Here is a 72,089-nt window from a genome sequence, read left to right on the forward strand (position 1 = left end):
GGAAGTTACACAAAATATATAGATCGTTTTTACATCACTCCCTACTTTTACAACACTTCCTGGTACATCTCACATGTACCAATGGAAAGGCATTTCTTAAAGGGCAGACCATATTTTTAGTATCATTTTTTGTGATCATTTTTTTCTTAATCACCAGCATTTTGTATAGTGTATGGCACATAGTAAATACTTTAAAAATATCCATCTATATTTCTATCTAACTGTAAAGGTATTATTATAGAATGTATATATCTCTTTGAAAGATTTATATAGCTGGGGAATAGTAATCCTATTTTAGCCATTTAAGGTTTTATAGAGTGCTTTCCTTTGATGTAAAGTATTGTAAGTATTAACATCCCCATTTTACAAAGAGCCAGACAGAATCCCTGGGATTAAGATTGTTTCTCAGGGTAATAGAACCAGTAGAGAAATAGAACTGGGAGTAATTAAACTATAAGAACCAATATTCTATCCACTATATGACATGGTCTCTGAGATATGTTTAAAACTTCAGACTTCAGACAATGCCCTAGACTCACATGGTGCTTGTCATTATGAGTCAATTTTTAAAGACACTGAATCAGTTTTTCCTTCCTTTCCTTCTTTACAAGTATCTGACAGGGAGCTTAGTCATCACCATCAAAATGAATATTTTGGGCAAGTTAAGAATTTAAAAAATTTTTTTTAATTTATTGAGTAATTTTATAACATTATTCCTTGGTTACAAGAATCATATTATTTCCCTCCCTCCCCTCCCTCTACTCTTCCCGTAACTGACCCGCAGTTTTACTGGGTGTTACATGTGTCCTTGATCAAAACCTATTTCCATGTTGTTGGTGTTTGCATTAGGATTTTTATTTAGAGACTACATCACCAACCATATCCCTTTGACCCATGTAATCAAGCAGTTGTTTTTATTTTGTCTTTCTACTCCCACAGTTTTTCCTCTGAATGTGGATAGTGTTCATTTTCATAGATCCCTCAGGATCACTGCATTGCCACTAATGGAGAAGTCCATTACATTTGATTATACTATAGTGTATCAGTCTCTATGTATAATGTTTTTCTGGTTCTGCTTCTTTTGCTCTGCATCAGTTCCTGGAGGTCATTCCAATGCAATGGAATTCCTCCACTTTATTATTCCTTTTAGCTCAATAGTATTCCATCACCAACAGATACCACAATTTGTTCAGCCATTTCCCAATTGAAGGGCATCCCCTCCTGTTGCTTGAGCTCTTGCTTCTCTCATTTTTTTGTGGTTTTGGGCTTTTCTTTCTGCCTTCACCCTTGGAGCTTTGTCAGTAAATCTCTCAGTGAAGTCTGTGGGGGAGGGGTTTTGGAGCTTGAGCTTCCCTGCCCTCTGAAGGCTGTGATGGGATTAAGTCCAGCTGGGTTGCTGAATGTGCCCTGAGGCCAGAACCTTGGGAAAGGGTGTGTGTGTGTGGGGGGGGTGATATGGAGTGTCTCTGCTGCTGCAACTATGCCTGGGGCTCTGAGCTCACAGTTCTTCTCTAACTGCTTCCCCACTGCCTGTGTTGGATGCTCTGAGCCTAGCACAGCTTTGCCCACAAGGTACTCCCTCCAGACCAGCACCTTTGCCTACCCAGAGGTTCCCTCTGCTGCTGGAGGCTTAGCACTCTAAGTGGGGGAGGGGTTCCAGGACCTTCCTTCTTCCTTCCCCTTAAACTTGAGTGTTCTCAAATTCAGGCTTTAATGGGGCATACCTTTTAAGTTGAGTCCAGCAGGAGGGTTCCTTGGCTCTGTCTTGTTGCTAGGTTTGATTTTCAGTCCCCTAGGAGCATTTAGTTTATAATCGGTAAGGAAAGATTTTCAGAGGTCTGAACTTTTGCTGCCTCTATGCCACCATCTTGATTCCGCCCTCTGTTATAGTTTTACATGTGCAATCACATAAAATATTTTTCATTATTAGTCATTTTGTAGAAGAGGAAGGAGGAGGAAATGGAGAAGGAAAAGAAGAGGAGGGAAGAAAGGAAAGAAAGGGAGAGGATGGAGGGAGGAATGGAGGAATATAGGGAAGATGGAAGAGAGGGAGGAAGGAAGGAAGGAAGGAAGGAAGGAAGGAAGGAAGGAAGGAAGGAAGGAAGGGAGGAAGGGACAAAGGAATGAAGGAAGGAAGGAAAGAAAACATAGTATGCTTTAATCTACATTCAGATTCTGTCAGTTTCTTCTCTGAAGGCAGATGCATTTTTCATTATGAGTCTCTGGGATTTTCTTGAATCACTGTATTATTGAGAATCACTAAGTCATTCATAGTTGTTCATCAAAAAATACTTCTGTTACTATGGACAATGTTCTTCTAGATCTGATAATTTTACTTTGTATCAGTTCAGCTAAGTCTTTCCTGGTTTTTTCAACATCATCCTGCTTGTCTTTTCTTATAGTACAATAGAATTATTTTATAATCATGTACCACAACTTGTTCATTCATTCCCCAATTAAAGAACAACCCCTCAATTTACAGGTCTTTGCTACCACAGAGAAATAAAATTTTATTTGAACAAAATCATAGTCTTTTCCTGAGGGATTGATGGGAAAGAACGGTATCCACATCCAGAGAAAGAACTGTGGGAGTAGAAATGCAGAAGAAAAACATGATTTATCACATGATTTATCACATGATTCTATGGGTATATGATTGTGGGGGGTAAGTTTTAAAAGATTACGCTATTACAAATATGAATAATAAAGAAATAGGTTTTGAGCAATAAAATATGTATAACCCAGTGGAATTGCTTGTCAGCTCTGGAAGATGGGAAAGAGGAGAGGAGGGAGAGAACATGAGTAATGGAAAATAAATAATTTTTTTTTTTCCAATCACAGTCTTTCTTTTCTTCCCTTTCAGAATAACCTATACTTTCCTAATGTGCCATGTTGGCATCTAATGTCTCAATTTAACTTTATCCCAAAATGCAGTTAGATGATTTATGAGTCCTTATCAAATCTTCAGTTCCTGCTCATCCATAAAATGGGAAGTGGGATGGCTTTAATGACTTTTAAGGTCCCATTTTACTCTATATCTATATTCTTAATCCTAAGAATAAGGAACTAGACAGAATTTTCATGTTATAAAGATGATTTTAAGAACCAATTATTACCTAGTAAACTCATGACACAAACTTATGTCTCGACTTGAATCTGGTTCTTTAACTGGTAAACTTTCATTTCACTTTTTTGTCTGCCAATGGGTTAACAAGAGAGTAAGAACTATGTGGCTATGTGGCTAATGATTCATTCTTTAAGCCCAATTTTCGATCTGGAACTATATCATCAAGGTGTGCATGCATGTGTGTTTAATGATTTACTATACATAGTAGAACGAAAACTGGCCTTGAAGGCAGGGAAAAAAGTATCCCTTTGTTCATTGAACTCATTGTCTATCAAGGGAATGTCATATATCCTGGAAATTTAGAGTTCATGACAAGTATATCAGAAATGCACAGTTGTGTGCTTCTAAGATAGATTTTGGAGGAGTAGAAATCAGATAGGTAAAGTGATTGAGAAAGGGAATTTCAGAGGCAAGGGAGCACAGGATAATCTATACGGGAAATATTCCCCGTTAATTCAAACACAGAATATGTAATATTCTCCATTTGATACTCTGGAATCATGCAGTGCTCGCCACTAGTGTTGAACAGAATTCTTTTATTTTTCAAAGTGTTGTTATTCTTTATAATGTTGTATAAATTGTTCTCTGGTTCTGCTCACTTTACTTTCTATCAATTCATAGAAGTCTTCCTCTGTTTTACTGAATTCACTCCTTTTATTCCTTCTTATAAAATAATAGTATTCTATTACACTCATGTAACATAATTTGGACCACCCTTCCCCAGTTGATGGGCACTCTAAGTTTCAAGTTTTTTTTATGTATAAAATTTTATTTGTTTATTATATTAAAGTTCACAGGTATTTCCTTCCCTACCCTCCCTATATCTATATCTATAACTATGTCTTTCTTATTTCTATTTATCAATTATTCCTCTGGATGTTGGTATATACAAGCTGTTTTTCAAAACAATATTCCTGCTGCTTTTTATAAAGTTCTTTTGTTCTGCTAATTTCACTCTGTAATTTTATGTAGATCTTTCCACTTCTTTTTTTTTAATAAACCTGTTTGTTATTTCTTATGACACAGTAGAATTCCATCACAATCCTATGCCACAACTTGTTTAGCTATTCGTCAATTGATTCCCTCAATTTCCAGTTCTTGGCTCACAAAGATAAATATATACAGGTGTGCCATAAATGTAAATGTCTTTTTCTTCTTTCTTAATCTCTAAGGGAATAGGCCTGGCAACAGTATTGCTGAAGCAAAAGGTTAGTAGCATTTTAGTAATTTTTATGACCAAAGCTACCAATTGCTTTCTAGATTGTTTGGATTATTTTACAGCTCCACCAATAGTGTATAAATATGCTTGTTTTCCTGCAGTCCCTCCAACATTTGTCATTTTCCTTTTTTTGTGAATTTCACCACTCTGATGGATGAAAGATAAAAACCCAAAGTTGCTTTAATTTATATTTTTCTAATGATATTATTAGTGATTTGGAATATTTTGATATGATTACTAATAACTCATGTTTTTCCCCCCTTTGGAAACTGCCTCTTCTTATTCATTCAGCATTTAGCTTTGGAGAATGGCGCTTAGTCTTAGAAATTTGAATCAATTTGTTATAAATCTTGGATAAGAGACCTTTATAAGAGGCATTTACTGAAAAAAAAGTTTGCTTTACCTAGCTAACAATGTTCCCTTGTAATTTTAAATATTTGATTTGTATAAAAACTTAAAAATTGTATATAATCAAAATAAACAATTTGGTTTTCTGTGATCCTCTATCATTTATTTAATTATTTCTTTTCTATCTATACATCTAAAAAGTAATTTCTTTCTTCCTCTTCTAATTTGTTTATGATGTCACCTTTTATATATAAATCATATGTCCATCAGAGTTTACTTATGTGCACACTATGAAATTTCCATCTTTACTCAATTACTAACTATTTAGTTTCCAGTTTTACCAGCAAATTTTGTCCAATATGGAGTATTGACCTCAATAATCAGATTCATTAGTCTGTAAGCATTTATCAAGCATTTATAACATGCCAGAATTTGTGCTAACTGATGAGACTACAAAGACAAAAGTTAGACAGTTCTTGCTTTCATGGTCTAATAAGAAAGACAAAATGTACATACATATGCATGCATGCATAAATGTGTGTATGGGTGGATATATGGATGGAGAGAAAAAAGAGAAAGGGATAAAGAAACTGAGGCCCAGAAAGTTTATATGCTTTGCATTAGCAGCAAGTGGCACACCTGGGATTTAAATCTATGTCAGCTAGGTGGCATAATGGATAGAGCACTGTGCTTGGAAGAAACAAGACTCACCTTCATGTGTTCAAATTTGTCCTCAGATACTTAAAGAACTACCCAGAGATCTGAAATTTGCCCAGGAAGTATGTATCATGCATAGACCTCAAATCCAGATCTTTTATAAGCCTAGAAATGTGGAGATGCCTTAGTATTGCCCTATATATATAGCCTATGACCAAATATTTAACCAAAATATTACAATAAGACACTAAAAACACCCTAAAAAAGAAAAAATGAAAGAATTAGACTTCTCTGGAAGGGCCAAAAACACTTTTATGCACATTTTTCAGCTCATAGGGCACCACTCCCTTAATTCCTGAAATATGAAAGGAATACCTGTGTATATATACATCTATACATATATATATAAGCAATTTCCCCCAACCACATGGAAAGCAATTTTACATGATTTTTGAAATTTTTATTTTAAGTTCCAGATCTCTGCCTCTCTCTTCCTCCCTTCTCCCCTCCCTGAGATGATAAGCAATGTATCTAGATTTTACATGTGAAATGACATAAAGCATTTTCCCATACTAGACATTTTGCAGAAGAGAACTTGAACAATTCCCCCCATCCCACCCCATGACTATTGATAACTTTGACTTCTTCATCTAAAAACTGCCTACTTATATCTTTTGACCATTTATCAACCGGGGAATGACTTGTATTTTTATACTTTTGACTCAGGTCTCTTGATATATTTGAGTAATGAGACCTTTGACAGAGAAACTTACTGTAAATTTTCCCCCCAGTTTTCTGTTTTCCTTTTAATCTTGGTTGTATTGGTTTTATTTGTGCAATAACTTTTTTTTAATTTAACACAATCCAGTTTATCCTTTTTACCTCCATTAATGCTTGTTTGATCACAAATTTTTCCCTTATCCATAGATCTGACAGGTAAGTTAATCCATGCTCCCATAATTTGCCTCTAGTATCACCCTTTATGTCTAAACCATGTGCCCATGTTGACCTCAGTTTGTAAACTAGGTCTTTATCAATCCCTAGGTCAGTTCTCTATTCACTATCTCTCCTTAAAGAAGTAGTATAAAATATTGGAAAGTGTGCTTAATTTGAAAGTCAAAAGATCTGGATATCAGTTCCATGTCTGACACCTAAGAGTCTCTTTGGGTCTGCTTCCAGATTGGTAATTGAAGAGGATTTGATTAGAGAGTCTTTAAGATCCCTTTTGATTCTATGATTTTGCCTATGTCATCTATTGAAAGTATAGGTAAAGACTTTAGAGCCAGAAAAAGATTCAGGACATTCACTAACGGGACTAAGATAGGGAGTCAAGATTGCAATAGAAAGTCTGACAATCAACAACATAGGCTCAGTTAAGGCTATGGAACATAAATTTGTAATAGATGAAATCAATTTGATCTTTCTCTAGTGATAACTTGGCAGTTCAAAAGTAAGACAGAATGAATAGAATGTAAATAATCACTCCATTAATTCTGTGAAGTCCAGCCCATCTCTATGTATAGCTGTATTAACAGTATCTTAATTATCTGGAAATGACTTCTCTGGTAACCTCATTATTCCAGAGCATAGTTGAGAACCCAGAAAAAAGTAAAGTCAAATAGATGCCAGAATTTTTCTATATTGATATTTATGAATGTAACTAGTATAAGTTCTCAAGCCATTATTCAGAGACATTCCACTGTCAAGCTTGATTATATGGGTTCTTCTCCCACATGAGACAGCAAATTAGAAGTGGGGGGAGATGATTAGGGGCAGGAAACAGAGCAGCAAGAAGTGACAAATGAAAGCTCAACAGAGAAGAAACAAAGGGGAGAAAAACCCATACAGGAAGACTTGTCCAAAGAGCCGTAGTAGTATGGCACCATTTAGTGAACAGTCCAACAAATTGTAATAATCCTTAATTATATTATTCAATGTAACATAGCCCAGTAATTTATCATAATGGTTCATTATGGAGCAGAGTAGTGGATAGATAGCTGGACTTGGAGTCAAGAAGACAAGAGTATGTTTTGACTGTTACTCTGGGCAAGTCATTTCAATTCATAATTCCTCCAAGCAACACTTAGATATAATGTAATTTTCTAAGTTACAGAGCAAGCACTCAACATTGGAAACTCCTCATACCACTGAATTAACAAATTTAATCTCCAAAACAATATTTATCTATTCTATGCATATTCTATTTTTAATACTTAGTTTGGTATTTATAAGACCTTAAGTAATCCAATATATAATAATGGAATGGCTGAATACAGCCATATATATATTAATATGATGGAATATTATTGTGTTATATGAAATAAGAAAGTAGATTATTTCAAAGAGATATGGAAAAACATGTGTGAACTGATACAGAATGAAGTAAATAGAACTAGAAGTACAATTTGCATAATATTCATGTTTTGAAACCAAACAATTCTGAAGACTATCTAGGTGATATAATGGATGGAGCTCTGGACATAGAGTCAGGAAGACAAGAGGTCAAATCCAGCCTTAGGCATTTACTAGGTAAGTCACTTCACCCCTATTTGCCTCAGTTTTCTCAACTGTAAAATGAGAATAATAACAGCACCTATCTCCCAGGGGATGTTGCGAGTATCAAATAAAATAATCATTCTATTTAGCACAATATCTCACACATAATAAGTGTTATATAAATGTTGGCTATTATTATTAACACTATGAATTGATGAAAAATGAAATGAGCAGAACAAGAGTAATTTGTACAAAAATAACATGAAAGACAAGAAACTTTGAAAGCCTTAAAAACTATGATCAATACAATGATCATCTATGATTCCAGAGGGCTGGTGAAACATATAATCTACTTACCCACTGAGAGTTAACACTTTTAGGATACAGAACAGGACATGTTTTTGTGGCTATTCTTCCATTTTTGAAGAGTACCAATGATATCACAATATTGGGATGGGGGGAATAGTGGATGATGTGTGGTGACTTGTGTAGGAATTGGATTTGTGAGGCAGAGTTAATGCACAAAATCATCATTCTTCCAAATTCATGGCAACCTAGTGGCCTGACAAAAGTCAAGGGGACTGGCTATGGCCTGGGATGCTGTGGATGATTTTGACAGCTTGAATGTCTGATCAAGCTCTAAGTGCTCCATAATGCCTGTTTCGTCTACCTTCATGGTTACTGGAACAAACTGTTTTTATCCATCTATTCCCCTGAGGAAAGTCTTTGCATGTTTGGGCAGACCTGTCTCCTAATGTATTGATGTCTATCAGTTACATTTAACTTGGTTTAGTCAGTTTGTTCAGACAGTTTTACCACAGTGTGTGGCTTTTGTGCATGGTACAGTGTCTTAAAATTGTGAGAGAGAGAGAGAGAGAGAGAGAGAGAGAGAGAGAGAGAGAGAGAGAGAGAGAGAGAGAGAGAGAGAAAGAAGGAAGACGAGGAGGAAAAAGAGAAGGAAAGTATACACAGATAAATAGATGAATAATCAATTTAATAAATAAGCAAATAAATGAATAAGAAATAAGTGCTTATTTAGTGAAAATTCTTTGAATTTAATTGAAATTAATTTAATTTAATGACAATTGCTTTATTTAAAGGGGACTATCTCCTTCTGCTGACACGGAAGGTTTGAATGTTTTCTATGGAGGCAATATAATAATGAAAGAATATTAGGCCAGAACTATGAAGACATTTGACTTTAGCTTTCTATTTCTTTCTTCATCATTCATATGAAAGTAATGGACGAATAAGTCCCTCAGGTCTCTTTCAACTCTAAAATTCTTTCTTTGTTACTACCATCCCTGATTTATTCTATCAACTGACTTTTCATTGTGATAAAAGGTTGTTTTACACCATATTCTTCAATTTTGAGATGAACAGTTCAAATCTAACAGGTAAAGGCAAGAACTAATAGTATATAGCAAAGTGGTCGTGCAGGGCATTCTTTGTCTTATGGGACATAGCTAGACCTTGTCCAAAGAAAGGTTGTTCTTTTACCAGTTGCTCCAATTTATTTTTAAACATGATGTAATCTACAGAGATCAAGTAAAATTCTTAATCATGCATCCTCTCCCCCCCTTTTTTGTCTACCAGTCACATCAAACACCAGATGAGCTCACCTCTTTCAGCTGACCAGTCTTAACACTTTCTGCTTATTTATCTGTGATCTGTAATTGTGGGCTTCCCTTTAAATCTATAGATGCTCACTGCCCATTTTCTTCATGGTTTTTCCCACAGATGTTGATTTAAAGGGGAAAAGAAGGTAGTACTTCCTTTCCATCTAAAAGGCCAGTTTGGTGAATCAAAGTTTTGCTGTGGAAACAGAGTACATGACCTTGTCCTATGCATAACAACATCTCTGTTCTTTAAAAGAAACTAATTCTGGAGAGTCAATTACAATACTATTCACTTTTAAAACAAAACAAAACATTCCTTTTATAGCCCCTTGATTATCCTTTGTGCCCCTTTGATTTTTCAAAGCATGTTTTAAGCGGGTCTTCATCCCTACTTGCCATTTCATGAATGGATTTTGTACTTATTTTGCTCAATCCTCTACCACTTAAAAGTTCTCCTCACGTTCCCCAAATGGCGAAGAGCCAAAGCCCACTTTCTTCTAGCTTAATTTTTCCAAGCTTCTTAATGACTATGTCAACTTCCCGTAATTGTTCCTCTATAGGATTTCCTCGGTCCCCTCCTAATGTCTCTGGCTGGTGCACAATTATCCTGGGCGGCAGCTGATAAAGGTGGGGAAAAGCCATCGCCGTAATCAGTCTTGCAGGCACTCCTGCAATCAGATAGACCTAAACAGAAAATCAGAGGCCAAGAGACTATTTTGGTAACATGACGTGCGTATTCAGAAACTGGGAGATTAGTACTCCCTGGAAACCCATGCCTCAAGATGACGTTCCCAGGGTCAGGAAGGAAATATGACGGCACCAGTGAGCAGCTGCAGGTGAGGCAGTGAAAAGAGATGCAAAGAATCCCTTGTATTCAATAATACACTGATCTTGACCATGGAATTTTCTGGAAGGCAGGAGAAAATCTCCAAGGTCTTGTAGCAAATTTTGAAAAAGTTAAAAGCCTGATAATTGGCTTTTTAAAAAATGTTTTATGGGTATCTTGGTTTTATGCCAATGTTATTTCTAAATATATCTCTCATCCCTTCTCTCTCCAGAAGGCCATACTTTATAACAATGATTTTAAAAGGAGAGAAAGAAAGCAATTAAGCAAAACCAAACAATACATTTACAGAGAACAAAGGTATAGGCAAAGTTCCACCTCATAGTCCCCTAAATCTGCAGAAAAGCATGGAGGTGCCCTTTCTCATCTCTCCCAATGCAACTGTAGTCATTATATTTAAACAACATTCAGTTTTGTTGCTGTTTTGAAGCACTTTTTTTCCATTCATGCTGTTGATCAAAGACTTTCAATAAAATATTTGAGGGTGGAGAGCACTCTATAATCTTATTTTTGTTTGCTATAATGCAATTTTAAAGTTTTGCAAACTTTTATTGCTTCTGAATCCTGTTAAGAAAATCAATATTACCAAAAAATGGGCATTATTATTTCCATTTCAGAGATGGAGCCCCATGCAATATGAAGATTAGAAGAGAAAAAAAAAGTTCTTTAAAACATGTGAGCATTGTACATGAGAGTGACAATAATAATAGTCGTATCATTTTGCATCATTATTTTACCATCATATTCTAAGGAGTCCTAAGAGTCTCCATCTGCTGTCTTAAATGATAACTTTGGGGAAAAAATTTTTTTCTTCAGTGTTGTATGTAGTCAGTAATGAAATGGGCAAAGTCTGAGAGCACCAATCACATTTGAAATACCTATTTGATCCAGCCTTCCTTAGATGACCAATAAGATCCCTCCTGGGTTAATTTTCCATGAGGCTGTGATTCTTTTCATTCAGGAACCATGGATGCTAGGAAGAACATAGGATTATGGGGTTCTCATTGACACATCAGTACATAATACAATGGAGAATTTATTTTTTTTTTTAATTTTTTTTTAAACCCTTACCTTCTGTCTTGGAGTCAATACTGTGCATTGGTTCCAAGGCAGAAGAGTGGTAAGGGCTAGGCAATGGGGGTCAAGTGACTTGCCCAGGGTCACACAGCTGGGAAGGGTCTGAGGCTAGTGGAGAATTTCTAAATAGAGCAAAGGAAATCAAGGAAGATGGTAGATAAGATGTCATGCTTTGGTTTTGGACCTGAGAGCTGTTTGGAGCCTCTGAGAGTTTAAGTGATTTACCCAAGGTCACATAGTCAATACGTCAGATGCCAGACTTGAAACCAAGTTTTTCTGGCTGCAAAGCCGTCTCTTGACTATGACTCACTGCCTTTCATGTTGATTACCACAGAGGTTAAGATTTCAAGATGCTGATGGGATGGACTTTTCTGATGATGTCATTTGTCCTCTGGTCTCATTAAGAGTAGCCTTATCTTTTATACACATTCCTAAGAAATATATGTGTGAATGAACACTTTATTGTTATTGTTCGGTCATTTTTCTGTTGTGTCTGATTCTTTGTGATCCCATTTGGGGATTTCTTGGCAAAGATACTGAAGTGGCTTTCCATTTTCTTCTCTGGCTTATTAAAAAGAAAAACATCTTAGAATCAATATGGTATATTGAGGGGTTAAGTGACTTGCCCAGAGTCATATAACTAGGAAGTGTCTAAGACCAAATTTGAATCCCAAAACCTCTTGTCTCTGGGCTTTTCTGTCAATTCATTGAGCCACCTAGCTTCCCTCTCTCCAGTTCATTTTACATATGAGGAAACTGAGGCATTTTGTCCATGGTCACAGGAATGGTCTTCCATTTCTTTCTCTAGCTCATTTTACAAATGGGAAAACTGAGGCAAATAGGGTTAAATGGCTTGCCCAGGGCCACACAGCCAGTAAGTGTCAGGCCTGATTTAAACTCAGGAAAATCAGTGTTCCTGACCCCAGGCTTTGGCCCTCTACCAACTGCACCACATTGATGTCCTAAACGAACATTTTACATCTAAGTAAATGTACAAATTAACACAAATTTCCTCCTGAGAAAAATCATTAACATCAATTCTCAGAGGTATGAAAGAAAGAGTGTAGAGAAGTGGATAGTTTTAAGTTAGGAAAACCTGGGTTCAATTTCTACTTCTATTACTAATATTGACAAATGACTTAACGTTCCTATGCCTCAGGCATCTTTCTAAGACTGTTAGAAGTGAGTTGATCATCTACATTGGCAGATAGTCTGGAGTTGGCATTCTCAATGAACCAAAATAAAATAATAAAGTAAACAATAATTATAAATAAAAACAAAAATAAACAAAAATGAAAGCAATATTCCCGAGAATTGTTAGCTTCTAAAATAAAGTTTTCTGCTTTAAGTTTCAAGGAGCTTAAGAGGCATTCAATCTGTTAACAATCCAAGTGCCAAAATGATTTACTTTGTAAATCAATGAGTATCTCAAAATTGTCTTTAGTTTTTCATTAAGTATCCCAAAGGATCCCAAGCAAATGATCTTCCTCCTCATGAAAGCTTCATATAATCTCTTTGTTTTGTACTGATTTGTGCTTTCAGAACTCTGACTTCATTTGGAATAGGGAATTCCAGATGAGAGAACTTCCTCTATTGTTGCAGGCACCAATTGGTCTTATCATGCCCTTAGAAAGTTGGAGGTACGCATCTGTCAGATGATGCCTTCTATGCTGTGGGGAGGTGAAAAATGGGCTGAGACACCTGGAAATAAATTCTATTAATAAAATAAATAAATAAACATATATCAATAGCAGAGAGAGAAAGAGAACAAAAGAAGTTAGAGATATGAAGAAGTAAGGTGATTTCTAAGATTATTTACTTACAAAAATAAGAAAAATATGGAAATATGTTTCACATGATAATATATGTATAACCCAGTGGAATTGCTTGTCAGCTCTGGGAGGAGGGAGGGAAGAAGGAAGGGAAACAACATGAATCATATAACTTTAGAAAATGTACATGGAAATTTGTTATTAAAATTTAATTTAATTTAAAAAATAGAAGCATAAAAATAATTTTTAAAAAGAAGTAAAGTGATTTTCTAAGGGTTACATGGCCACAATGTGAGTCTATCAATAGTGTTTTGTTAATTAAGCACCTAATATGTGTTGGGTTCCATATGTGATAGGTAGTTCAGTAAATCTCTCTGATTTGTTTTTTTGTTGTTGTTGTTTTTTGTGTTTTTTTTTTAAAACCCTTACCTTCTGTCTTGGAGTCAATACTGTGTATTGGCTCCAAGGCAGAAGAGTGGTAAGGGCTAGGCAATGGGGGTCAAGTAACTTGCCCAGGGTCACACAGAATCTCTCTGCTTTGGAGACCCATCAGGTATACCTGCAGTAAACTGCATCTACTCCAAGTATACTCCTCTATAAGTGCTTTGTGTAAATGTCCATAATCTGTAATTGATTTCTGTCTGATTTGCTAATCAATCCCCAAGGACTTTACCTACTCCTGTAATAGTTAAAATAGTTGAGGCCATAAACTGTAGTGATTAAAATAGTGGAAGATATAAATTGTAGTAGATATAAGAGTGGATGAGTAAATTGTGACCGCAGAAAATATGTTTTCACTACAGTGTTTTGTTTTTAATCAAATATATAAGGTGGTCGCTAGGGAAATATTCCCAATTATGAATATACCCAAGTCAACTGGGTTTTATAGAGAATTTAATTCATACAAATGAGGAATTAAGAAAGAGAGAGAGAGAGAGAGAAAGGAAATAATGAGAAAAGGATAGGCCGGCCCAGGGCAGCCCTGGCCAACTCAGGCCTAAGCCTTAAGAGAAAGATCAGTCAGTCCTTAATCACTCACCACAAGATCTGTCCAAGCAAGGATTCAGAGGGACAGAGTCTCCTCAGAGGGAGTTCCAGACAGAGTCAGCCTCCCTCAGACTGTCTTCAACAGACTGTCCTCAAGAGCCTCTCCTAAGAGACTGTTTTAAGACCCTGTTCTCAGTTTCTCTTCTCCTTTTAAAGGGAATTTTCTCCTATGTCTCCTCCCCTAAGTTCTCACATCTACCAATCACAGTAGACGTTTTTCAAATGACAGACCATTCTTAGTTCACACCTGAATAGACTAATCTTTTGAGTAATTCACACCTGAGTAGACTAGAATCTCTGAGTAATTTCTCACTTCTTTGCTCCTTGTAAGTTCACAAGTTGACTGACCTTTATAGGTACTTAGCACCTTTTTGTATTATATCCAAAAATAGGCACACCTTAAGAACCTTTGTTCTACTATAAGTATGGGTTTAAGTATCTTTCATTGTTCAGCAAAGAGTTTACAACTTTATCTTCCCCTAAGGCATGCTTAAGTATGGTGAAGTAGAGTTCTCACATTTCTGATCTAAGTACCTTCACTGCCCAAATGGGGAATGGTCCCAATGGGGAATGGTCTTAACCCAACCTTATGAAGTAGGGTCTGAGAATTTTTAAGGTTCATACTCCCAATATACCCATCTTTTAGTGTTTTTGTAAACTTCCATAACCCAAAATTGATTTCTCTACCTTATTTATTAATCAATCCCCAAGGACTCCCTTCCCTTTGATATCAGAGAAGTGGTAAACTCATCAGATGTCCCTGAGAACCTCCCACTCATCTTGGAAACGCATGGGTTTGTCTTAGAGAATGGCTCTGGTGTTCAATGAATGGAGCACCCAGGAATCCCAAAACTGAATTGGGCAGAAGGGTGGAGAGTTTGACAAAATTCGAGGAAACCAATTATACTAACCCCCATTCTGTTCCCCACTCTGTCCATTCCATGCAAGTATCCAACAACTTATCTGGCCATATGCCCTTAACCCCTGGTGTCCAAGATTAAGTTTAAACCTTAGCCCTTCCTTTGTGAGGAATTCAAACACATCACAGTAGAAACTAATTACTTGCTATAGCAGTGATCCCTTTGATAGTTTTTGTGGAAAAGATCATCTTCTAAGACACAAAACTTCTAGAATGAACTGACATATTTCAGGGTATATGTATGACAACAGTACATAGTATACCTATCAATGCTCCTATCTTGAATGAATGAATCAACCAATCAACAAATGAAAGGCTATTTAAGTGCCCATATCATGTTGAGAGAGAGAGAGAGACAGACAGACAGACACAGCAACAGACAGAGACAGACAGAGAGAGAGAGAGAGAAGAGAGAAAGACTATTGAAAGATTTTTCATCATCAGACTATGGAAAGCATGTAGTTACTAGGTTTTAACATGAAAGTCATGGATTTAATGATGGATATTGTAGAGATTGGAAAGGGACACCTTTTGGAATTCTACAGTTGATGGACAGGAGCTGGGGTGACAGTTTAGACAGAGAATAGTTGGCTGAGGAGAATTTTGGATGCCCTAGGTCTTATGATTCAGGACTGAGAGCTGTGAAGTTCAGTTCTGAGTGGCTAGGGGATCCCCCAAAGCCATGAGAGGACCCAGATTTCCTGCCTTTAGCTCCTGAAGCTATCAAGAAATCTGCCCTACTGTTCCCTCCACCTACCAGCATGATCTCTGTTCCTGAAGAGGAGCTGAAAATTAGTTTAATAGAGCAACCTCCTTCCATTTTCCTTCAACCTTGTTTCTCCCCTTCCTTTCAAATAATTCCTTAGAATAAGTCAGATTGGGGTTTGGCCTATCTCTTCAGCAGGAGGGGTATTGGGTATTTTGAGACAGGACTTAAGCTTGAGTCCTGTTTCTTCCTGTGACAAGTCCAGACTAGGACTGTCACACATTCTCCATTGAGGAAGATACACTACAACCTTCCTTGGTAGTAGCTGACAGGGAAACAAGCATCTCTTCCCCTCAGTTTATTCTCTCTTTTGGTGCTCTAGGGATTTAGTCTGTTAACTATCCCTTGAGAAAAGGAGAGAGAAAGCCACCTTTTCTCTCCCTCTGGAGGTTATCTCAAACCCTTGCTTCCATTCTCTTTAGGGAGGGAGATATCCTGCCATCTCTTCATTGACAAGGTTTCCTTCAACCCCCATATTCACTCACCACTTGATCCACTCAACTTGTCTACACTGGTATCACATCTAATCAGTGGGACCAACCATCAACAATACCTTTCATGATAAAAAGAAAGAAAAGCCCTCCCTTCTTTTTGACAACATGAATGTATACATATGTGTAAGTGTGTATATATACATAAAGGTGATTCATCCTAGGAATATTGACTTACAGAATTTCCAATCACCCCAGGACTGTTTCCGTGGCATTGTAGCTAAAGCGTAAGTCTTAATCACATAAGCATTAGTTATGTGATTAACATAACTTCATGGAGTAAGTCATAGTTTTTCTCAGCCTTAGTTGTTTTATCAGTAAAGTTAGGATAACATTCTCTGTAATTCTCTCAGGTTTGTTCAGATGAAGAAGAAGATCAGATAAAATTATCATTTCTATTCTTTTTATTCATTTTAATCTATCCATCATGTTTGGCATTCATATAGAAATAGGGAAAACTTTTATTCTGTGCCAGATATTAACATTCAGTGTCCACAACAACCCTGAGAGATAGGTACTTTTATATTCCCATTTTAAACTAAGGCAGGGAGAACTTAATGACTTGTCCAGGGTCACACAGCTAGTAAGTGTCTGAGGCCAAGTTTGAACTTAGTTCTTTTTGACTGCAAGGCCCCATCACCTAGCTGCTTTAATGGTTTCAGGATATTGATGTATTGAGGTATGTCCTATGGTACCCATTCTTCTATTATTCTTTATAATCTGTGTTTATTGGATTATTGCATGTGTACAAGTATATGAAATAATTACTCAGTGGTAGATTAAAAAGAATCCTTTTAATTCATTTGCTATCGATTCAATGAAAGCCTCCTTATGCAATTCTAGTAAAAGACAGGATGGCAGGAATAATGTGCCTATATGCCATTCCCATATGACTGATCTCCACGGTCACTAAAAGGTTTCTATTGCTTATTTATATGAACTCTATTTATGACTAAATCTAGACTCCTGAAGGATAATCTTTTTCTAGTTTCTTATGGCAATGAACTGGACCTGAATAGCTTTGAGAAATCCTTCCAGTTCCAGAAATTAGTCTGCATTGCAGAAATTTGTTCAATGCTTCTTTCTTCAGCTTATTTTATGGCTGAATTCATATGGCTCTCACCCATAGAGGAGCCTTTTGATTCCAAACTGGTGTTTCTTAGGCTCCATCTAAATCAATTTTCAGTTAGATAAAACAAATCTATGGCTTGTGACTATTGCCAACCTTTGCCATGACTGAGTGATGTCTACTTATTATAGCAAAAGCATTTCTACCCATTTTCGACCTGTAGAATGCGCTCTAAGAGTTTCTAGTAACTCATGTGTCACTATGAAAAATCTCATAGTCCCATCAGATTTCAATTTTCTAATGAAGCTAAGATTTCAGTCACTTCCCTTGTTGCAACTGTCTAGGATTCTTTATATTAATGGTGCATGAGCTTTCTATGTCTCTTGATTCAACTTATATCCTAGTTGTATTGGTTTTTTTGCATCTATATACCTGAATAGAAATTTTCTACATTATCCTCCTTCAAAGGTATTTTCTTGCCATTGGTTGAACTCAGGTTCTTTCAATCCAAATCCAGCTCCTTTTCTATTATACTATGTTTCCCACCAGGGGTGTATGGAGTGCTCAGGGAGGAGTAATATCTCTAGTATGGAGGGCTTGTCATGCCCTCCTAGGGCAGCTCTCCAGCCTCTGACCCCCACCTGACACCCAGCTCTCACTTGTGGCTCCCTGTAGCTGCTAGCATGCGGCAGCGGCCACACCCTGGGCAACGGCTTCAACAGGCCGGCTAAACCTTGTGAGGGTAGCCATCAGGTCATAGACACCTGGTGAACTAAGGCTTTGCTCACCCAGCATGTGAAGACTGCTTCGGCGGAACAGATGGAAGAAACCAACAAGAAGGTTCAACGGCTGAGAGGGCGATGCAGCAAAGCACTGTGGAGTGCTCAGGGCATGTTGGAGCACAAAAGACAACATGGCCATCCAATGCAGCTGAGGACGTCTCCAGGTGTAATGACTTTTTGTGCCACTGGACCCAGGCTTCCAACGCCAAGAGAGCAGGACTGTCTCTGTGCATCGACTTTTCCACTTAAATCTCCTTCACTCACAAGTGTTTTTTTTGTGCACACTCATCTACATCACAGATGAAAGCACACAAAGACAATCATCATCCTCAGTTACCGAGAGACTACTACTATGTTTCCCACCTTCTTCAGTTACCTTCCTTACGTCCTACTATACATGCAAGGGTTATGATGTTCATCTTTGGAAGGAGTACTCAATCCATAAGATAACATTTCCATTGGTCTATTGTTCCCATTCTGAGTTTTCAGAATGTTTAGTTCTATTCTTGGCTCAGTTTAAAAGTAAAGTTTATGGGGGGAAAAGACCTTATGTTGCCAAAATATTTATCATAGTATTTTTTGTGGTAGCATAAGAACCTGAAACAAAATAGACTCTACCAATTGAGGAATAACTAACTATATTATGGACCATGCATAAAATGAAATAATATTGCACCACTAGAAACAGCAAATATGAAGAATCTAAAAGAACAAGAAATGATTTATATACAAAGTGAGTTCAGATGAACCAATACAGCAAAATAGAAAGTGATGACTACAATGAAAGGTCATTAACATGAATATTTGGTAATTACTATAACCAAACTTGGTCCTGGAGAAGGAATGGAAATGCACATCTCCCCCATCTTTGCAGAGATATGTGCTATGAGATGGAGGGGACTCTATGAAAGGAGGGGAAAATTGTTGAATACACAATCAGATTCAATTAAGACAGGGAAAAAGCTAGGTGGTACAGTAGTTAGAGCACTCAGCCTAGAGTCAGGAAAACCTGACTTTAAATGTGGACTTCAAGTCTTTCTAGCTTTTATGATCTTGGACAAGTCACTTAACCTCTGTTTGCCTCAGTTTCCTCAACTTCAAACTAGGAATAATATTTATAATGATAAATAAATAATGCTTATAATAATAAGTGCAATAAAGTACTTACCTCCCAGGATTGTTGTGACAATCAAATGAGATAACAATTTTAATCTACCTAGCACATTAAGAGCTATATAAATATTAACTACTATTTTAAATATGTTACTTAATTTTACTGAACTGCTTTCTTTTTTTCTCTTTCTTAGTTATACAAATAAAGGATAACTTCTTTTAGGAAGAAGGATATATCCAGAAAATAAATTGAAGTAAAAACAAAATATACAAACACAAATAAAAATGTAAAAAAAGACCTGAATGATATACTGAAAAAATAACAATGTCTGACACATTAACGGTAGCAGCACGCAGTGAGGTGATGGTCACACTTTGGGACTCATTGGCAACTTCCAGTACAACCAAGGTCACTTTTCATCATGTCTCTTACCAGTCAGACAATGGCCCCGATGACCCCATGATCCTCTCCTAACTCAACTCTATAAGCTTTCTTAAGAAGGGCAACCATGAGACTTCACACTCTTTAGCAGGTCTCTACTATAATCATGTTCACCATTAGGTAATTATGTATAAACAGATAGTTAAGAGTGATTATGATGAGATTAATAGTCTGCAATTAGCAGAGGAAACAAATCACTCCTCCACCCAAGGGATCTGACTCTCCCCCATAAAATAGGCAATTCTAAGAATGGCCATTCAAGCTAGTGTCTCATTTAACTTACAGAGAATCTTCTTTGGATTTATGGGGTGAGGCTAACTTGGGGACTTCTAGGCACATACATAAAAGAGATAACAATCAGTCTCTGACTACATGATACAAAAATAATCGGTTGCCAAGTGAAAGATGAAGTTATCTAGCTATGAATTCAATTTTTGTTTGATCTGTTTTTTACATCCCTGATTCCAGGCTCTTTGAATACAGTGTTGTATGACACAGGGAGAGAACATCTCCATTAAATACCAGAAGTGATCATCTTTTGCTCATCTAACACATTATTTCTTACATTTCTTTTTTCATAGGTTTATAACTTGGGAGCATGTTATTTGGGTTGCTGGCCATCACTAAATGATAAATTTATCTAAGTTTGCTAATTAAATTCATCTATAGAATTACTCTTAGAGATGGAAGGCACTGCAGGGACCATATTGAAATAGTTCTTATAATCCTCTCTAAAACATAGCCAACAAGTGGTCATCCATTCAATGTTTGAAAATCTCTAGGAAAGGGCAAGCCATTGACTCATAAGACATCTCAATTCTTTTTTCATAGTGAAGTTTTTTTTCTTTATGAAACTGTCCCTTTGCTAAATTCTCCAAGTCCATAGATACTATTACTGAATCTTTAAAAACCAAACAATGCTGCAGAAAAGGCTGTTTGTGCTGGCGGTTTGGAGTGATGGTTTAAAAATGTCTCTCTGTGTAATAATGCTTCTCCAGATGGAGTCAGGGAAAGTGTGTGCTTTTACTTTTATCTACAAAGATCTGGAAGTAATGACACTGTTGAAGAGATTTTTCCTGTCATGGCTGGAAAAAATCTGAAGAAGACAGGGAAGAAGGAAATGGAGAGATCTTTTTTTTCCTTAGCAGCTTTTATTTTTTTATTTTTCATTTAGTAACTTTTTTTAAAATTTAAATTAATTTAGTCAATTTATAACATTATTCCTTGGTTACAAGAATCATATTTCTTTCCCTCCCTCCCCTCTCGCCACCCTTCCCGCAGCCCATGCGCAATTTCATTGGGTATTATACGTGTCTTTGATCAGAACCTATTTCCATGTTGTTGGTGTTTGCATTAGGATGTTCATTTAGAGTCTACACCCCCAACCATATCCCTTCAACCCATGTATTCAAGCAGTCGTTTTTCTTCTGTGTTTCTACTCCCGCAGTTTTTCCTCTGAATGTGGATAGTGTTTTTTCTCATAGATCCTGGAGATATCTTTTTTGATGAACTTTCTACCTTGTGAAGAGGCTTTTTGAGAAGGGGTTTTCCTTGTTGTCCTGATAAAAACTGAATGGTAGGAAAGTGTTTCCAGACAAGAGAGGAGGAGCCATTTGAAGTTATAGTTGGCAGTTTAAGGTGATTAATTGTGGCTATAATTTTTGTCATAATCAAAACACTGTAAATAATTATCTATGTTTTTGTTATTTCTTACATTGTTAATAAATTACATATATTTTGTCGAGTTTGTTGTTCAGTCATTTTAGTTGTGTCTGATGCTTGTTTTAATATATATATTCAATCAAAGAATATTCAGACATTTGCAGTTTAGAGAATAAACAGAATTACTGCTGGGAAAGAGGTTTCTATAGTTTGTCAAATAAATAATACTTAATGAACTTAGAAGAAATCTTTAATTGTTTTATTATTTGCTTGTTTCATTAACATGTGGCTCTGTGACCTCATTTGGGTTTTCTTGGCAGAGGTAATGGAGTCGTTTGCCATTTTCATCTCCAGCTCATTTTATAGATGAGGAAACCAAGGCAAATAGACTTGCCCAGAGTCACACAGCTAATAAGTGTCTGAGGTTGGATTGGAACTCACAAAAGATGAGCCTTCCGGTCCAGCAACTTATCTACTGTGCCACCAACCTGCCTAGACATTAAAGGAATCCCCACTAGGATACATCTGGCCCTCCAGTCTGAGTATAAAAAGTGAAGTCCTTGTGTGACCCTGGGCAAGTCACTTACCCCCCATTGCCTAGCCCTTAGCACTCTTCTGCCTTGGAACCAATACACAGTATTGACTTCAAGACAGAAGGTAAGGGTTTGAAAAAAAAAAGAAAAAGGAAAGTGAAGTCCTCCAAGAAGGGAGAGCACAGCACTTCTATTAAGACTCCATTCCATTTCTTGAAAGTTTTCCATGTTAAGAAATTTTCCTTATATAAAGCCTAAATTTGCCTCATTGCAATTTTCACCCACCATTCCTGATTCTGCCTTTGGGGCCCCAAAGAACAAGTTTAATCTTATTCCCACATGATAGCCCTTCAAATACTTGAACATAGCTATCATGCTCCACCCAGAATCCTCTCTTCTCCATTTTAGATAGAACCAGTTTCTTCCACTGATCATCATATAATATGGATCTAAGTACCAACAATAATAAAGTATTAATCAAAAATCACTAATAATAAGAACAGATAGATGGAGCAGTGGATAGAGGGGCCTGGAGTTAGGAAGACTCATTTTCATGACCTCAGACCCTTACTAACTCTATAATCTTGGGATGTCACTTGACCTTATTGGCCTCAGTTTCCTTATCTGTTAAATGAGCTGGTAAAGGAAATAGCAAAGCACTCCAATATCTTTGCCAAGAAAATCCCAAATGGGAAGACAGTGAGTCAGACATTACTGAAATAACTGAATAATAACAACAACAAAATAGTTTATATTTATAAAATTTTTAAGTTTATAAATCACTTAAATTCTCATCTGATTCTCATAATAACACTAAGAGTTAGATGTTGTCTTTTCCATTTTACAAATGACAAAACTGAGTCTGAAAGCAGTTAAGTAACTTGTCCAGGGTCATGTACGGATCTGAGTAGGAGTTGAACTTAGGTCTTCCCTCCTGCTGTTGTTGCCTCATAATCTACTGAATTATGGACTGTGAAATATATTAAATATCTTTTCATGATTAAAATCTCAGAAGGTGTTTATTGTAAAAAAAAAAATTCCAGGAAATTGTATTTCTCAGAGCTTGGCCAGTGCATACATCACGTGAATGACCTAGTTTCAATCTGACTTCCCTCCTTTTAAAGTAGTTCCATATGAAGAATATAAAGTGTTGTTGCTGTGCCTATTCTTTAGTCTTTCAGTCACTTCTGACTCTTTGTGGCCCCGTGGGCCATAGCATTCCAGACTCTTCCAAGCTGAGGGACTCATCGTCCACTGTCATAACTTGTAACATTGTAATACTGTCCATGGAGTTTTCTTGGCAAAGATATTGGAATGGTTTGCCATTTCCTTCTTCAATGACCTTTGACAGACCTCTCCACCATGACCTATTCACCTTGGGTAACCCTGAATGGCATAGCTCATGGTTTCATTGAGTTACACAAGCCCTTCTGCTAGGAAAATGCAGAGATCCATGAAGGGATGCAATGCTAGACTGAGCCAAAAAATTATCTTTTTAGAATCAACATGAACAGAAACATGGAGGCCATCCTTTGAGAAATGAATATTGTATTTACTCCTGAATCCCACTGGATGCTATAAGTTTGCTCCTTAAGATATACCCTAAAATGTTTAGAAAAGAGCAAGACAGATTTGCTCCATTTGGAATTATTTTTCATTTCCCAAATCTACATTTGGAAAAGTACCCAAAAGTGTACAGTGCAAGATGGCTTAGTCACAATCAAAAGCATCTGTACTTTGCTTTGAATCAGGCCACAACTGGAGGATAAAATATGAATTCTTCTATTTAGCTTGTCAACTTCTTTGGACATTACTTCCTTTCTGGAATTCTGTTCTTCTGTTTGTTTCTCACACACGGGATCTGAAGTCCCATCTCTGTAACTTTGTCCTGGCTATCCTTCATGCCTGGAATGCACCGTCTTTACTTTCATCTCCTTTGTTCCTTTAAGACACAGCTCAGACAGTCTCTTCTGCACAACACTTTCCAGCTCAATCCCCACCAGTTAAATCCCTTCCTCCTGAACTACTTTGTCTTTAACTACATTGCTAATATTTGTATTTATTCCCCTAATATTTCTGCTTTATACATTTGTGTATGTACTTTTTGTGTCTTACTCACTTACAGGGTAAGTAGGACTGTTTCATTCTCTGACATCTAGCACATTTCCAGGTACATAGTAGGTATTTAGAAACTCTTGTTAAATTGGTCTACTTATTAATTGGTTGTGTTCAGTTCTCAGCCACAAGGTTTCAAAAGGAAATTGATAAGTTGAAGAATGACTAAAGAATGCCCTTGAATTTGTGCCATAAGACAGTTGGCCTAAGAAGCCAGGTAAAGGGGAGGGAGCCAGAGAAAAGGGAGGTGCCATAATAATTATTTCATGTTGTTTATTCTTCATTTTGAAGAGGACCATTAACAACACATGGTGATGCCTTGACTTGCACCTGAGTTAGACGTATGTGAGGCAGAGTTTCAAAGTCATCGTCTCTCTCTTCCAGAGTCAAGGAGCAAGACAAAAGTCAGGATGACTGTTGATGGCCTGAGATGCAGTGGTTACTTCTATGTCTGACCCAAGCTGTAGAAGCTCTATGATGCCTACTTCAGCCACCTTCTCTGGCCACTGGAACTATTTTTTCCTCATCTGCCCATTCCATTGAGTAAGTCTTCACATGCTTAGGGTAGACATCTCCCTGAGCCACTGATGGATTTGAAGTCATTCAGTTAACCTGACAGGGATGCATGGGGTGTGCAGGAAGGACTGACACCTCTGGTATAAGGGATCGCCAAGCCCCTTTTATGACTGTCTATCTATCTCTGTGGCTACTTGTCTCCTAACTCTCACCTGTGGCTCCACAAACTTATAGAATGCACAGTGGCCACACCCCTGTAAAATCATCTCTGTACCTGAGCGAAACCAGGCTTAGAATAACTGAGTTATATTGAAATATTTAAAAGGAGTCACATGGAATAGATATTAGATATTTTCTGTTCTCAGACTGAGAAATTTTGAGGAAATTATAAAAGGCTTGGTATAAGGAAATGATTCTTAACAATTCCAACTATCCAACAGTAGAATGGGATGTGGTAATGAGTTTTCCATCACTGGAGAGCTTCAAGAAAAGTATGGCAACCACTTTGGAGATGAGTTCAAATCTAGTCTTCACATACTTCCTAACTAAGCAGTTTGCTCAGCCTCAACTTGCCCTAGTTTCCCCATCTGTAAAATAGGAATAAAGATAGCCACCTTCTCCTAGGATTGGTATGAGGACCAAATGAAAATAATTTAGCAGTGCTTAGGACAGGGCCTGACACATGGTAGGTGCTATATAAATGTTAGTTATTCATATTTTTATTACCTTCTACCTATGTGATCTTAGCCAAATCACTTAACCCATTTTGTTCTTAATTCTTCATCTGTGTAATGAGGAAGTTGAATTAGATGATCTCTAAAGTCTCTTTCAATTTGAAATCTGTGATCCTGTAACAGCTAAGGTCTCTTTCATTGCTAACAAAGAATCTATGCTTTGGGACCAAGATATGCTAAGGCAGTAAATATGGGTGTATCTTCCTGCATATGTGGAATAAGTAAGCAAAAAATCAAAAGAGCTTTTTTCTAAAGATACATTGGAGCTTTCAGAACCTGCTTCAATGACCAAAACTACCATCTGTGCTGGAGAATACAGCTGTCTTTGGAATGTAAATACCAACCACTCCTAGAAGGCCATCTTTTCACATCTCACTCTGCAGTGAAATCCCCACAATGACACAAAATCCATTCTGAGTGAATTGTTTCTCTTAGTATTTATTTCCATCACTCCCTAGAGACCAAATCCCTTCCCATGTTCTCATACATTAGAATTTCTCCAGGAAAGCATAATGATTAAATAAAATAGGTTTCCACTGGTTTTCTCTTTACAAACTGGCCTCTATCAATCATGCCTACACCACTGGCATGGTGACATTAATGGCGGTTTGTAAATTGTAAAGAGACTTTTAGACGATAAGTCCAAAAAAAAAAATCCACCCATACATAATTTACAGCACAAAAGTGACTTTTGGCTGGTCACATACTGACTGGCACAATTGAGGGAAGGAAGTGAAACCTATAAAAATACATAGAGAACAGATAAATGAACATTGTTTTAACATAATATTTCTATCAAACATAGGTTTGGCAACTACTTCTATGTCAAGTCCATTGGGTTCTTTTGAAATAATAATAATTCCATGAATTACGGATTTTTCTAGCCCTTTCAATAAGTAAAGAACAAAAGTAAATTGAAGGAGAGGGATAGATTATTGGATTAAAATGGTTCTTAACTTGAAGCATGTAAACCTATTTTTAAAATTATTTTGATATTACATTTCAGTATAATTGGTTTCTTTCGTATCCTCCATATTTTGTTTTGTGCATTTGAAAATGTGATTCTAAGAAGGGTTCAATGAGGGGTCCATGAGACAAAAAAAGGTTAAAAATCTTTGTTTTGGAGTCAGGCGATCCATTTTTACATCCCAGTTCTGCTATTCACCACTTGTATGATATTGAACACATCACTTTACTTTTCCAGATGTATTTGCCCATTTGACAAGGAATGGATGGGATGGTTTTCCATGTTCCCTTCAGCTCCAAATCCTATAATCCTCAGTTGATAGTCTTCATGAGTTTCTGTGGCCAAAAATTTAATCATCTTGGTGTTAACTTAGCAAGACTAATTCTTGGACCATAGACAAGTAATCTATTGCCAGGCTTATAGTCAGTTATTTGAGATCCAGGAAACTGGCCAGATTTTCTGTTCTACTGGTGTAGCTTTTGAGAACTTAAGTAAAACCTTACCTTGGTAACTTAAGTATGTAGAATGTAAGCACCTAGTGGGTAGATGTTGGTTGACTGAACAATCTTACCTAGCAGCAAGAAGGAATGAATAGGGCAAGCATTCAGGGTGCCTGATCATCCCCCAAACTAGCAAAAAGCAGTTCTTTGATCTTGATGATAAAGGATTGATGGGATATAGATGAGACTTAAAATTCAATTGGATATTTTTATTGTAGCTTCTTTAAGATTAAAATCACTTTCCCAACAATTTCTATTTCTCTTTAGAACAGGGACTAGCCCTGTGATTTCATTGACATAGGGAATTCCCAGGTGAAGAAACTCCCTCTACCAATGCAAATTAACACCTTCACTGCAACTTGCTCTTAGAGAATTGCCTAAAACACTGATTAAGAGACTTGTCCAGGGTCACTTAATCAGTATGTGTCAGAGGTAGGATTTGAACTTGGTACTTTTTTACTTTGAGATCAGTCCTTCTATCCACTATACCACTGTTTCTCATAAAAATAAATAAAATACTCCTCTTAGGTATGGGAATTTGGAGAACTTGGGGAATTGGTGTCATTCTTCTGGGCAGTTCTTTGGGACTAATTGGTTTCTGGATAGTAGCTTGAACCAAAGAAATATGACATATTCCTCCTTCCTTTTCATTCCCTGCCTCCTCTACTCTGACCAAAGAGGGAAAAAGTAATTTGAGTTCTTTGTAGCACAAGGGTCTCTGGTATGAGTACTATACACATATACATATACACATGTATATATAGAACACATTTATGTAAGAAAAAAAAAACATTTCCTTGATCACATAGGTCAAAGGGGATATGATGGGGGATGTCGACTCTAAATGATCACCCTAATGCAAATATCAATGGTATGGAAATAGGTCTTGATCATGTATATCTACACATGTAAAACCCAGTGGAATTGCATGCCGGTTATGGGTGGAAGGGGTGAGAGGAGGGGAGGGAAAGAGCATGAATCTTATAACCATGGGAAAATATTCTGAATTAAATAAATAAATTGAATTTTTGAAAAAGAATACATTTGTGTAGATATATATGGGTATAGATATATATGTATAAGTATATATATGTATATGTGTATTTGTGCTATTCAGTGGTTTTGTCTAATTCTTTGTGAACCCATTTGGAATTTTCTTGACAAAGATACTAGAATAGTTTGCAATTTCCTTCTTCTTTCTCTGTGAACTCTCTCCAGTTCATTTTATAGATGAGTAAACTAAGGCAAATAAAGTTAAGTGACTTGCCCAGGGTCACATAGCTATCTGAGCCCAATTTTGACTTCACAAAGATGAATCTTTCTGACTGGTAGTCTATCCACTGCATCATCTAGTTGTGTGTGTGTGTGTGTGTACAAAAAGCTGCCTGATCTAATTGAAATTATAACGGCAACCATGTGATAAAATGGAAAATATACTGAACTTGGAATCAGGTATCTTGACCTCTAAAACTTACTGCCTGGCTGATATTAAACAAATCTCTTCACTTTTCTGGACCTTGGTATTTCCAGGTGGAGCAGTACATAGAATTCTAGAATTGAAGTCATGAAGATCTGAGTTAAAACCCTGCCTATAACACTTGCTAGCTGTGTGACCCTGGACAAGTTATTTAACATCTCTCAGTCTCAGTTTCTCCATCTATAAAATAGGGATAATGGCAGTATCTACCTGCCAGGGTTATTGTGAATATCAAAGGAAATAATATTTGCAAAATACTGTATAAGCTTTAAGCCACTATATAAACACTAGCTATTGTTATTTTGCTAGCTATTATTAAAACCAGAAAATTAGCCTGGATGACTCCAAAGGTCTTTTCTAGCCTTATCTCTAGGATTCTGAGTCTAGTCTGAGTCTAGTCTTCCCTTCTGCTAAAATGCAAGTCACGTCATCCTCCTTAAGGTAATTTCCTCACAAGTGATGTGGAAATCATAAACCCTCCCCCATGACCACGTGAGATTGTGAGAGTCAAACAAGCTTCCTAGCTGAGTTAGGAAGAAGCCAACATGGCCATAGAGATTAAATAGTGGAGTGATCTGATGGAGAAGATAATGGCCACAGGAAGTGAGTGAGGAGAAGGAAAAGGAGAGCAAGTTCATCAAAAAGATACTGGTGAAATTCCACAAGTATGATTGAAATGTGGAAAAGGAAGTACATGAAACCTGATGGAGAAAGCAAAATATCAAGATCAATGGTGGGAAGGGCAGAATTGAGTTGGGACATGATAACTATCCATGGTAGAGTGGAAACGGGAGAAAATAAAAGAGAGACAAGAAGCAGAAGAACTGAGGCAAGATGGAGGAACAGATGAAAATCCAGTTCAGTTCATAAAGTATTTATTAACACTTTCCATGTGCAAGGCATTGTCCTTGGGGATGATGACCAAAGGTAGAATAAAAATCAGTCCCTTCTTCCAAGAAGCTTGGGACATAGCCAGTGTGAGAATTTGTTTCTTTTGAATAAACATATTTATTACAATTTATTACATGTTTATAATAAATCATTGTATTATATTATTGTTATATATTTAAAATAAAGATAAATATCTGTGCTTTCAAATAAAATGGAAAGGAGGAACCAGAAAATCAGAGGAAAGAACTCTAGGAGCAGAGAACAATTCCTATCTATAAAGTCCAAGGACAGAGTTGTAAAGTCTAGTGAGAGGAGGTTTCTGGGGCATTATAGAGACAGACTGAAGAGAATCAAGAGGAATGACAATGGGAGTATCATAAGTAAGCTAACTTGACTATCATAGAATTTTGAAGAGATGTAGTATGAAGTAAGTCTAAAAAAGATGGGCTGGAGCCAGAACATCCAGGACATTCACAATCAGACAGTGATAGGGTTTATATTCCATTCTAGAGGCATTCTAGGGAGCCACTGACTAAAGGAGAGAGAAGGTGAGTCACACAAGTTATAAAAAAAAAAGATCAGGGAGAAGAAAAAGAAGTCTAACAAAAGAAAGCAGAGTCCATTTCTGTTTTTTTTTTAACTTGTTTTGTGACCCTCAACAAGTCACTCAAAACTCTCAGTTTCCTCATCTGTAAAATAGGAATAATGCTTTTCTTCTTATCCTCAAATTATTGTAATTTCAAAGTTGGTATGCTTACAAGACCCAGAGGAGAGAGTAGTCTTCCTCGGGCCTTGGGGGATGTGGAGTAAAATGGATATTTGAACCCTAGACTTCAATCCCCAGAAGTCCTTGGTATTTCCCAAAATTCCCTATAATCTCACCTGAGTCTCCACCTTGGCGAGATCACAATTAATATTTAAACTGACAGTAATGCCTACCTGGTCCTCTTCCTCTGCTCAGCCATTTGCAAGATGTAGTAAGTTTTTGAATGGGCTAATCAGTCCTAGGCACGTGGTTTATTATTTTGTATCCTTGGTTTCTAATAATCCTTAATAAACCTCATAAAATATAAAAATAAAAAAATAGATAAAATAAAATAGGAATAATGAAAGCACTTATCTCACAGGCTTGTTTTGAGGGTAAAATTAAATAATATATGTAAAGTACCTTTTAATCTTTAATAAAATAGCATTTAAATATTATCCTCATTAGCATCATTATCCATAAAGGATTTTATCTTTTCCTCGTTGTCTTTCCATGAAGGATTACAGGAGAGGATAGAAAAAAAGAGAGGAAAAGAAGTCTTTGAGAAAGAGAAAGATGGGGAGAACCCTTTCAGAAGACTTGTTATAAAGATCAGATTCACAAAAGGATGAAGGTAGCTGCCCAAAAGGAGAGAATGGACTCTGGCCAATTATCATTAATTTAATTGAAATGAATCCAAAGGACATATATGTAATAATTCAAGACTTGGGAAGTAAGGAGTTTGATGTGATCAGTAGACAAATTGAATTTGGTTTAGAAACATCATTGAGTAAAACAAACAGGACCGTTAGAAGCATTCCAGGGGAATTATAGTGACTGAAAATTCGACTTGTCCTCTTCAAAGATAATCTAGTTTATGGAATTTCGGGTCTACTATTTCTCTCCTAGGATCAGAATAACACTCTTTTTTTCCATCTACAATCCCCAAGATTCAGTTACTTAATAATTTGGGGAGGGGCCCTGAATTTTACAGGGCTATTAACAAGCAGTCACATAGGAAAGAGGAATAAGCATCTATTAAGTCTCTTCTCTGTGCCAAAAACTGTGCTAAGCATCCTACAAATATTTTCATTTGATATAGAGAAGAAAGTGGCCATGATGGTGACAGAACTGAGGACAATGCCATATGCAGATCATTTTGGAGATTGAAGTTTGTTTTGCTTGGAGATGAAAAGAAGACTTGATGGGTTGTCATGAAGAAAGGGAGTCAATCTTGATCTGCTTGGCCCTAGAGAGTAGCACTAGGATCAAAGGGGAAATGAGATAGGTAGTTTGATTTGGGATTGACATAAAGGAAAACTCTATGAAATCGTATGCCAATGCTTCATCATGCAGTGTAGGTGACCCTGGGTTCTTGAGGCTATGCCAGAGAAGTACAAGCTCTGGCAAGTCTTATCATGCTAAGTAGGGCTCCAAATGAGATCACCAATTGATGAGATCAGAACTAGATTTGAGTATAAGGAAAAACTTCCTAAAAATTTGAGCTGTCCAAAAGTAAAACAGTATAGGGAGTTCATTCCACAGAATCATAATCAATTAACATTTATTAAGTGCCTACTATGTGTCGGGTACTGAGCTAAGCACAGGGGATACAAAAAGAGCCGAAGATAATCCTTGCGTCCATGGAGCTTACAATCTAAAAGTATAATTATGAAATAATAGATTTAGAACTTAAAGGAGTTTCAGAAGCCATCTAGTCCAATCATGATTTTACAGATGAGGAAATTAAGACCTAGAAAGGACTTTGCTCAAGAGACTTGGCCAAAATCACACTGAAAATTAGTTGTAGATAGAATTCCTTAGGAATTATTATTATTAGGACTTCTTAGATAGGAAAGATAAGCTTCATTCAGGGGATTTTTTTTAAACCCTTACCTTCCATCTTAGAGTCAATACTGTGTATTGGTTCCAAGGCTGAAGACAGTTAAGAGTAAAGCAATGGGAGTTAAGTGACTTGCCCAGGGTCACACCAGTAGGACATAGCTAAGGTCCGACTTGAACCCAGAACTTCCCATCTCTAAGCATGACTCTCAAGGGATATTACTGAGGGGATTCATATTTGGGTAGATGTTAGGTCAGAGGAGTTATAGTGTCCCTCAAAAAATTTTCTATGATACTATGACCTTTTTATTGTATTCTCAATCCTATCACATTTCTCTGGACTAGGATTCTTTTACTGCCTTGGGAACAGTTAGAAGCCTATTGCTACTGTGTTTCTTCCCCCAGTGATATGTCATCACATGATTACAAAGATATTTGAGTGTATGGGCAGTTTCAGTAAAAGCAGGAGCCAGGTTGGGGATTTGCCCTGGGAAATGATAATGTGAAAAAGTTGTCACAAGGGAGGAGGAAACTAATCTCTTGCCAGGTGTTTTTCATTTAGGGAGAAAAAAGGGTTTTAGCTGGCATAAGGGACAACCAGTGACCTGCTATTGATGTACTTCTGGAAGTCATCTGAATGTAATATATAGTCAGGAAAAGTGTTTTACAAATAAGATCAAGGACACAGCAGGACTTCCTGAATGAAGAGAATAATGAGTAACCTTTGAGGCAAAAAAGGAATTATTATGCATACCATCCAAGAGCGGATCCTCATAAAAAGGAGGTGAGCACAGCTAGACCCACTTCAAGGTCTCAGGAAGAAAGAACTAAGATTATAGCATTTGCTCTTACTAATGCACAGAAATCTCGAGGGTTAGAAGCAGAAAATTTAAAAAAAAGTAAATTTCAGGAAAAGACGGGAAGAAATAAAGGAGATGGATTTTAAGCACTGGCAGAGAAAAAAATGAAAAGGAAAAACAGAAGGCAAAAACAATTAGAACCAAATAAGATGTGTAGTAATAATAATTTTTTTTATTTTAAAAATTAAAAAAAAAGAAAACTAGCTCTTCCTTAAGAAAGAAGACAGAATAATTGCTTATGAAGAGATAGTTTTATTTCAAGTCCATAGAGGAGGAAAGAAAGAGTGGGGAGAAAGACTAAATTAAATGAAAATAACATGTCTACTATACATAGAACAGGGTGAAGATTTAACAAAATTATAGAATCCCCTAACAAGATCAAGACAGTTAAATAGTAAATGAATCAATGAATTGTGATGAAAAAGTATTTTCATTGTTAAGAGGGAAAGGGTAGTGTTCCTTTGAGATTTTAGATAGCAAGAGAATTATCAAGGTAAGAGGGACTAGACTTGGTTGACAAATCTCCTAGGATGGGATCAAAAAGGAAATAGATGACCTGGAAAAGGGGAGAAGCAAGGAGAAGAAAGTAGGGATTGTTAGACATTGAATATGGGTTCTAAAGAGAAAGGCCAAGCTAAAGAAAAGTTGGGGGGATTGACATGGAGAGAATAATTCCTAAAACACATCCCCACTTGAATCTTGGGGGGGAAACATGAAGGCTTTGGAAAGCTTATTTTAATAAAACTAAGGATCTGTGTGCAGAATTTGGGGCATGGAGTATAGGAAAGCTTAGGAAGTTTTGCATTTGCATAGTCTAGGTTGGGAGCATAATACTCTTGAATAATTTTGAAAGATCCATTCTGCTATGTTTTCCTCTTATAGTTGGATGCAATCTGTTTATACTTTAGCATTACAATTGGGAAACCTACAGCTTAAAAGTTAAAGGTTGGAATATAATGTTTAATACGTTATCTAGATACCCACCATTCTCCACCCCTCCTCTCAACAAATCAGGAGTTGCAATTGTGATTTCAAATAAATTGAATGATTTGAAAAGAAAAATACAATTGTAACATAACATGCCAACATAAAATGCAATTAAAGACTTAGGAGCAAATTTATACCTCTGAATGCTTATATTAATAAAACAGAAAAAAGGAAAAGAATTGAAACTTAAAAAATTAGAAAATCAACAAGTTAATAAATCCATAATAAGTCCAAAAGAAGAAGTTTTGAATTTTAGAGGTGAAACAAATAAAATTGAAAACCTCAAATCATAATAATAAAAAAAAACAATTTCTTTTATTGAACAATACATAAAATTAATAACTCAAGCCAGTTTGAGAAAGTGAGAAATAGACAAAGAAAGCGAAAGACAGAGATAGAGATAAATCCAAATAACCAGGAAGGATGAGTAAAGCATTAATATAGGAAGGAATAGATTTTTCTTTAATTTGGAAATAAGTATTGTTTTCTCAAACAAAAAGTTAGCATTAATTTGTAATGCAGAAAATTTAGGCATTTCTTCACTAAGAACAGGGGTGAAGCAAAAATGTCCATTATCATCATGATTATTTGACATAGTTCTAGAAGTGCTAGCTATAGCAATAAGACAGGAAAAGGAAATTAAAGGAATAAGCATTGGCAAGGATGCTAACATATGTCTGTTTGCAGATGATAAAGTGATTTACTTTAAAAATCCCAGAGAATCAACAAGAAAATCTGATCGGGAAAACAAAAAGCTTCAGAAAAGTATCAGACTGCAACATAAACCCACAAAGCCCATCAGCATTTCTATAAATTGTCAACAAAACCCAAGAACATAGATAAGAAGGGAGACATCACTGAACCTAAAAACAAAATATTTTCAATATCTGGGAACTAACTTACTTGTGCATAACTATATAATGTTTTTTTAAGTAGAAAAAAGGAATTAAATGATTGGAAAATTACTCAGGGTTGGTCCATATTAATGTAATTATAATATTAGCCCCACTCTCCATATTTAATGCTAGAGCAATAAAAATACCAATGAAATGCCTTATAGAATTTGATAAAATAAAAACCACATAGAAGAGCAAAAGCCCAAGAATATCAAAGGAATCAATGAAAACAAATATAAAAGAGAGGACGATGGGTCTATCAGATCTCAAGCTAAGTATCAGTTCTAAGGCAGAAAAGTGATATGGGCTAGGTAATTGGGATTAAGTGACTTTTCCAAGATCACACAGCTAGGAAGCATCTGAGGCCAGATTTAAAACCAGGGAGACCTCCCATGTCTAGGCCTGGCTCTATATCTTCTAAGCCAGCTATGTGACCCCATTAATCTAATTTAAACAACAACAACAACTACAACCATGAACAATCATGATGCAGAGGAAATTAAAACAAGGTCTTTGTTGCTTTAAACAATGGCAAATAAATAGAAAAGTAACACTTTCTATCTTAGTAGTAACTTTAAGACAGAAAATCAAGGGCTAGGCAAAGGGGGTTAAGTGACTTGACCAAGGTCACACAGCTAGGAAATATCTGAGGTCACCTGTGAACCCATGTTTGACTCTCTGTCAACTAAGACTTAAATTTAGTCACTACCCCTTCCATTTTTTTTAAACCCTTACCTTCCGTCTTGGATATTGGTTCCAAGGCAGAAGAGTGGTAAAGGCTAGGCAATGGGGGTTAAGTGACTTGCCCAGGGTCACACAGCTAGGAAGTGTCTGAGGTCAATTTGATTTCAGAACCTTCCATGTCTCGGCCTGGCTCTCAATCTGCTGAGCCACAGAACTCCCCCCTAAACCTTCTACTTAAAAAGTATTTTCAGATAAAGAATGCACAGTAGTGCCAAGACATCAAAGGATAAAAAAGAAAAATAATAACAATTGGCTTTAATATACTGTTGCTTCCTAACAGTCAAGCAGCTACTAAGTGTCAGTCAATTCCCCCATGCGTTCCTTTAAACTTGTACTGCTTACCATAGTTAAAGTTGAATTCTAGATGGGGTTTCCCCGAGAAAACCTTTGTCTGTTATTTTCCAGGGTATATGGGAGAAAGGTGAATGTTCAACCGAACAAAACAAAAAAAGAAATATTAGCAATAATATTTAGAACGAAGAGAGGAAAGGATCTTTGAGCCGAGAAGCCAATGACAATGCATATTTGACTCAGAATAACAATAAGAGCTAGTTCAGCTTTATCTCCTATTTTTATATATGTTAGCTCAGTTGATCCTCACAGCCCTAGGAGGCAGATTTGATTATTCTCTTTACAGACTAAGAAACAGAGGCAGGCGGAGGGAATCGCACCGCTGATAGTGCCTGATCAAGGCTGGATCAAGGCTCCGTGCGCCCTTCCACGAAGCTGGGAAGGAAGAACCGAAGGCATTTTGTGTGAGATGCGGTAGTATGCCACAAAATGGGAGAAGATAGCTGGCCATTTGGTGAACTTTGGAGAAATCCTAAAAGGTGCCCGAGGATACAGGTGGGAAGGAGAAGGTTTAATGAATGCATGGAACATTTCTCTATTCAAAAGAAGAAAAGCCTTTTCAGCAGACACACTCTCGTGTTCTATGTGACACTGAAGAGACAGGGAAAACAAGGGAATATCTTCTACCAGCACCAATGACAAAAACAACGCAATGATATATGGAGCTGGGCTGATCACTTGACAGACCTTGTCTTGCTTGATCCTAATAACAGCCCCAGGAGTTAGGTCCTATTATTATCCCTATTATCCAGAGGAGTCAGGAAAATAGTTTGACTTGCCCAGGGTCACACATTTGAACTTGATTCCAAGGCAGAAGAGTGGTAAGGGCTAGGCAATGGGGGTCAAGTGACTTGCCCAAGGTCACACAGCTAGGGATAATCTGAGGCCAGATTTGAACCTAGGACCTCTTGTCTCTAGGCCTGGCTCTCAATCCACTAAGCTACCCAGATGTCCCCTATGACTCCAATTTTACAGATGAAAAATCTGAGACAGGCAGAAGTTAAGGGACTTGCCCAGGATAATATAACTAGCAAATATCTGAGGTTGGATTTTACCTCAGATCCTGACTTTAGGCCCAACACTCTATCCAATCACAGAATCAGAATGGAATCCCAGAATTACAAAACTGAAAATGACCTTGGAAGCCCTCTGGTTTAGCCCATGCACAAAAAGAATAGCCCGTATAGCATAACTAATAAATGATTGTCCAGTCTTTGTTTGAAGGACTTTAAGGAGGGATATATTACTGATTTTTTTATCATGAGAAGATGATCAGTTTATCTATATACAAACTATATATTCTATATATAATATATAAACTATAAATCTATAGTTTATTTATTATAAAATTACATTTTATCTTAAACCCTATGTGGATCAAATAAGATGACAGATTAAAAATATGATCTTTGACAGCTACTCTTCAAATGTAAGGTGGTATCATTGCCATGGAATTATCAGTCTAGGAGATGATGAACATTTATTAAGCATTTCCTGTCTGTTAGACACTATCCTGAACATAAAAAAGAAAGGCAAAAGAATGGTCCCTGGCTTCAAGGATCTAATTCTAATGGGGGAGAAAACATGCCTATAAAAACAGACATAGCTATAAATATAGATGTACATGTACATATAGATGTAGATATAGATATATTACAGGGGGAGCTAAAGAGCCAGGCAAAGAGATGAGAGGTCTTAGATTCAAAAATGGCTTCAGATATTTTTTAGCTGTATGACCCTGGGCAAGTCACTTAATCTCAATTTCCTAGCAATTACTACTCTTCTGCCTTGAAACTAATATTGATTCTAGGCAGAAGGTAAAGGTTTTAAAATATATATTATACATATAAGATTCTTATTGTATTAATTGAAGGGAATATCAAAGGAAAGGCAATGGGGACAGGAGTGAAGTAGGAGGACCAGGAAAGGCTTCCTGCCAAAGAGGGAGATTTGAACCAAGGCTTTAAGGAAACCAGGAGTGAGAAGTGAGGAGATGAGAATTTCAGGCATGAGAGACTGCTAGTGAAAAAACCCAGGGTTGAGAGAGTCGTATGCAAAGAAAATCAAGAAGCTCAGGGCCAGGGAATTATATCTTCCATGGAGGGGAATCAAGGGTAAGAAAACTAAAAAGGTGGAAGGATCCAGGTTGAGGAGGGTTTTAAATACAAAACACAACATCCCAGAGATACTAGAAACCACTGGAATTTGTTTAGAGAAATGGCATTATCGGTGATGCATTTTAATAAAAAAAATGGCAGCCAAGAGAAGGATGAGTTAGAGATGGGTGACATGTAATATAAGGAGATCTACCAGAAGGTTCTTGCATTAGTTTAGGCATGAAGTGGTCCCAGTCTGTACCAGTGTGGTGGTGTGGTGACTATGTGAGTGGAGAGGAAAGAATCAATATAAAAGATCATGAGGTTAGAAATAAGAGTTGATGACAGATTAGATATATAGAGGGAGTGAGAGTGAAGATTCAAAGACGACAATGAACTTATGAGCAGGAAAAGGCTTCATTTTGTTTTGTTTTGAGAGAAATAATGAGTTCTGTTTTGGACATTGTGCAGTTGGGACCTCTAGGAGAAACCCTGTTCAAGATGTCCAAAAAGCAGTTTGTGATGTAAGACTGGGACTCAGGACAGAGGTTAGAGATGAATATATAGATCTGTGAATCATCTGCATAGTGGTTGTAATTGAATTCATAAGATGTGATAATTTCACCAAGTGAGATATTGGGAAAAGAGAAGAGAGCCAAGGGCAGATTCTTGGGGGACATCCATGATTAGAGACATGACCTGGATGAAGATCCAGTAAAGGAGGCTGAGGAATGGACAGATGAGCAAGAGAACAGACAGAGAAAGATCAGTATCAATAAAAACCTAGAGACTAAGAAAGCCTCCAGGAGAAGAGAATGATTGACAATGTCAAAGGCTTGAGGTAAAGGGTCATAGATTTGATCATTAAGACATTGGTGACTTGGTAAAGTGTGGTTTCAGTGGAATGATGAAGTTAGAAGTCGAATTGCTTAGGGCTTAGAATTTGATGAAAAGGGAGAAAGTAAAGGAGCTGAATATAGGTGGCTTTCTTTTTGGTGTTGTTTGCTTTTATTTTGTTTTATTTTATTTTTAAACCCTTACCTTCCATTTTATAATCAATACTGTATATTTATTCAAAGGCAGAAGAGTGTTAAGGGTTAGGCAATGAGGGTTAAGTGACTTGTCCAGGGTCACAGAGCTAGGAAATGTCTGAAATCAAATTTGAACCCATGACCTCCCATCACCAAGCCTAGCTCTCAAACTACTTCACCACCCAGCTGTCCCCTTTAAGAGGCTTTCTTAAGGAATTCAATCAAAAAGGAGAAAGTCATTGGGGAGGCTAGCTAACAAATGGTCTGATCAGGTTAAAATTTTTAAGGGTGAGGGGGAAATGGGAGTGTTTGTAGATAGCATCTGTGGAGCCAGTAGTTTGGAAGAGAATGAAGATTGGAGAATGAAAATGATAGAGGAGACAACCTTCTGGAAGAGATAGGATTGGGTGGTGTCAAGGACAGACTGTGAGAGGTGTGTCTTGCTAGAGAGAATGTATATTCCTTGACTAAGGTGAGAGTTGGGGAACATGTCTAAGTGAGCTAAACTGAGGAAGAGGAGAGCCAAGGGAACTCTGGGTGAATGGTCTCACTTTTGGTTTTGGTTTATCCTGTAAAGTACGGTAAGTCCTCAACTGATAGCATGGGAGGAGGAGATGCTTTTGAAGATGGAAGAAAAGGTTTGGAATAGCCCCTGTGGTGAGTGGGAAAGTGTATCAGTTAGGGAGATACAAATGACTGACACACTACAGCTGGAACTCAGTTGAGATTATGTAACAAATTTATAGTGAACCAAAATGTAAAATTCCTGACAGTTGAGATGGTTTCATTTTGGGGTTATTTTTATTTGTTCCCAGCTTCATGGGTACCTAAAAATGTTCTTTGAACTATCCATCTTTCCCAAAATTCATGGGCATAGGATATAGCATAAAATATTTGCATGACACAGTAGAAAGAACACTGATTCTTGAGTCAGAGGTTCTCAGTTCAAATTCTGCCTCTTACGACCCGCGTTACTTTGGCCAAAGTCATTTACAATTCCTGGTCCCATTTGCTTTATTTATAAAAATGAAGGGTTTGAATCAGAGGACCACTGAGGTCCCTTTCTGATCTAAACCCTCTGATTCTGTTACCATATACTAAGGGGGTTAATAAAGTTCATTTCCCCAATAAAAATATCTTTCTCAACATTCACTTTGTCCTCTGAATTCCCCAAGGGAAGAAATCTTAGTGAACCAATTTTTTCTCTTTTAAGAGGAAAAGGCAGTGTAGACTAGTGCTAAAGATCCTGAATTTGAAAACAGAAAACCTGGGCTGAAATCTAAGCTGTTCTATTTCCTAGCTGTGTGACCTTAAGCAAATCACTTCCCTCTTTGAATCTCAGCTTTCTTAACCATAAAATGAGGGAATTGGGCTAAATGATGCCTAACATGCCTCTAGGTTTAAATTTATGATCTTATGATCCTTTGCTAAAGATATTCAGGGACTCAGAACTTTTAGGCTTCGGTTCCCAGCAAGAAGACAGCCGAGAAGACTTGGCATGGTGCCCTGAATTCCTTGGGAAATGCATCACCTGTATAGATGCAGAAAGCCAAGAAAGCAAAGTGAAGACTTTCAGTTTGTCAAGAGTTTTTTTTAAGGACAAAAACATCATGTTTTATCCAGTCTAACTTTGCACTCAATTGGAATAGATGCTTAATGAGTGTTTGTTAAATTAAATTGAGAGGAGTAGCTAGGTGGTTCAATAGATGGAGAGACAGACTTCAAACAGGATGTCCTGGGTTCAAATATGACCTCAGACATGTCCATGCTATGTGATTTTGGACAAGTTATTTAACCCCAATTGCCAAGCCCTTACCATTTTTCTGTCTTAGAAATGATACTAATACAGAAAATAAGGGGTTTGTTTTGTTTGTTTTTAAACCCTCGTTTTCCATCTTACAATCAATGCTGTATATTGGTTTCAGGGCAAAAGAATGGCAAGGACTAGTGTAAAAAGGAATTCTTTATTCCTTTTTTAAGTTAATGGGGGACCTGGAGGTGGTCTTACCATAGAGATGTATAGCAATTAACCAGCATAGAGACAGGAAGGAGAAACCATTAAGATAGGAAGGAGGCACCATAGAGACAGGAAGTGAGGTAGAAAAAGGAAAAAAAAGTTGGTTGGGGGTCTGTCAGTTCCTGACAGTTAGGACTGGGAGTCAGGGGAAGTTGGCTTCTGGAAGTGGGTTGAGTTGGTGGTGTTTAGTTGCTAAAATATAAAGGCGGGCCTGAGTTTACTGAGAGGATGTTTTGGCTTTTGGTTTGGGCTATTAGGTTATTTTTCTTTCTTGAACTTTTTGGAAGGTGGCTGGTCTTCGTTGACAGACCTAATTGGATTTGGATTAAACACTGATTGGGTTGATTTTGATTGGGCTGGATTGGCTTGGAACTTTGGGCGGTGGTTGTTATTACAGGTAGATATAGGCAGTTTTAGGTAGTAATTATAGGTAGTTATAGGTTAACTAGTATAGACACTAGGAAATTTACTTTCTCTGACTCTTTCTTAGATTTCTCTACTATATTCATTTCACTATATTCTTTTACTATCTCTTTTACTAATTAAACTAAATTGTTAATGGCTAAAAGATGATAGAAGTTTTCTTTTTCCTGACTTAAAGGGATAATATTAATTTACAATTACTATATTCTCATTAAAACTTAAATTATTAAAAGGTGCTCTCTTATTTTGTCAAAACTCCTAATTTAACCCTTATACTAGCAATGGGAGTTAAGTAACTTGCTCAGGGTCGCACAGCTAGAAAGTGCCAAAGTTAAACCTAGGACCTCCCATCTACAGACCTGGCTCTCAATCCACATAACTGACCCTGGAAAATAAGAGTTTAAAATAAATCATTTGAATTGAGAAGCATTCGTGTATACTGTGCCATCATTTCTCCCTCTTAGTTTGCTGGGACTCTGACAGAGAAGTAAAAATACCTAGGATTCTTTACACATTCACAGTGAGGGTCTTAAGTATGTGTTCCAAGAACCAGTCTTATTTCCTCTTCCCATCATGATATGAAGGCTTTGGGGAAATGCTATGGAACTCCTGTATAAAGAATGTATCAATCAACCGACAAATAATTAGTAAACTTCTTCAGAAGTACTCCCTCTCCTATTATCCAGAAGTTAAAATATTCTTCCACTCAGTTTTTAGGCAGAGATGACCTGGATTATAAGGTGAATGAGTCCAACTTTACCTTAGTCCTCTATATCTAGTTGGTTCTAGACCATTCTTCTTCATCTAATCATCTATCAGAATGTGGCCAGCATTAGCAACTTTCCATTTGCCTCACCACTGCATACTCCCATATAATAACCCTATTGTGAAAATTGGATTTGGCTCCCCCCTAATTGTAACAATGAAGGTACTTAGCTCTTCCTTGATTGTGAAGATTAAATTGTAATCCCCTGTCTATTTGTAGATTTTAATCCCCAAAGTGTAAAGCACAGTACTTAAAACTGAGTATGGATTTTAACCACAAAAAAGATGTGAACACCCATTTCATACATTGAGTGGGAGGTATGTGACCCATGTGTGAAAGAGTGAGCAGTTCTGGAGTGGAGCATTGGCTGCGATTGGTAGATGTAAAAATTTAGGGAAAGTGACACAAGAAAAAAAGGTCTTCAAAAGTGGAAACAGAGACACACAGAGAGTCAGACTTGAAGGGAGTCACTTGGAGTGAAGACACAGAGTGAAGAGAGACATTTGGAGTGAAGAGAGACTTGGAATGAAGAGGGACACTTGGAATTTGAAAAAGACACACTTGGAGTGGAGTCTGCTAGAGTTGAGGCTGATAAAAGAATCTGCTGATTGAACTGACAACATGGTGAGTGTAAAGGCTGACTTCCTTCCTTGCCCTTTCTGGAGGCATGAGTCTCCAGGAAAGGCCCATTGTCTTGAGACTCCTTTCCCCTTGCTGGGGCCTTAGAATTTATACCTGGCTCAGAGGAAGTTCTCGTGTGTTTTCTCTCCCTCTTTCCCTCCCTCTCCCTCTTTCCCTCCCTCTCCCTCTTTCCCTCCCTCTCCTCCTCCCTCTGCCTCTCTGCCTCTCTCTTCCTTAATATCTTCCCTCTATTGTAAAAATAAACTACCATAAATTCAATTCTGACTTTAGTAATTCATTTTGGGGATTTAGTAATTAAATCCCTGGTGACCAATTAAATATTTAGCCCAACCATAAAGTTAACGCTATTTAACTCCTATCAGGGAAATAATAATCAAATCAATACTCTCATTACTACTGGAAAAGGCAAGACAACTTGTTGCCCTATGAGCATGTTGGTGAAGACATGGCACAAGGCCCTGGTATGCTGGAGGGGACTGCCCATTCCCCCTTTCCATCAAGCCTGAGGATAATTTTCAGATGCCCCGCCCCTCTGCCCAGTAGCCCAAAACAAGCTGGGGTAATGCAAGGGCCTCACAGGCAGCTTGAAGGTGCAATTTGGGCATGCAGTCTCTAAAAGTTTTGCCAATACTGCCCTATGGTTTCACTCATAATTCCCATGATAGCCTAGATTGAAGCTTCCTTCCCTGATCATCACTCCTGGATACATACATACACACATACACATATGTAAGAATGTATATGTATATGTGTACATATATGCATGTACATGTGTATTTATATGTATCTATGTATATGTGCATATATTTGTTTTTTAAATCCCCAGTAAAAGGTGAACACCTTGAGGTCAGAGATTGTCTTCCTTTTAAATTCATATTCCTAGAACTTAGACCAGTACCTGATACAATGTGATTAACAAATGCTTATTAATTGATTGAGATTATGTTTTAGATCCTAAAATTTAAGATTAAATTGACCCAGTCCTTGCCCCAAGGAAGTTTCCATTCTACTTGGAAACCAATGGAAAGATCATAGAATAAATCCAAAAAAATTAGTCACCATGATCAAGATAACTTTATACCAGTCATGCAAAGGGTATTTAAAAAAAATTTAAATGACTAATCATTAAAAATAAGAAAAAAATTTGAAAAGCAGAATGGGGGAGGGATGATTTCCTAGTGGTATGGAATAGAGAACCACAAAATTCATATGACTAAGCTGCAGGCACAGGTTCCAGCTCTTTGATAGACATTAGAAGAGGAAACTCATAAAAAGTCCCACAGAAGCTATGTGTATTTCCTCTTGAGCTAAGAGAATAGATAACAATATCTACTTTATGAGGTGATTGTGAGTTGTAGTTAGTAACCAGGGTGACAAAACTGTCTGCAAATGAGAGTATGCCAAGTCCATGTTGGCTGATGTTATTCTCATAAGTCCCAATCTTCTTGCAGTAGCTACTTTTATAGACATAGTAAACGATATGTACCTATGGAGAATATGATTTGTATATTGCTACACAAGGGAAGAATTTAGGATGGGTTTTAGATAGCTTAAATGGGTATATCACTAGCTCTGACTTATGGCTTCCTCATTTATAACCATCTTCCTTCTTTTTATTTTAGAGATCATAAATGTATAGCTGGAAAACACCTTAGAAAGCATTGAGTTCAATCATCCTATCTCACACAGGATGAAGCATTGAGAGGGTTACTTTCCCAGGTTCACAAAGCCAGAAAGGGTCTGAAGCAAAATTTGAACCTGTCCCTCTAATTCCAAGTTCAGTGTTCTATCCATTACCCTGAAGGTGGCAAACTTAGGCAACAAAATTCCCAAGTATCTCCCAAACCGAATTAAAATATAATTGAGAAATGTTTAACAAAAATAAAAAATTTAGTATAATATAGATAATGATAATTTGGGGTTCCTGAGTCAATATTCAGCCTTCACAGAGTCAGTTTCCATTTGAGGTGGGTTTTTTGTTTTGTTTTGTTTTGTTTTAAGCCTTACCTTCCATCTTAGAAACAATAATATGATTGGTCTAAGGAAGAAGAGCATCAAGACCTAGGCAATTGGGGTAAGGTGGCATGCTGAAAATCACACAGTTAAGAAGTGTATGAGGTCATCTTTGAACCCAGGATGTCCTGTCTCCAGACCTAGCTCTCTAGCCACTGAGCCACCCCTCCTCCACTCAAGCATAATATCATTCATATTATTTGCTCTTTCTGAGTGAGCTTCAATCTTCTCAACCATAAAATGCCAGTGATGATTATATCCCCTACCTCACAGAGTTGCTCCAAAGACAAATGAGGTAACATCAGTGTGTAACAGCTTTCTAGCTAAGCCTGGAGTATGTGTATGAAATTTTTCTAATTAGTGGAGAAAATGTTTAAAAAAATGCATCCCTGCAGGAGAGCAAGTGTTTTCTTTTTTTAATTAATTCTTTTTATTTAGAATATTTTCCATGGTTACATTATTAATGATATTTCCCTCTCCTCTCCTGGACCTGACACACAATTCCACTGGGTTATCCATGGATCATTGTTCAAAACCTATTTCCATGTTATTCATATTTGCAGTAGAGCGATCTTTTAGCATCAAAACCCTAATCATATCCCTTTTAAACTACATAATCAAGCATATGTTTTTCTTCTGTGTTTCTTATCCCACAGTTCTTTCTCTAGATGTAGACAGGGTTCTTTCTCATAAGTTCCTCTGGATTGTCCTGAATCAGTGCATTACAACTAGTAGAAAAGTCTTTTACATTCAATTGTGCCACAATGAGAGAGCAAGTATTTTCAAGAAAGTCTTGAGAGAACACTTGTGGTTCCAGACTCTTTGGGACTGACTCCAGGAAGAAGAAAGAGAAGCAGTCTGACAAAGGGAAGGAAGCTGGCTCCTCAATGGGCCCCTGATATCCATTTTGACTTCCTAGAGAATTTCCCTTTGGGTGAAACAAGATCTTGGTTGAACAAGATCTCTCATTCCCATCTAAAGATCATTCACTCTATTTTCTGACATGTTTCTAATCTATAGAACTTCAGTAATTTCTGTTTGTTTTCTGCTTGGGGAAATGAGTTTATTCACTATTAAGTATTTATGATATTCACGTAACTAGCACTTGGAAGAAGTTGTCTAGTTGGTGGTTATAAAGCATTGGGAAATCTTTTCCTTCCTTAAGAAACAGTGATCAGGGAAGTTAGTGGCATTTTGTTCTGAACCAGCTGCGCCCTTAGACTAGCAATGTTTAGGAGGCAATTTGGGGTGTGGGGAAGAGGGAGAAGACATATCATTCTAGTTCAATAAAACTCAGAGATCAGAACAACCAGTTTTGTGGCCCCTTCTGCTACTTCCCTCAAAGCAGGAATTGAAGTCTCCCTTGAAGAGGGGTGGACAAGATTCCAGAGATATCCATGCCTCTCTCTAAGACTCATTTAGAGCACTTATGTAGATATACACATATTATATGGGTAGCACACATCTTACATTCATAAAATACTCTATAAAATCTTAAATGCTATATAGGGCTACTTTTTACATCCTCTGCACTTTATTAGTTGTATGGCACTGAATAAATAATTTCAAGTCTCTGAGCTTCAGTTTACCCAACTACAAAAGGGATAATAATGTCTGTTGTACCTAGATCACAGGGCTTTTGTGAGGCTCAAAAGTGATTATGTCTATACAACTCACTGAAAACTTCAAAAGTATTATTCAAGTACTAATTATTGCTATTTCTACCTAGTCCAAGTCTATGAAACTGATGCTAATAGTTATCTCTTTATTCTTCTCCACATTTATTCCTTCTCTGGCCTTTGAATTTTAGGATGCCATTGGCTCCAGAGGACAACTTTTTGTGTCATGATTGTAAAAGGAATCACTGGCTACTATTATGATACCTGAAAAATCACAGAAAATAAGCCAACAAACAAAAAAAAAGCCTTGTTGTCTAATTCCTTTGTCAAATTTCCCCTATCGACTCTCCTTTAAAATAATAATGATGATTAGAGGGGGAGGAGAGGTAGAAGGAAAGTGTCTACAATTAGTTGACAGTCATGAGTGAATAATGTGTCAATAATAAAATCTTTGCTGATTTGACTCATACCATTCAATGTATTTATTTGGGACTTTCACTGAAGTTACTCACATGTTTTACACACTAGTGAATGAATGGGCCTGATTCTACCAAAAAAGGGAAGATTCTTCACTGGATTTTGGGGAAGGAATCATGAGAGGAGAATAATAGTAGTAATTGAATGAGTTCATTTCAGCCTTACAAAAACCCTGTGAGACAGATGTTGCAGGTATCATGCTCGTTTTATGGAAGAAGAAACTGGGGGTTAATGTGGGTAAATGATTTGCTCAGATTCACAAAACTAGCAAAGTATCAGAGAGATGATTTGAACTCAGGTCTTCCTGACTCCAAGTCTGATGCTATCCATACAAACAATTGTCTCCAAACTTTTTGGATCACCCATCTCTATCAGTAAAGAAAAAAAATATGAGCATCTCTCCTCAATATGTGTAAATTTACTTGCTTATAATTATATACATGTATTATGCTAACAACTAGTTAGCTGGAGCAATTAGATGGCTCAGAGGAGAGAGTGCTGAGTCTGGAATCAGGAAGATCCCAGTTCAAATCTGGCCTCTGACACTTACTAGCTCTGTGACCATAGGCAAATCATTTAATGTCTTTGCTTTAATCTACTGAAGAAGGAAATAGAAAACCACTCAGGTATCTTTGCCAAGAAAACCCATGGACAGCAGAGTCCATGGGGTCATGAAGAGTTAGACATGACTGAATCGCCACAATTATATTAACACATATCCATTATAAAACTTAGATAAAGATGGATATTAAAAAGAATGAGATGTAGGTGAAATAAACATTTGATCTTAGAGGCATGGGGTTATAGATTTAGAATTGGAAAGGTGTCCTCAAGACCATCTAGTCTAACCCCTTCCTTTTACAGAAAAGGAACTGAGATCTATAGAAGACCGGGGATTTGCCAATGGTCACATGGCTAATTAGTAACAGAGACAAAATTTAAACCAAGGTCTTTGGACTATGAATCCAGTATTCTTTCCACTGTACCGCTAAAGTTTATGGAGTAAGAAGCAAACAGAGTCAGATTTATTCCTTAGGAAAACCTCCTTAGGAGGATAGTCTGGAAAAGTAGGTAGAAAGACCAATAAGAAGGCTAATACAATAGGACATGGCTGAGGTGATGGAGGATTTGGACTAATGTGGAGCTTATGTAAATGTAATGGAAGGGTTGTTTATAAAGGAAGAAATGACAAGATTTGGCAACTAATTAAATTAAGTAAAATAAAAGAGAATGAAAAATAAGTGATGGTGCCAAGGTTGGGTACTTGGGTGCCTTAAAACATGATGGCATCCTGGACCAAAATAAGGAAGTTTAGAAGAATGTTGTGTTGGATGAAAAAGATAATGTAAAGGGTTATAAGAAGATGATCACAAACTCATCCTTTGTAACTCACTCTGTCCCATGCAAAATGAAAATGGAAGGAAAGACTCTTAATAATTAGATATTGCCCTTAAACATAGAACTATAACCAGAAGGTGTTACGGAAGTAGGGAGTTGGGTAAGAATTTTCCCAGCAGTAGGAGAGCAACCACTATTGTGATTCTAGCCATGAAGGGCAGAGGAGAAGAGGAGAGCTACTGAGTGAAGGGAAGCAAATGTAGCAGGCGGTCGGAGGAGGCATAAAGAGAAATAAGGGTAAATGTGGCAGTATTAGAGACAAAATATCTTATTTGCTATCACAGGGAGGGTGGGATACAATCCATCATCCCATTCCTTGGTGGGTCGATCGTATACACCTTTTTTTTTTTTTAAACCCTTACCTTCCCTCTTGCAATCAATACTGTGTATTGGCTCCAAGGCAGAAGAGTGGTAAGGGCTAGGCAATGGGGGTTAAGTGACTTGCCCAAGGTCACACAGCTAGGAAGTGGCTGAGGCCAGATTTGAACCTAGGACCTCCTGTCTCTAGGCCTGGCTCTCAATCCACTGAGCTACCCAGCTGCCCCCGATCGTATACACCTTTATAGAAACATTACACCATATTGTTTCTCCTTAGGCTAAGTAATTTTTTCCAGCAAATTACTTTTCTTCACCAAATAGCAACCATATGACAGAAGGCTGGGGGAAAATACATTGTATATCCACCACCTTAGGTACATAAATAATAAATCTTCCTTGGCTCCAGGCTATCCTTCTCTCTATTACAGTGACCAATAGGATCAATGACTGGTAACCTGGGGAAGAAAGAGGGGTAAAGAGGACTAAGTAATAAGTGATTATCAAAGTGAGAAGATACAGAGAGCTCCTACAGCTGAAGTGGCTTGATATTGATGTAGGCTAGGATTATTCAGAAAGATAAAGGTATGACAGAAGGCAATGGGAGTGAGAGGGAGGCATCTCCTGAGCCTGGCACCTTGTAGGGGCTTAATAAATGGTTCTTAACTTATTGACCAACCAGCAATGGAAATCTGCAAGGATCAATAAGAGACTTTTAATTGTCCAGTTTTTTAGCTAGCTGTCCTATTTGCTGCCAGTTACAGATTGTATAAAAAATAGCAGAAATCTTTTGAACTTCCTTGGGAACAAAAATCCAAGACCCAGGGCCTTAGATATCCATATCAAAATGTACAAAATATTGGTAACAAGATGGACTAGAGAGTCCAATACAAGGAAGCAAATTTTAACTTATGGTTCTTACGAAGGTTTAGTGGGATGGGACCCACAAGTAGAATTTGGCTATGGAAGGACATGTGTTAGGGAGAACAGAAGGAATTTACATAGCAACCACTATGTGTAAGACCCTAGTCTAAGTGCTTTTTTATAAATATTATCTTATTCGATTTGAATATTACTTGAAAGAAATAGGACTAGATGTCAGTGGTCTCTCTTCCAGTTCTAGGCTTATTAACTATGAAAATTATAGAACAGTTAGAATATTAAAGGTGTCTTAAAAAGATATATTCCAGTAAATAAATCCAGAAACACCAACACTGAAGCATGATGGAAGGCATGTAGGTAAAGAGTAGTAGAAGCAGAATTACAGGTAGGAGCAATTTTTTAAATTGGAATTATTCTACAGATAACCTGGACAAAAATAGAAAACAAAGTGTTCAGAAATAACAAGTCACAATCCTGGCATACTGGCATGATGGCAGATATTCAAACATTGGTTGGAGTGTTCTGTTTCTTTCTGTCTCTCTCTGTCTCTGACTGTCTCTCTTCCCAAATGCCTCCTCATTCTCTCCCTCTGTCTGTCTGTCTATCTCTCTTCTCTGAATATCTAATACATTCTTGATTTCCTTTCATTTCAATGTTACCATTCAAAAGGCAGAAAGACCTATAGAAAAATGGGGCAGGGAGAAGAATTAAATTCTGGATGTGAATCATATCCATGAGCTGCAGGGGTGATATCTGAGGATGTTCTAATGCCAGCATTCTCTTATTTCATGTTCCAACATTGGGACAAAATGAGGGACTTCCAAGTCATTGAACAGTAAGGAAAGAAGGATAACTATTCCCTAAACACAGCAGAATTATGAATCAAGAATTAAATGGTACAGAGTCTCTCTAGACTTGCCCCACTCCCAACTCCCTTTATTAACATATAGGGAACACTGGCAGATTCAGTTCATTACAGGAGGAAATCATGAGAATCTTGGAATTGTTCCATCTTAGAAGAAAGGAAAGCCAGACAGTCTATATGCACATTATATTTGAGGGGAGTAAAATTCAGAGAATGCAGATAAAAAATAGGTAAAAGTCTATCCTAAAGATGAATGTTCTACAAAGGAAATCAGCCAAAGATGGATGGGCAGATTTTTAGGATGAAATCCTAAGGACAGAAACAAACAATTCTGATGATGAAACAGGGGTAAGCTGTGTAAAAAGGGATTGATATGCACGTATAAAGTGAACCAACCAAATTAGATTTGTAAAAGATATTCCCATAAGATGGAAGCAAGGGTGGGTAATGGAGGATAAATAAAAGGATAAATAGAAAAACATGCCTTATGTCCTATTAATCAATGATTTCCTTATATCTCCAGCACTTAGTGCAGTGCCTGGCAAATAGCAAAGTCTTAATAAAAATTGATTATTTGACTGATTGCTAATAGCCAGAATGCTAGGTTTGGAGCTAGAAAAATGAGTTTAAATAACCCTCTGATATTCACTGGCCATATGGCCACTGCTGAGTAAATCTTTTGAACTCATACACTACATAAGCCTCATTCAAGATTCTGAAACTGTAACTCAAGTTATAGACAGGTTGTATTCTCATGGGGTTTCCCCTTGATCTTTTCCCTTATTCAATCTACCATATACTACGTGCCAGGCAGTGAGCTAAGTACTAAAGTTCACCCTTCTAAATGGAGAATGAAATATTTCATTACCTGAAGAAAAGTAAAAGGCTGCTACTCTCCAAAAAAACTAACACCATTAAGTCGGCCATTACTCAGTTTCAAACTTTGCTCAGATATTTCAGCCTTCTTAAATCCGCCAAGAAAGTCAGCAGCTGAGAACCATGATTCACTCTTTCAGAGAGGAGTCAGGTGGGTAGGAATGGTTCATGGCCAATTAGCCTTTTTCCAAATTCTCCTTTTGCCTTGCTCTCTTTCTCTAGGATATTATTTCTTTTAGTGGCCCATACTTTCTATGAAAAGTCATTAACTGACATAAGGAATCAGATAGGACTCTACTCAAAACATGCATCAAACCTAGAAATAGCCTGGCCCCTCAGCTGGATTGTGTTTGCCTGTGTTGAGGAAAAGATGCACACTTGGTGTTTATTCACTTCATTTACAAAATTACTTGTGCCCAGGACACAATCTAATGATACTCATTATCCTTTATTTTAGCTAAGGAAAGGACAAATATTGGCAAGGATATTTGTATTTTGTTTTGGTGAGTCATTAAAATGTGTGCAATTCCTGTTGGCAAAACACTGAATTCAGATTTCTCCCAGGGCTTGTTAAAATGGGTGAAGTCTTTCCTGCTGGAAGGAGGGGTCTGGGAATCACTTGTGTTGGGTTTTCAGAAAGACTTTGTACTTTCTCCTTGAGTTTGGATGTTCTAATGTTGATTAAAATGCTTTTGGAACAATTCCTTGGTGTGAAGCTAAAGGGCAGCTTTCAAATCACTCACTGAATTGAGATGTAAAATAGAGTTCAGGGTTGTTTCCCAAATATATGCTCCATGGCAAGACTAGAAACCAGACCTCATATTTCCCAACAGAACCAGTTAGCTCCGGTGGTTAGAACATGGTAGTAATGTAGCCAAGGTTAGGGAAATCTCATACGTGCTAATTCTGAGAAAGAGAAAGAAAGGAAGAGGCGAAGAGAGACTAATAATAATAATAATAACTGTCATTAAGAGAGTGCCTAGTATTTGCTAGTCATTGTACTAAGTGTTTTCTAAATATTATCAAATGTAATCCTTGCTATAAATCTGAGAGGTAGGTGATATTCCTATCCTCATTTTACTTCATTTTATTTACTCATTGTGGTAAACTAAGGCAAACAGATTAAGTGATTTACCCTGTCACACAGCTGATGAGTGTTACAAATAATACCTCTAACACCAGGGAACAAGCATGTACCCACCTCTCTAGTTCATGGGGTCTACTGTCTTGGTTCCATAAGTAGATAGCAACATTTCAGAAATACCAATCTTTCCATTGACCTAATTCTGCTTCCCCACATGTAGCTCTGCACCTAGAAAAGGTTTTCAAGACCTACTAATATTCTCTCCAAGTTGACCATTCTACCATAATACTGCCACCATGTTTCCCTAATTCCACCCTCTACACAATACTTAGTGCTTTAAGCTTTTCATACACTAACTCATTCCAGCTATTGAAATATATGTGTACTCACATACTGGTTAACCAGGGCTGTCTTTTTTCTTTCCATAACATATAAAAGAAAAATTACTTTTAGATATTAAATGCAGACTCCCAACCTCTTCCTTTATTAATCCATCATAACAAAAATTCCAATCCATCTATTTGAAATTCCCAGCTACATTGCTTTGAGTTTGAGCAAAAATATTTCTAGCTGCTCTTTTTGTGGTGGCAAAGAATTGAAAACTAAAGAGATGTCCCTCAATTGAGGAATGGCTGAACAAATTGTGGTATGTGATAGTGATGGAATACTATTGTGCTATAAGGATTAATGAATAGGATTATTTCAGAAAGACTAGAAAGACCTACATGAACTGATGTAGAGTGAAACAAGCAGAACCAGAAAAACTGTGCCCAGTAACAGCAATATTGTGGGATGATCAAATGTGATAGACTTTGTTATTAACAGCAATTCAATGATACAGGACAATTTTTTTTTAAACTCTCACCTTCCATCTTTGAATCAATACTTTGTATCAGTTCTAAGACCGAAGAGTGGTAAGGGCTAGGCAATGGGGGTCAAGTGACTTGCCCAGGGTCCCACAGCTTGGAAGTGTCTGAGGCCAGATTTGAACCTAGGACTTCCCATCTCTAGGCTTGGCTCTCAATCCACTGAGCTACCCAGTAGCCCCCAATACAGGACAATTCTGAGGGACTTATGAAAAAGAATTCTATCTGCCTCCAGGGAAAGAATTGTTGGAGTGGTAATACAGATGAAAACGTATGATATATCACTTGTTTTGGGGGGTATATTTAGGCTGTTGGTTTTATAAGGTTATTCACTTACAAAATGAATAATATGGAAATATATTGCTTTGTGATTTTAAACAGGGCTCTAATGTGATCAAGAGGAGTGTGTTTATTTTTTTGTTGTTGTTTTTTAAAATAGTATTTTATTTGATCATTTCCAAGCATTATTCATTAAAGACAAAGATCATTTTCTTTTCCTTCCCCCCACCCCCAATAGCTGACGCGTGGTTCCACTGGGTATCACATGTGTTCTTGATTTGAACCCATTGCCATGTTGTTAATATTTGCATTAGAGTGTTCGTTTAGAGTCTCTCCTCTGTCATGTCCCCTCAACTGCTGTAGTCAGGCAGTTGCTTTTCCTTGGTGTTTCTACTCCCATAGTTTGTCCTCTGCTTATGGATAGTATTTTTTCTCCTAGATCCCTGCAGATTGTTCAGGGACATTACACCGCCACTAATGGAGAAGTCCATTACGTTCGATTATACCACAGTGTATTAGTCTCTGTGTACAATGTTCTCCTGGTTCTGCTAAGAGGAGTGTATTTATAGGAGTTATATTGACATGAGTATCTTGTGAGTATTTTTAGCCATAATATTAGGCAATAGCACTTATACCCAAGGCTTAAAATCAAATAGACAATCATATAAACACATATGAAAATTAACTATGTCTTTCCCTTTGTTTCTCAGAAATTTTTGTTATGGTAGGGGAGCCTGAAGATGACAGAACAATAGATAAAATCAGTAAAACAACTTAGAAGATGTTGTGTAGCCAGAACAAACCACTCCTGTGGTGAAGTTTTCTTTCCAATTGGTTATATTGTTTCTTATAAACACAATGTTGTTATTATTATTGCCACAGATAATATGTAGGTCCTCATCACTAGTAAAAGAAAGGGAGAGGAATATGACTAATAGGAACAGACAGTGGTGTGGGTGAATGTGGCTAAGGTCAATGCAAATTGTATCTAACAAAGATTATTTTTTACAGTTCAGATGGTTTCTAGAAGACTCTTTGAAAATTAAGTCTATCAAAAATGGTTGACTTTGATATGCAGACATACATGTAAGTATTCTTAGTTGCCATCATTGTTGTTTTTTCATTTGTGCCTGACTCTTCATGACCCCATTTTCTGTGTTTTCTTGGCAGAGATACTGGCGTGGTTTACTCCTTTCTTCTCCAGTTCATTTTACAGATGAGAAAACTGAGACAAACAAGGTAAAGTGACTTGCCCAGGGTCACACAATTATTAAATGTTCAAAGCCCGATTTAAACTTAGAGCAATAGGTCTTCCTGACTCCAGGTCACTGACTTTGCCATTAAAGAGATGAAAAGTCAAAGATTTTCTGATCTAAAGAAATAAATCTTCTTTGGAAATGATTCTAATTTTTCAATTTGAAAAAGGGCTTTCTACTAAATTAAACTGAAAATCCATCATCTTGAAAAGGGATCTTTGAAGTTATCTGGATTTAGAAACCGAGGCTCATAGATGTAGAGTTTCATGTAACCTCTGAGGCCATCAAGTCCAATCCCCTCATTTTACCAATGAAGAAACTGAGGCCTGTGGAAGTAAGCTAACTTTTCCAAGAAACACATTGGGGAAGAAATTAATATTTTGGTTTCATAATCATAATTCCTGAATTCTTTCCATCATACCATGTTGCCTTTCCAGTGTTTCTGAGTATTTTAGACTTGCGGGGGGATCTTTTTAAAATCATTTCCATCTGCAGAGACTACTAGTATTAAAGGAATCCTGCTCTGTTATTAGAGCAAAATAATGGCCTAAAATAAGCTGTGAGTCGTACTCAATGAGGTCTTTGGAGCTCAAGGAATAAAGAGAGGAGTCTAGAGACACTCAGCCAAGTAGATGTACAAGAGCTGAGGAAACAGTGGGTAGATGAAAGTTCTGACTCCAAAAGAGGCTTCTCTAGTTCAGTGTAGTCAGTCATATGTACCCAAAGGATAAGAAATTCAGGTGTGAAATGGTGTGGTAAGACTTGCAAATTAAATAAGCCATGTGTTTCATTATTATCTTTTCTCCCCCTTTAGGTGTGGCGTAGGAACATGCCTTGACTCAAGGCAAAGGGATGCCTCTGTGGGAAGGCAGCCCGCTCACGCCTCAGGGCAAACAAATATGCAGCAGAAGAAAGATTATTTGATATTTCTGGGCAATTAATGGACTGAGGCACGCCCTTTTTTCACAGCTTTGGTTTCAGGTATGTGGGAGAGTTGAAAAAAACATTTAATTGCCCCTAATTTGTTTCTTTAACTTAATCATATGCTTATTCATTGTAGTGGGGCTGTAATTGATGTGAATGAAGAACTAAGAGGCATCAAGATTCTGACAGTCTGAAGGGAAGAGAGCTCCATTGGAGAGGTATAATCAGTCTGGAACTTTGATCTAGTCTCTTTGAAATGAAGGGAAACCTAACAGACACAAACATAAATACATACACGCATGTACACGCATGCAAAAATTCACATATACCAGCAGAGGAAACTGTCTCCACCAATTTCTCCCTGGACCCTCTCCTCCTCTGGCTGTGGTCCCTTTCCCCATAGCTTCAGGTCCATTACTTTACAGTCCATAGAGCACATCCTTCCTAGCAAGAGAAGAATATAAAGAAGAGCTGAAGGGAGATAGCCTATAAGCTGAGCCTGATGGGAGCAGTGTCTTTGTACAAGGTGACTTCCTGGGCTCCTGATTCTTGCCTATATTGATCTTCGCAGTCTGTATACTCCCCCTCTCCCCCAGTAAGGGATGGGGTGAGGTGCTCAATTTTGAATCAGAGGACCTAGGTTCAAATCTTGGCTCTCTGTATGACTCTGGGCAAGTCCTGGCATCAATTTTCTCACCTCTAAAATGGTGGGATCATCCTAGATTATTTCTAAGGTTCCTTACAACTCTAAATCTATGTTGGCTTTCTGGCTCCCAGAATTCTGGGTTGTTCTTGGTCATAATAAAGAAGCCATGAATGTCCTGGCTTCTGCTTTAATTTCCCATTTCTCAGACCAGTGAACCAAGAGCTCAAGCTACTACTATTGAACATGAATGTTTGAATGTAATCTCCTTAAGAGTAGGGCTTGTTTCATCTTTATATTTGTATGCACAGCATAAAAAGTTAGCTGTTCTCCCCAATCTCTCCTGAAACTGTAAGTGGCCACTAACACTGACTAAGTCATTGCTTGAAGGTGCTCTGACCAACCACTCCTGGTGCAAGATTGAGCTCAGTTGCAGATGGGTGGTTGTCAGCAGTCTTTTTTAAATGCCATCTGCTTTGGGGGTTCACCTGTTATGACAGACGCATTAAGGAAGGGATAAATAGCTTATTTACAATACAATTTAGAAGAAAAAATAATACTGCTATTTGTAACATCATTCCATCTAGCACAGTGCCTGGAACATAATATTTTTTTCTTCTTAAAACTCTTACCTTCTGGGGGCAGCAAGGTGAATGGAGAACCAGGTCTAGAGATAGGAGGTCTTGGGTTCAAATTTGATCTTAGACCCTTCCTGGTTGTGTGAGCCTGGGCAAGTCACTTAACCTCAATTGCCTAGCCTTTATCACTCTACTGCCCTGCAGTTTCAAGATGGAAGGTAAGAGCTTAAAAAAAAAATCTTACCTTCTATCTTGAATTGATACTCAGTACTGATTCCACAGCAGAAGAGTGATAAGCTAGGAAGTGTCTGAGGGCAGATTTGAACCCAGACCCTCACTATTTCAGACCAGGTGCTCCATCCACTATGTTAGCTAACTCCTCCTACATAGTAAGTATGTAATAAATATTTTTTGATTAACTATATAGATGGTGGGTTATTTAAATAGCAATGCTTGAGATCAACAATAAAATCAACTCCATAACAGACAACACTCTGAACAACAATGATAATGCTCTATCGCATTTATTTAGACAACATGCTATGGTTTGCAAGATGCTTATCTCCCCAAAACCTCTGAAATAAATATTGTGAATATTATCCCAATTTCACAGATAAGGAAACTGAGGTAGAGACACCTTTTGCTTTTCCTTGGCATTTGCCTTCTTTCATGCTTTCCTTTGCTTTGGTTGTAATTTCTGGTTCTTCTTCCTTTCCTTTTATCTCTTATTTCTACCAACAAACCTTTATCAGGTGTCCATTATGTTAAAAATTGCTATGTTAAGTGCTGAGTATGCAATGGTGAAATCAGATACAATTTTTACCCTCAAAAAATATATCGTATAATGGGGTGGAAGATAAGATATGCCCACAATTGTAATAAAAAGGCAGAGTGTGATAAGTGTGTGTGAGTGTGTATGAGAGAGAAAGAGAGAGAGGGAGAGAGAGAGAGAGAGAGAGAGAGAGAGAGAGAGAGAGAGAGAGAGAGAGAGAGAGAGAGAGAGAGAGAGAGAGAGAGAGAGAAAGAGTAGAGAGAAAAGGTGAGGGTGAGAGAGAGGGAAAGAGGGAAAAGAGGGGTGAGAAAGAGACACACAGAGACAGAGATGGGGAGAGAGAGAGACAGAGAAAGAGAGCTAGAAAGAAACACAGAGAGAGAAAGAGAGATTCAAATAAATGCTATGAAAACCTAAAGGGGAGAAGAGATAACCATCATCTCAGGGCTTTAGGAAAGTCTTCACTTAGGACAGGGGAACTGAATATGGACTTATAGGAAGCGAAAGAGTTCATCTGAAGACTGAAGATCTAAAGGAAGAAATAATTTACATGCATATAAATCTTTATAGCTAATTTATTTTAAATTTATTTTTAAACCCTTACTTTCTGTCTTAGAATCAATACTGGGTATCAGTTCCAAGGTAGATGTGTGGTAAGGGCTAGGAAATAAGGATTAAGTGACTTGCCCAGGGTCCCACAGTTAGGAATTATAAATCTGAACCCTGGACCTCCCATCTCTAGGCCTGACTCTCCATCCACTGAGCCACTTAGCTATCCCCTTAAAACTTACTTTTAAAAAAGATCTGTGAAATACATAACACAAATAGTATTGTATCCATTTCACAAAAGAGGAAATTTCATCTTCAAAGCAGCATGTCCACACACATATACTAGGATGTGGCTGGGCCAAGTGTTGAACCTCTGTCTTCTCATCAAGGCAGACCAACGTCATTTCCCCTGGACCACCTTGACTGTTCTTCTTTCCCTCTCCTTTCCCCTCTTTCCTTATGAACTCAGAAAACTTGTCTATGTCTTCCTTTCACTCCATAATTCATCCTTGTCCTACAGTTCTGATACCTGCTTTCTTTTCTTCTCACTTAATCATAAGGGACAAGGAGGTGGCACAGTGGATAGAACACTGGAGTCAGGAAGACCCAAGTTCAATTTTGACTTCAGACACTTAGTAGCTGTCTGAGCAAGTCACTAAACCCTGTTTGCCACTGTCCCTCACTGTTTAAATGAGCTAGTGATAGAAATAGCAAACTTCCCCGGAATCTCTGCCAAGAAAACCCTAAATGGAGTAATGAAGAGGCAGATATAACTGAAACAATTGAACAACAACAAATTAATTGTGACCTGAGATTCCAATTAGTCTAGAGTTAGAGATCATCCATGAACTATGGGGGGAATACAGTGCATAGTCAGATATTTTCAAATTCTTTTCTGAGTGCGTTATAATATTTCTGGGCTTTCTCCAATGGACACATGCTTTCTTGGTTAATGAAAAGAAGTAATATTCATGATTTATTTTTTAGCTTGCCTCCTTCCTGGGCCTTTCAGCTGCCCTAAGAACTGAGTTAAACATACCTTAATGTAATATAACCTTTAGGAAAGTGATAGGAGCTTTCAAGGGTTGTAGATATTTCTGGGTTTCCCCTTTCATCCAGAGGGAAATTTCTTTTCTCTCTAAATTCCAACATCCCTCATCTAACACAATCCTAAAACAACCAGCACATTCCTGTCCCTACCCTTAGAATACTACCTGGCAGAAATATTCCACCTTTTTAAAAAAAATGTCGTGGTACCTAAAATACAGGGATGCATAGAATAAGGACTCCTTTTGGTTGAGGAAGGTAGTTTGCAATAACCCATTCTTCCTTCTCACAGTTGCCAAGTTGGCTTTCCTGTTGCACAGGTCTGAGCATGTCACTCCTCACAGAATCCAAATCAGAGAAATTCAGAACAACCTTCAGAGGTCACCTCATCCAATCTATATTTTAACAGGAAAACTCTACAATTTCATTGACAAGTGGCTATTTCTACTTGATGACTTTCAGTAAAGGAGAAGCCATTCCCTTCCCAGGCAACATGTTCCACTTTGGGATAGCTGTTGCCTTTTTTTTTCTTGATACCAAACCAAAATGTACCACCTTATGACTCCCATTGATTACTTCCAGTTCTGCCTTCTTAGATCAAACAGAATGAATGTAATCCTTCTTCCATGTGGCAGCCCTTCAAACATATAAAAGCAACTAACATGCTACCTCATAAGTTTTCTTTTTATAGTCTAAACATCCCCAGGTCCTTCCACTGATCACTGTATGTCATAGTCTCTGTTTCCTTTACCTTCCCTCCATACCATCTCTTCCCTACATTCTTTAGTTTTTCAAAGTTCTTTCTTGTTTGTTTTTCTGTATTTATATTCCAGGTACTTCACATAGTGCTTGGCATTTCAAAAGTGACTACTAACTGCTTATTGCCTGATTTATTTCTTCCTAAAATTTGATGCTATGAATTGAAAATAATCTTCCATCTGTGATATGACAAGAGTATAATAGAACGAGGCACTCCTTCATTCTGGGCCTTATCCATCTCTTAAAGAAGTCTGAATTCACATTGGTTCTTGGGGCTGCCATATCATACCACTGACTTCCAACTGGGTCCATGATCCACTAAAAAACCTCCAATCTTTTTTCAGACTTTTTTCCCCATCCTAAAATTTTGCAATTTATTTTTAAGGCCAAATGTATAACTTTACATTTTGACTTCTTCATGACTTCAGTGATCTCATCGATGTGGGATACATGTCACAACTCATCTATTTTTTTTTCATCTCAGATCACCTACAAGACAACCTCACATCCTTCCACTGATCACTATATTGCATAGTCTCTAGTTCCTTTACTCTCCCCCTCCTCACCACCTCTTCCCTACATTCTTGGGTTTGTCAAAGCTCTTTCTTGTTTGTTTCTTGTCCAATATGTCAGAGGCCTTCTTCTTGATACCCAAAATGCAATGCCTTCCTCTAGAAAGACTAATGGAATTTGGCTGAAATCAAGGTGGGAGCAAAGGATGGAATGAAGAAATGCTCATCAAAAGGAGACCAAATATTCTAAACTTTATTTTATTTATTTCATCCATTATAGATATCATTGGTGCCATTGGATTTGTCTTTAGAAAGCTCTCAATTTGTCTGGATGCAATATCCCCTCTTTTCTAAGGAAGAAAAGGAAAGAGCCTCAATATTCATATCTATAAAATGAGGAGGTTGGACTTGTCAGTCTCCAAAGTATCTGTGATCTCTGTCCTGGATTCTATCACTATAAGAAATGTCTTCTTTATCCAGTATTCATTCTATCAACCAAAACTTTCTATTAACCAGCAGATATACACACATAGAGAATAAAACCTGGCATTTATAATAATTACACTGAGTGTCCAAGAGAGCCTGACATCACTTTGGGTCACTTCATTGTCATCAAAGGAATCAAAATTCTCTTTAGTTAATTAGTAGTCCATACCTACTATATACCAGATACTGGAATTACAAATAAAGGCAAAAAAGAACAAAAAAAATTATGTACTCTCTAGAAGTTCACAGTCAATGACAGCATGCACACATACATACACACATACAAACAACACGCTTGTGTGTGTGGGTTTAGTCATTTTTTCATTCATATCTGACTTTTCCTAACCCCATTTGGGGTTTTCTTGGCAAAGATACTGGAGTGGTCTGCCATTTTCCTTCTCCAACTTGTTTTACAGATGAGGAAGCTGAGGCAAACAGGGTGAAGTGACCTTTTCAAGGTCATGCAGCTACTAAATATTTGATTTAAATTCATGAAGATGAGTATTCCTGACTCTAGGTCTGGTGTTCCATCCACCGGACCACTGGCTGGCCTTGGCCTATATGAATTCTTTCATATATGGCGGCTCCCTCCACTCCTCTAGAATAAGATTTCTGTAATTTATGGTTTTAGAGATCTGAAAAGATAAGCAATTTTCATAGTCATATACTAAGTGTTATAAACAGGTTTTAAACTCACATCTTTCTAACTCCAAAGCTGTCCCTCTATGACATAAGGGTGAGCGGATTAGAGCACAACCAACTCATTGCAAATCCATCACCAAAACCAGAAGCACAGGTCAAAGTGCAACGTCCCATACTTGCTCTCAGTGAAGAGAAGCCTATCTCCCTTATAGAATGTTGCATATGTGATCAGTTTTTCATAATTGTTTTCCTTGGTTTCAATGTAGGCATGGGTACATGCGAGATGAGTACCATGTAATAAAAAGCAGAAAAACTTGTAAAAATTAAATTAATTGAAAAGAGTTGGGTTGTTGTTGGTTTTTTTTTTAAGTTCATGCCCCTTACTTTAGAGAGGACAGATGAGTAGCATGAGTTTTCAGTGTAAGGCAGCAACCTAATAAATCTCTTTGGGTCTCTTTTTCTAATTGACTCACCTGCAAAATGAAAGGAGTAGACTAAGTTAAATAATCTCTAAGTTCCCTTTGGGAGCATTGGGCTTAAAATCAGGAAGACTCGTCTTCATGAGTTCAAAACCAGCCTCAAACACACTTACTAACTGTGTGACCCCCCCCCAACTCATTTAACCCTGTTAGTCTCAGTCTCTTTACCTGTAAAATGAGCTGGAGGAGGAAATGGTGATCGGCTCCAGTACCTTTGCCAAGAAAAGCCCAAATGGGGTCACCAAGAGTGGGACATGACTGAAACAACTGAACAGCCACAAGTTCTAAATTCTGTGATTATATAACATTCTTCCCCTCAAGAATTATCATGCTCTGTGGCCAAAGAAGTAGACTGGCACCGAGGAGAGCTGGGGGTCCTTGTCCCTAGACTATTATTAATAAAGAATGTGGCCTTCCTCCGACATTCTCTGGGCCTCTCCTTTGAAGAAGGGAGTAATTATATGAGCTCCCAGATAATGTTTTTTAAAGTGTTTGCTGATCCTTGGATGAAAGGTGTTACCTGAAGTATTATTAATAGGCTTACTGTAGGCAGTAAACCTGGAAAGGTATTTCCTACACCCACAATTGCACATTCACATATTTTTCGAGGTAATGAAGTAGAGGATTAGAGTCCTGGGATGGAGTCCATTACTTCTGTTGTCTCTTCAAAGGACTAGTTTAATTCCCACATTCAATTTAGCATAAAGCTCAGTTACATGCTTACTCCTTCTTTTTGGTTATGAATGTCATATCATCCTTGACTTACAGCATCTATTTATACAGCACTCTGAGGTTTGCAAATTGATTTATAAAGATTATCACACTCATCTTTCTTCACAACAACCCTGCAATTAGGTAGTGTTAATATCCTCATTTGACCACTGAGGAAACTGAGGCAGAGGGTTAAGTGACTTTCTCAGAGCCATACAGTTTATAAATGCCTGATTTGAAATCAAGTCTTTCAAGGGACAGCGAGGTGGCTTGGTGGATTGAGAGCCAGACTTAGAGACAGGAGCTCCTGGGTTCAAATATAGCCTCAGATACTTCCTAGCTATGTGACCCTGGGCAAATAACTTAATCCCCATTGTCTAGCCCTTAAAACCAATATACAGTATTGATTCTAAGACGGAAAATAAGAGTCTAAAACAAAAGAAAAGAAAGAAATCGAGTCTGTCAGACTCCAGACCAGGTTTGCTATCAGCTCTGCCACAAACCTCAAAATTCCATCTCCATGATCTGTGTTTTTTGTTATTTAAAAACCTGGCCCCAAACTACCTCCTCAGTCTTGTTATACATTACTTCCCTTCACCCACACCATGGTTCAGCCAAACTATCTTTCTTGCTTTTCCTCATACACAGAACTCCCCACAGAATCTTTATTTCCGGCTCCCACACACATTAGAAGAAGAGAAGAACCCTCTCCTCACAAGCCCTCATTTCCTTCAAGGCTCAATTCAGGCACCACTCCATTGAAGCTTTCCCTGGTGCCCACAATTGCTAGTTAATGCCTCCCTGACCAAATTCTCTCATCCCTCTTATGTGTGTAGCTATGTAAGTGCATCCGACCTCAGGCTCCTTGACAGGAGGAAGAATTCTGGTCATGTTGGGGCATCATAGTGCCCAATACCTTCACCCCTTGGGTAAATTGAAATCCAGGCAAATGGAGGAGTCCTAGAGCCATTTTAAAGTTCTAGATTATTGATCACCCTAGTGCAAGTGTCAATAATATGGAAATAGATCTTGACCAATGACACATTTAAAACCCAGTGGAATTATGTATCAGCTATGCGAAGGGGTTAGGGGGAGGGGAGGGAAAGAACATGAATCTTGTAACCATGGAAAAATACTCTAAGTTAATCAATTAAATAACATTTTAAAAAATAAAGTTCCCGATAATCTCCAAAGAAATACACAATTTATCTTGATTGAGTCTCATCCTTTAGAAATTGCATAACCAGCATCACCCTTCAGCCCTTTGGGTTGAACTTTTAAACTGCTCACTAAATAGCCCCCAACCTAGGAAATACCAGATTGCACAATGCTTTACATCATCCTACCTCTACTACAAATGAACTATAGTTACCAAAATATTTTTTAACGCAAATTCATGGACTCTGGATTAAGATCCCTCAATAGACTAAGGTTTTAGAATGCGAAGAAAGGGAAACTGAGAAAAATATTACAAAGCAAAAGTTGACAGGATTTGGTGTCTTGATGGGAATAGGGTAAGAATTGGTCTGATATGAAACTCAAACTTTTGAGCATAGGAAATTACAAAAGCAATGACATCATCAACAGTACCAAGGAGGGAACTAGTATAGGAGTTAGATATGGCATATTTGTCCAGTTGTGACATCCAGACAGAGATGTTAAGCAGAGATGTATAATTAAAATTTGGAGAAATAATCAAGTGACTAATACTAGAAGGATTATGAAAGATAAAGAATAAGAAAAGGCCACAGGATTTCAGTGTTATGTAACTTTTACTACTTTCATTTAACTGCAAACAATATAGAATCATTTTTTCTAACATTCTATCCTTCTATTAAGATGAAGTCAGATTGAATTGAACTTGGCTATCTGTGGCCATCATGAAAGCCTAAGAAAAGGATGAATGCCTTGCCAAATGATGTCAAAAGCCCTATGAATTTTGATAAGTGCCTAAGGTGAGGATATCAGACCAAAAAGAGGTGGTTGTGCAATTCTTCCATCACCACAAATCATGGGATGATTCATAAGATCATAGAAAAAATTCTTCCGTTTTCTTATTTCTGTTGTGTTTGGCAATTGGGTCTCTGTATCATAGAGTCAAGGACATATTATCTGAATGAATCATCAGCATGTTACTCTTCACTGCATTCACTCTGACCGTGTGTTTTTTTTTTCTTTCAACTTGTTACTAATTAAAATAGAATTAGAAAATCATATGAATGTTTCTTTTTTATGATATTCTTAAAGGTAAAGATAAATGTTATGCTTTGAGAAGACTAGTGGAAGGGGATATGATTCCTAACTTCCCCAGTCAGTATGTGTTCCACAGGAAGGTGATGGGAGAGAAGATCCTTTTGGAAAGAGAATTGAGTGCTCCAAGACTAGTTGGGTTCTTTGGAAATAGAATAAAGAAGGTCATAGGATCAAAAATTTAGAACTAGAAGAGACCTTAGAAACCATCATATAGGTTAAGAACCTTGTTCAAGGTTATATAGCTAATCGGTGCCAGGATTTGAATCCACTCCAAGTCTAGTCTCCTATATCATGCTTCCAAGGTGACTCCAAGCCATGAAAGGCAGGCACAAAAGTAAACTCCGCCAGTCCAACAGAACTTTCATTAGGTAAAACTAGATCTGGTCATCTTTGGGCATCATGGTACCCAATGTCTTCATCACTTGGGTAAATTGAAATTCATGTAAATAGAGGAGCACTAAAGCCATTTTAAAGTTCCAGATTATTTAAAAAGAAACATACACTTCATCTTGATATAGTCTCATCCTTTACAAATTCCTTAACCAGAATCATTCTTTAGTCCTTTGTGATAAAGTTTTAAACTGCTCATTAAATAGCACCCAAGCTAGGAAATTCCAGCTTATCTAGTGCCTTACACATCCTGCCTATATAAATGTATGAATATGGGTATATATATATATATATATATATATGTACATATATATGCATAAATCAAAATGGTCACTCTGTACATATTTAAGACAAAATAAATTAGACATTCTTAATATATTGATACCCTTAAAAGAATATCAGCTCCTTGAGGGCAGGGACTGTTTAATTTTTGTGTTTATAGTCTTTTAGCACCTAGCATGAAGTAGGTATATTACAGGTAAGAATTATAAATTGTTCACTGATTCATTGGAGGGAGAATGGGCCAGACTTCCTTAAGTCCATAGACCAACTATATTTGTAAGAAGGATGTTCCCTATGTATAATTAAAATCTGTTACCCTAAAAAAGAACTACATTTCCCAGGAACCCACCAACTTCCTGTCATTACATAATTCCTATAGATAGGGAATAAATTGAGTGGGCGGGCATCCTTCTCTCTCTTTGGCTTCCTGTTAGCATGGTGATGGTGGTGAGTGGGGTTTTGAAATGGGCTAATCAACCATGGGCACATGGTCTTTATTTTGTATATTCTTGATTTCTTGATTTCTAATGATCATTAGTAAATCCCTTAAAATATAATATTTTTATTATTGAGATTTAATTTTAAATTTTATATTGATGGCAACCTCTAGTCGGAGAAGAACTGCTCAATTTTTTTAAGACAGCCTAGATAAAATTTTAAGCCACATTTCTCCAACGAAGGCTTTTTGCCCAACCCACCCACCCTTGCAAACTCTGAGATAACTCTGAACTCTCTTTGGATCTGCTGCCCTTTTCTTTCCCTACTTTTTGCCTGATTGCTCCCACTATCAGCCTGGCTATTTTTAGCCAGGGGACTCTTAAGGAGATAAGTCACCTCTCTTGCCCATCTGATTGAGCCCATGTTCCTCAGTTCCTCGCTGCTGCCTCTGGCATTGCTGCTGCTGATATTACCTGCTCCTGCTCCTGCTCCTACTCCTGAATATTCCTCCTGATCTCTGGCCCCAGCCCCAACTGCTATTGTTGGTCCTGCTGGGCTGGTGGTAGCTGCCATTGTGTCTTCAGAACTCACAAACTTGGAGCAGATATTCAGGCAATTGATAAAAACTGGGGTGTATCTTCCTTAGGCAACAATTAGCCTCCTAACTCCCTCTCCATGTGACTGGGGAAACAAACGGTTCCCTAGCATTTTACCTCAGGGGGGAAAGGGAAGGGAAGAAGGAAGTTACTTTTCCAGATAGGAAGTAAATTACAAGCATGGAATACTCTATGAAAGAGCAGTGCCATGTTTCTACCATTCATGAGTGCATTGATCCTTTCACTTATCTTGCCTGAAATTCAGGAGAGAAATTCATCTCCCTATAACCCTTTGCCATTTGAGCCTATTCAGTCTCTAAGATTCATCCAGTTTGAGATTTCTCAACCCCATGTTCTCCCTCACTATGGGAAATACCACAGCTCTGACAAAAGGAATCTGAACAGATAGAGAAAGGAACTTTAAAGAGTCTGAAGGTGAAAATTTTTAAGCCTTTTCAGACTCCATTGTATTATGAAAGTCTCTGTATTTTATTGTATTTTGCTGATTGTTTTGCTTTAAGATTTTATTTTGTTGTTTTAAGTTCATATATTAATCTGATCAATACTATTCTGTTACACTATTCTATACTACTATTCTGAATCATTTTAATCTACTGTGTTTTAACTACTGTTATATTCTTTTACCTTTCCCCTATAACTATACTGAACAAATATTATTGAATAAGCCCATAAAACAAAACAAAAACAACTTTTTTTCCATTTTGCATTTGTTCATTGTCACATAGATGACTCAACCTCGCTAACAACCTTTGAAAAATTTAATGAGCTAAATATCTTAAATGGATTTTAAGGGGTCTTTAGACATGATTTTCATTTTTTTCTCAACAACTCTGACTGATCATTTTGCCTACATCTTAGTTATTTGTAACAAGAGGTAAAGAGTCCATTTTAGTAGCTGAAGTGAAGCACTATTATAATCACCATCTCTGAATTTGTAAAAAAGTGAATGGCTGGGACATAACAGTCTCATACCAAAGGAGCTGGGAAGTTGATTCCAGAGCATGGTACTCCTGGATGGCTCTTAAGAGGGAACATCTCTGATTTGTAACTCTTCTGCTTATTCTACCCTTCCACCAGAATGATCTAGATTCTTGGTGATGGTTTTAGACCCTACATCAACAGTAGAGAGTTGTTTTTTTTTCCTACTCCTCTACCACATTTTTGTAATGATGGCAGTAATATATTTTTCTAAAAATCTTAGTCAAATGTATAAATGGAGATTTTGAACCCTAGACTTCAATCCCCAGAAGTCCTTCGTATTTCCCAGAATTCTCTATAATCTCCCCCCGAGTCTCCACATAGGTGAGATCACAATTGGTATTTAAATGGCAATAATGCCTACCATGCTCCTCTCTCTGCCATTGCAATAATGTAGGAAGTATAGTGGTAAGCTAAACTAAACACAGGGATTTTGAATGGGTTTATCAGCCATGGGCACGTGGTTTTTATTTGTATCTTCTTTATTCCTTGATTTCTAATAATCCTTAATAAATCTCAAAAAATATAATATTTTTATAATTAGAAATATAATTTAATTTTTACACAATGTTGAAAGATTTGCTACAACTGTAAAACACTGTGACAAATATCGATCAATTCATAAGTTTTTAAATGTCATGCAGCAGATTCATGTAAAATATGATAGTGGGTTTATTTGCTATTGTAATTAAATAAGCTATTATAACTTTGGGAATTTTGATACTTTTTGAATGTGCATTACCTATTATACTACTGTTCTTTATAAAAAAAAACTGTTACTTTGTAAAAATAATTTGCACTCATCATGAGTCATGGCCAGGTTTAAAAAAGGAAATGGATTTAATTCTTGGTGAGAAACCTTTGTATTCTATCTCTCCTTGTCTGACACATGTGTCACTGATTATAAGCTATATATTTTTTATTTTTAAAACCCTTTTTTATTATTATTTTCCCTTGCATGTGCAATATAGTATCTGAGTTTTACTTTTTTCTTTCCTTTTTGTATTTGAAGCACATGTCAACAGTATTGCGAAGACTTTTCTTTAACTTTTTTTAATTTTGCTGTAATATAAATTTAAAATACACTTGTTCTAATATTAATGCATACTCCAAAAGCTTTAGACTATAAAAATGATGCCATTGATTGTTTAAAAAATTATTGGCCTTTGCTTAATGATTTTGTCTGATTCCAGGAGAAGGGAATACAAAAAGAATCATTGCATAGTGCCAAAGAAGCACAAAGCTAAACTGAATAGTGCCAATTGAGCACCAGGTCAAAGAAACCAACAATCCCAATGAGATTGATGCAATTTTGAACCAAGACAAGAGGACTTGAACTTGTTTCAGGTTCAAGGTTGTGGCTGTTTTGACATATGTTAAAGGCAGGTCTTCCTTGTCCCACATTCTACAAAGTATCTCAAATTTGGCTCCTACTAGGCTCCTATAATCTAGTCCTTATTCTGTCTTTCATTATATGGCAAAACTTTCTGTAGTCCTGGCTGCTGACTGGGTAAATGCATAATTCCTTAAATCACTTTAATTGGGCCCTGATTCAAGGACCTGTTATATGTTTATTTTCCTTTATTTAAATTTTTTACACATAAGACTTTGATAGTCTATATTTCATCCAGAAATTGTTTTTTCTTTTTTCTTTGGATTTTTTAAATGTTTTTTGTTTCTCTTGTCAATTGATTTATATACCTCATAACTCAGCCATGCATCCCTAAGTGATCCCTGTGTTTTTCAATACCCTCTTCAGGGGGGAATGTATTATTATTCTAAAATGCAAAGTTTAAATTCTCTTTGAGAGTAATTTTAGCTGAAGAAACACGCTACCTCTCCAAACCCAGAAAGTGAACTGTTTGGAAAAGTCACCATGAAGATACCTACACAGACAACATGCTACACCAGAAGATCCAGAGTAAACTTTGGGATGTGGTGATTTGAACTATGTGGAGTTGAATCCATTTATTTTTGTATGTCTACTCTTATGCTAAGGGGAACTTCCCCCAACTGGCTTTTTGTCAATGGGCCTAGCAATCATGTTTTTCTTTCTTTTCCCTTTTATTCCCAAATTATTGTAATTTAAAAGTTGGTTATGTTTACAAGATTCATTGGAGAGACCAGTCTTTTACCAGACCTCAGTGGGGAATGTATAATTGAAAATCTGTTACCCTAAAAAAGAACTACATTTCCTGGGAGCCCACCGACTTCCTGTCATTACATAATTCCTATAGTCAGGGAAATAAATTGAGTGGGTGGGCCTTCTCCTACTCTTTGGCTTCCTGTCAGCTTGGTGACAGTAGTGAGTGGGGATTTTGAAATGGGCTAATCAGCCATGGGCATGTGGTCTTTATTTTGTATCCTCTTCATTGTTTTATTTCTAGAGATCATTAATAAATCTCTTAAAATATAATAATTTTATTATTGACATTAATTTTAAATTTTACACCTAAGAAGAAATATTTTGAATTTTGATGGAAAGAACTTGCTTTCCTTGGAAGTTATAGGCTGCTGAAATATAACTTGCCAAAAGACCAAAAATTATCTTATATTGTCCCCAAAAGGATTAGGGCTTTCTTGTTAGAAGGGATGAGTTCACTATGCTGGCACTTTGCCAGTGATTTACCATGAACAGGATTTTTTACATACTCTGGGAAAATGACATTCCCTGGAGTAAGGGGTTAAAACTGGGTTATGATGATGAATCCCAGGGTGTCCAGAAATTCAGATATTAAAAAATACATATTTACTCATAATTTCTAAATGAAATTGAGCATTTCCTTTAGCTATCTAAAAGCATGATTCAAAGAAGGGGTCCATAGTATTCACTAAACTGCTAAGGAGGACACAAAAACAGTTAATAATCTCTGAAGGGAAGGCAACATTTTTATAGAGATCTTTTAGAATACTGACAAGGAGTTTATAATTGAATTTGGAGTAACCACTCAGAATCAACTTGGAGTCAACATGCTGGCCTTTGAGCTAGATGGGTAGGAAGTACTGGGTCAATGTTTTCCTCATTGAGGGCATCTTATTCTCCAGAAGAGAACAGGAAGCAAAATCTGGGTGTATTTCCCCCAGAAAGAACTTCAGAAGATAGGTGCATTTTCTGCTTAAAGGACTCTAGGAATCACTCCCCAGTAAAATGCTTCATCATTAATAGTCTCAGAAGTTAAAGATGCACTGAGGTCTGAAAGGCAGGAACAGGCCTGGGCAAGCTACTGACCCTTCTATAATTGAGCAATCATCAGAGAAAAGAAACCCAAGTCTGGGTTCATGTTGGGGAAGACAGCATGGTATCATGAAAAGAAAGTAAAGAAGGAAGGAAGGAAGGAAGGAAGGAAGGAAGGAAGGAAGGAAGGAAGGAAGGAAGGAAGGAAGGAAGGAAGGAAGGAAGGAAGGAAGGGAGGGAGGGAGGAAGGAAGGAAGGAAGGAAGGAAGGAAGGAAGGAAGGAAGGAAGGAAGGAAGGAAGGAAGGAAGGAAGGAAGGGAGGGAGGAGGGGAGGAGAAGAAGGAAAAGAAAGAAAGGAAGGAAGAAAGGAGGGAAAGAAGGAAGGAAGCAGGGAAGGGAGGGAGGAAAGGAGGGAAGTAGAGAGAAAGGAAGGAAGAAGGGAATAAGCATTAATTAAGGATTTAGTATGTTCCAAGCACTGTGCTTAACTTGCATCTGCAAATAAATCTATTATCCTATGAAGGAGTCTGCCTTTGTATCCTATGGCATAACTTTTTGTGTGAAAAGTAACAAAACAGGTAGTATTATTGAATAGGAATAATACCAATGGGACCCTTCCCTCCCCTTTCCCTACCAAGCAGATACTAGAGTTTACTATATATCAGTCATTTTAGAAAGGAGTTTCAATTAAATGATAATGTTGAAAGACAAATTTTAAAGGATTGAGCTAATTCCTCTTTATTATTTCCTTTTGTTTTTATATATGTAATTAGATTTGCTATAAATTTATTTTATAGCATATTATATTTATGCTATAGCATTATATATTACATATATTATAAATATATATATATATTTATATTTTAAGATTTGCTATAAATTTGTCATATATCTGTATATTTTCTCATTTTATCTTTACCACAATCCAATGAGATAAGATTTCTTATTATCCCCATTTTTTAGATGAAAACTCCAAAGCTTACAGAAATTACTCAGGTTCACATGGTTAGGAAGGATTTGAAGAAGGATTTGAATTCACATTGGGGGTTAAGTCTGAATTCAGAGTTATATATAGCAGACCTTCCTTCTTACCTTTCTTCTTTCCTTTTTCCCTTCCTTCCTTGCTTCCTTCCTTCCCTTCTTTTTTCCTTCCTTCCTTCCTTCCCTCTTTCCTTCACCCTCACACTACTTTCAACTCCAGAGCTCCATTTACCTAGCTACCTCCTTTAGCCCCCCCGGTGTATGGATATATTTTTATTTGAATAATTGTTCCATGACCCAGACCATACAACAATGATAATTCATATCTATAAAAAGGGTTAAGGTTTGCAAAATGTTCAC

Source organism: Monodelphis domestica, chromosome 5, assembly GCF_027887165.1.
Source record: "Monodelphis domestica isolate mMonDom1 chromosome 5, mMonDom1.pri, whole genome shotgun sequence".
Taxonomy (NCBI): Eukaryota; Metazoa; Chordata; class Mammalia; order Didelphimorphia; family Didelphidae; genus Monodelphis; species Monodelphis domestica.